Here is a 72,089-nt window from a genome sequence, read left to right as displayed (position 1 = left end):
CATTCTTGCGGATAGACCGCAGGTGTTCTGCAAAGCGGTCGCCCAGTTTACGTTTGGTCTTTCCAATGTAGAGGAGACCAAACCTCCCTGTCGCTTGCCATTTTAACACTCCACCCTGCTCTCTTGCCCACATGTCTGTCCTTGGCTTGCTGCATTGTTCCAGTGAAGCCCAACGCAAACTGGAGGAACAACACCTCATCTTCCAACTAGGCACTTTACAGCCATCCGGACTGAATATTGAATTCAACAACTTTAGGTCGTGAGCTCCCTCCCTCATCCCCACCCCCTTTCTGTTTCCCCCTTCCTTTTTTTTTCCAATAAATTATATAGGTTTTCCTTTTCCCACCTATTTCCATTATAAAAAGAGAAAAAAAAAATTATTTATTTATTTTTTTACATCTTTTATGCTCTCCCCACCCCAACTAGAGCTATACCTTGAGTGCCCTACCATCCATTCTTAATTAGCACATTCGTTTAGATAATATCACCAACTTTAACTTTAACACCTATGTGTTCTTTTGTATATTGTTGCTGACATCTTTTGATGATCTGCTTCTATCACTGCTTGTTTGTCCCTACAACCACACCCCCACTCCACCTCTCTCTCTCTCTCTCTCCGCCCCCACACACACACCTTAAACCAGCTTATATTTCAACTCTTTCTTGGACTCGAACTCAAGTTCTGTCGAAGGGTCATGAGGACTCGAAACGTCAATTCTTTTCTTCTCCGCCGATGCTGCCAGACCTGCTGAGTTTTTCCAGGTAATTCTGTTTTTGTTTTTGTTTTGGATTTCCAGCATCCGCAGTTTTTTTGTTTTTATCTATGGAATTTTACAGCCTCAGAGAAGGGTATTCAGTCCATCACGCCGATGCTATGTTACTGGATCTATCCGCTTTATTAATTATATCCATTTGAGGATAAGATTTAAGGGGCTTAAATTGGATAAATTGCCAAAACGGGTCATGTGTGATTAACCTGTACCTGTTGACTGTAATATAGGCAGCAAGCCAAATCCGTGCGACATGCTGTTTTAAATGATTGCTGTGCGCAGTCAACACTACCAGTGCTGTTCGTTGGCATGTCACCAGAAAGGCTGATATTGCAAGTGCGTAAGCCAGCAAGCACCTCTTACAGGGGTGGTCCATTATGGCTGCTGGAAGTGGTGAGAGTATCTTCAGAAGTCTGCTACAGATAACTCAATAATGGTTGACCATAGTAGAGATCATGCACCAAAGATTTCCGTCACTACCCTGGAGGTCTTTGTGGAAGAGGTGGTACAAAGGATAGATCTCCTAAATTCTCAGGGGGGAATGTGTGGAAAACCCTCCACACCCATACTCAGGAGACAGTGGGGAGAGATAATCATGTAACTCAATGCCAAGAATATATCATAAACTGCATACAGTGCAAAAATAAGTAAAATTATCTCACATGAGTTATCAAGGTCAGTGAGTTTATCTTCAAATGCCATATCCTCCCTGCTGCATCACTAACAACATCCACTGCTCAATTCACTACAAATCCATCATCTACCAATCAAAAATCTCAGCAAATCAGGACTCAACATGAACATTAATATGCTGCACACAACCATCACACTCCACACTGTTTCAAGTCTCACACTCACGCATATTGGCAGCTATTCATCTATGACAACCACATGCCCCAAACATATTACAGGTCATTCACTGACCTAACTCCTCCTTTCTTGCAGGAGAAAGGAGCATCAACAAGAGGCAGTAGGAGTTAACTTGAGAGGGACAAACGTGTTTGCATGTTTTGGCCACATGGAGGAGACAAAGCTGGTCATCAAGGGGAGGGGCATTGCTGAGACTGTGGCCACCAGCACACTGAAGCGATTGATGATGAGGGCGTCATCAGATTTAATCCTCTTTTACTTCTCCCACAACACCCTCACCCCTCAATCCTTTCTGGTTGAAGTAAGCACGTTCTTCTCACTTCCCCTCTTCCTTCACCACAACTCAACCCTTGTCTATTTTTCATTTCAGATTCTCATGAACTAGAATCTGCCCAGGCAGTGAAGGAAGAGGAAGGGAACAGTGAAGCTGGACAAACGTTATCACTTAATTTCACACAAGCAACCACCAGTTCAGAGACTGACACTGCACATAACTTCTAGAATATAAATGGGGTCTGCACGTTGTGAAACAGGGGGCACAAGTGTATAGGAGTTGGGCAGTGGGAAAGGATATCACAGGTGTCAGCTCACTGAATTGCAAGGTTGCACATTAGTACTGCTTCAGAGGAGTCAGATGAGGTCTTTGAACCAGACTACAGAGGTAGGCACTGAAAAGCCTACAGTAAAGACTGTGGTTAATGTCAAGACCATGGAGGAATCCAGAACTAACTTGGCACAGAGCTTTGTGTATTGCGTTAGATGCCAACAAAAGTCTAAGTGCTGCAATGTGATCTCAGACTGCAACAAATAATCTCAGATTGCAACAAAGCAATCTCAGACTGTTTCATTGCAATCTCAGGCTGTGACAATGCAATCTCAGACTGTGACAATGCAATCTCAGACAGCTGCAATGCAATCTCAGACCATGACAATGCAATCCCAGACTGTGACAATGCAATCTCAGACTGTGACAATGCAATTTCAAACAGCTGCAATGCAATCTCAGACTGTGATAGTGCAATCCAAGACAGCTGACAGCTGCAAAACAATCTCAGACTGTGACAATGCAATTTCAGACTGTAACAATGCAGCCTCAGACTGCAACAAAGCAACGTCAGACTGCAACAATGCAATCTTGGACTGTGAAAAAGTAATCTCAGACTGTGACAATGCAAGCTCAAACTGAGACAATGCAACTCAGACTGCTGGAATGCAATCTCAAACTGAGACAATGAAATCCCAGACTGCAATAATGCAATCTCATACTGCAACAATGCAATCTCAGGCTGTGACAATGCAATCTCAGACTGCGACAATGCAATCACAGACTGCTGTAATACAATCTTAGACTGCTGCAATGCAATCTCAGACTGCAACAATGCAATCTCAGACTGCGACAATGCAATCTCAGACTGCCGCAATGCAATTTCAGACAGCTGCAATGCAATCTCAGGCTCTGACAATGAAATCTTGGACTTTGACAATGCAGCCTCAGACTGCGATAATGCAATCTCAGACTGTGACAATGTAATCTCAGACTTCAACAATACAATCTTAGGCTGAGAAAATGCAATCTCAGACTTTGACAATGCAATCTCAGACTGCGACAATGCAATCTCAGACTGTGACAATGTAATCTCAGAATGTGACAATGCAATCTCAGACTGGTGCAATACAATCCTAGGCTGCTGCAATGCAATCCCAGACTGCGACAATGTAATCTTAGACTGAGACAATGCAATCTCAGACAGCTGCAATGCAATTTCAGGCTGTGACAATGCAAATTCAGATTGCGACAATGCAATCTCAGGCTGTTACAATGCAATTTCAGACAGCTGCAATGCAATCTCAGACTGCGACAATGCAATCTCAGACAGCTGCAATGAAATCTCAGGCTGTTACAATGCAATTTCAGACAGCTGCAATGCAATCTCAGAATGTGATAATGCAATCTCAGACAGCTCCAATGCAACCTCAGGCTTTGACAATGCAATCTCAGGCTGTGAAAATGCAATTTCAGACTGCGACAATGCAACCTCAGGCTGTGACAATGCAATTTCAGACAGCTGCAATGCAATCTCAGGCTGTGAAATGCAATCTCAGACTGTGACAATGCAATCTCAGACAGCTGCAATGCAATCTCAGGCTGTGACAATGCAATCTCAGACTGTGACAATGCAATTTCAGACTGCGACAATGCAATCTCAGGCTGTGCCAATGCAATCTCAGACTGTGACAATGCAATCTCACACTGTGACAATGCAGTCTCAGATTGCAACAATGCCAGTTCAGAATGTGACAATACAATCTCAGACTGCGACAATGCAATCTCAGACTGTGACAATGCAATCTCAGACTGTAACAATGCTATCTCAGACTGCGACAATGCAATCTCAGACTGTGACAATGCAATCTCAGACTGTAACAATGCTATCTCAGACTGCGACAATGCAATCTCAGACTGCGACAATGCAATCTTTGGCTGCCGCAAAGCAATCTCAGGTTGCTGCCAATCAAGATCAGACTGCTGCCATCATAGCTTTAAATAGAAATGCACAAAGGTGTTTCCAGAGCAGCACTAAACTCTAGTGATATATTCTCCAACTGTTTATCTGGATTGCTGAGGCTCTGCACTGGGAGAGTGACAGTGGTTCTGTTGTAGGATGACCAAATTGTGCTATTAATGATAGAGTTGATCATCATACACATCTTGGGTGGAAACATTAAGTTTATTTACAATGCACTCAGCAACAACTACATAGGCGCTTTCAACACCAACTCTATCTCTTCAGACTCTTGAGGTAGCCTGTGCTACTCTCCTATTGGTTATTACAGATCATGAGACCTTGCCTAACAAGTATTATTCTTAAAAGTACATTGCAACTAAATAAAACCATAATTACTACATTCCTCCCCCTTTAACTCGGCTACACATATATTTACAAGTACATATTTTTCAAGACAACATAATATTTATACCGGGTAAGGAATTTACAAATTCAGTATTTAAGTTGGTTTCCTGATAAATTGGGACATTGGAGCTCCACAACCTCTGATTATTTGTCAGGAACGTCCTTTTCCGGAGTTGCCTGAACACCAGGTGCTTCAGTGGCACTTGCAGTTCTGTATCCTCAACTCTTACAGGAACATCAGACATGTCAGTCCTGGGTTGAGTATTCTCAACAGGAAACACAGACCTGGCCATGGTAATTGGTGGAACCAAATGTTAATGATTTGTCTCACACTTCCTTAAATGTTTACGGATGATCCAGCCTTCCACCTACATGTGGTAAGATAGAGACCCAGTCACTGCATTTATTTCATCTTGTAACCACTTTGGTCTTTCCTCGAAGTTTTTCATGTATACCAGCTCTTCCATGGTAAATTTCCTCTCACGGCTCTGCCAGATGTATCTAGTTTTCTGGATCCCCGACCCCTTTCCATCTTCCCCTCTAAGTTTGGCATTATTAAGCTCAATCTCATCCTGAGACAGTGTTTCAACAATAACTCCACAGGTGTGGCACCTGTTGTTGTTTGAGGGGTAGTCCTGTAATGTAAAAGAAAGTGTGCTAGCTTGGTTGCCAAGGAATCATCAGTTAGCTTTTTCATGCCTGTCTTGAATGCTTGAACTGCTCTTTCAGCCAGTCCATTCGAGGAAGGGTGAAACGGTGCCATTTTCATATGAGTGATACCATTGAGGCTGATAAACTGTTGAAACTCAGCACTCATTAATGCTGTGCCATTATCAGAAATGATTACTTCTGGTAGCCTGTGAATGGCAAAACTCTGATGTAGTTTCTCAATTGTTGTGGCCACGCTGGTGACTTCACCTCATATATGTCCATTTTGAATGGGCATTGACAATGAGCAGAAACATTGACTACATTGGACCTTTCCTGGGAACAATGTGCAACTGCACCCAGGGTTTACCTGGTCATTCCCATGGATGTAACGGAGTTGTCGATGGCAACTTTTGCAGTTACTGACATTGCACACAGTGTTTCACTAAACTCTCTATTTTGCCATCCATCCAGGCCACCGTAGATAGCTGTGTGCTATGGCATTCAGTTGGGAAATTCCTGGATGGGCACTGTGTAGTTCAATTAAAAGTGACTCACTTCCCTTTGGAGAAACTATCGCTCATGCTCCCCGCAATAATATGTTATACTGGCTGGTTATTTCATGTCTCCTGTTGAAATATGGTTTCATTTCATCAGATACAGGTTCCTGTGATGAACTATGTAGAACTTGTTCTCGTACTTGAGATAGGACTGAGTCCTGACTTGTCCATTCTCGGATCTGTCGAGCACATACCGATGAGGAATCTAAGAAATTTAACAGTAAAACAAGTTGTGTGAAACTGGGCTGAGTCCATCACTTTCTTGTAAAGGCAAACAACTAAGGGCATCGGCGTTTGCGATTTGATTGCCAGGCCTGTGTACGAAACTGTATTCATATCCTGCCAGAAATAAAGCCCATTGTAGTATTCTTGCTGAGGCTATGGTTGGTATAGCCTTGTCCTCACTAAAGAATCCTAGCAATGGTTTGTGATCTGAAGCAATTGTAAAATGGTGGCCGTGTACATACAGGTGAAATTTCTTGATACCAAAGATGATTGACAGACCTTTTTCTATCTGCGAGTATCCCTTATCTGCTGTGGTAAGCATTCTTGAAACGTAACCTATTGGCCGTTCTGTGCCATCGTCCATCCGATGACAGACCACTCTGTAGGGAGATGGGTCCCATGTCAGCACCAATTATTTTGTCTGGTCATAATGCTAATAGATTGGATGAGTACAGCAATTGTTTCACCTTTATGAAAGCTTCTTTCTGGGGTGCCTCCCAAGACCAACGATGGTTTTTATTGAGTAGAGAATGCAGGGGACCAGCACTGTAGACAAATTAGGTAAGAGCTGCCCATAATAGTAGATCATTCCTAATTGAGCTCTGAGGTGTTCTTTGGCGCAAGTGCCTCTCTTATGGCTCTCACTTTCTCCTCAGCTGGGTCGAGGCCCAGTCAATCTACCAGGTGACTAAAATAGGTTACCTCCTCACTTGGAACAGGCACTTTTCTTCTTTAAATGCACTCCAGCTTGTAAGAAATGCTTTAAGACTCCTTCTAAGTTTGCCAAATGCTCTTTTCAATGAATCCTGTCACCAATACATTGTCTGAATAGACTACAACCTGGGGTAGTACCTGCAGTAAACGTTCCATTGCTCTCTGAGAGATGGTACAAGTGGAGGAGACACCGAAAGGCAATCGTGTATATTGGTACAACCCTTATTTAAAAACAAAAAACTATGGATGCTGGAAATCCAAAACCAAGACAGAAATACCTGGAAAAACTCAGCAGCTCTGGCAGCATCAGTGGAGAAGAACAAGGTTGACGTTTCGAGTCCTCATGACCCTTCAACAGAACTAAGTAAAAATAGGAGGGGTAAAATATAAGCTGGTTTAAGGTTGGGGGGAGGGGGGGTGGTGGTGGGTGGTGGGGGCCTGCTGAGTTTTTCCAGGTATTTCTGTTTTTGTTTTGGTACAACCCTTTGTGGGTATTAATTATGACAAATTCTGGGGAGGCATTACCCAGCTCTAGTTGTTGATAAGCATGGCTCATGTCAAGCTTTGTATACATTATCCCTCCTGCCAACTTGGCATACAGGTCCTCGATTTTTGGAATGGCGTGACTGCCTAGCTTAGCTACTCTATTAACAGTCAGTTTGTAGTCTCCACAAATTTGGACACTTTGGTTGGGGTTAGGGACGAGGTCAGTGGGTGCTGTCCACTCTGAGAAATGAACAAGTTGTATAACACCCAGTTTCTCTGGTCTGTTTAGTTCAATGTTGGCTTTTTCTCGCAGGCCATATGGCACCGATCTCACCTTCATGAAGTGAGGGGTTGCTTGCGGAATGACATAAATCTGCAGTCCCTGGATTTTCCCCAGTTCATCCTTGAAGATAGCGGTGTACTTTCTTAGTAGCTCTGGTAGCTCACTTGCTCTCAACTGGAAAATTTCGGCCCTTTCCACCTTAATCTCCTTTAACCAATTTTGCCCCAGTAGGCTTGGCCCTTCACCTGCTACCACCATCAGGGGTAGCTTTGCCGATTGACTTCCATAATGGACAGTCACTCTGCTTATGCCTTTTACTTGAAAGTTTCCATCTGTATATGTTTTTAGCTTGGCGCTATTTCTTCTAAACTTAATTGATGTTCACCTTTATTCAAATATCTGAAGGTATGTTCCCCAATCACTATCACGGAAGCTCCCATGTCCACTCCCCTTTTAACAGGTTTACCATTTACTTTCACTGTGACAAATGTTGGTTCTGTCTTTCCAACTTTCAAATTAAGCAATGAGTAAATGTCAGAATTTGTGGCATCAGACCCTTCTGCATTATAGACTTCATTGGGCTTCTTCTTTTGTTTACAAGCCTGCTTGAATCTTCCCTTGCATTGCCTCATCATATGTTCATTTCTGTGACAATAGTAGCATTCGATTTTTTTAAACTGCCAATTGCTAAAGGGCTGATTGTTTCCAACTATATTAAAATTATTCTTCGATATTGCTGCTAAGTTACTTTACTTTATTCTTTGGCTAGTGGGGACTGTTTCCCGCTTTGTGGCAGATTCTGCTTTGTTGCGCCACTTTTGGCTGAGGTTTCCCACCCGAAGTGGAGGATGGTGCAATTTTGTGCAGTTTGTATTGCTTTTGAATCTCTTACTGCGCTTTCCATGGCCAGCGATATCTCTGGCACCTTCTTGAAATCCAGATTCACTGGATTTTCTGAATAGCGTCCTCTTTCATACCACACACTAAATGATCTGGCACGTCATTCAGAGTTGTACTAAACTTACGATGTTCCATTAACTGCTTCAAATTTACCATATAACATGCCATTGTCTCACCTGGGCCTCTGTTTTGTGAATTCAACCTGAACCTCTGCATCATGACTGAGGGCTTGGGTTGAAAGTGCCGTTCACGAGGTCCACCAATTCATAAAAGTTTTTCCTGGCACTGGGGTGTCATAAAACTTTGAATCAAACTATAGATTTTGCTCCCACAAGTACTCAAGAGGATCGCTCACCTCTTCTCTTCCACTGTAATCTCGCTTGCTAGATAAAAGGACATGAGGTGTTCTATTTATTGAGGCCAATCATCTGCAGCTGTTTCAGAAGGATCAATTATCCCATATTGGGGCATTTTTAGAGGGGATAACTTCTTCAATTCTAACAGAGCTTGCTATTTACAATCACTTGATGAGTTATAGTGCTGAGTTCTTTCTAACTTGATTTCTTCTGTTCAACCCTTTGTTATCCTCATTGCCAGATTGGTGTAGGTTGGCCGAGTTGTGCTGTTAATGGTAAGAGTTGATCAGCAGATACTTCTTGGGTGGAAACATTAAGTTTATTTACAATATACTCAGCAGCAACTACACGTGTGCTTTCAACTATAACTCTATCACCACAATGGCTCTTGAAGTAGCCCGCGCTATCTGGTTTCTAAAGATCATGTGATCTTGCCTTACAGGTATTATTCTTAAAAGTACAATACAACTAAATAAAACCATAATTACTACAAGCTCCACGGATGACAAACTTAATGTCTTATCTCAGGATGACAGAATTTGTGCTTTTACCAGTGCCAACTTGCCAGTGCCCATGCTGTTGCCTGTCAACCAGCCAACTCAGACTGCAACCACTCATGTCAAGATAGTGCAGTCTGAAGCTGGGCCTTCCAGGCCAAGAGCTGTTCGATGTCATCCCCTCTGGAGCATCCTGAGATCATGAATATATATATATTTTTAATGACAGAATTGAATTTTTGCTGCTCGGTGCACTTTATCTTCTACCACCATGTATCAATATATCAATTAAGCTGACACTTTTCCGAAAGAGGTAAATAACATGCCTGGTTAAGAGGTTAAAAGTAGCCACTTTTGTCTGTTTCTTCTTGTAAATAATCTTGACAACTATACCAGGATGAAGAAGGAGTGACCATGACGTGACATGGTTGACTTATCTGCAAAGCCTTCTTCAGTTTCAACAAGAAGAAGAATAAAAATGTCAGTGGCTGCAGTACAACTGAGTTAATATATGCAGAGTTATTGAATCAATTAAGCCAACTGTATCCAAAAGGGAGTGGAAAACCTAGACCAACAAACAGATCAAAGCCTTTCTGATATTTTGATACTGAACTGTACTTTATTAAGAACTGTAAATCTATTGGAAGCATTTGCATTGTGTCAACATGCTTTAATATCACTTTGTGCCCTGGGCTGTATTTATCCCTCAATCAACAAACATCAGTTTATCTGGTAATTCATTATCTCATTGTTGTTTGTGGGAATATGCTCCAATTTTCCTGCATTGTCCAGTAACCACACTTCCGAAGCACTTAATTGGCTGTAAATACCCTGGGATGTCCTGAGGCTGTAAAAGACAATGATCCAGATCTTCCAATAAGGATCAGAAGCCCTATTTCCGATCCTGATCAAACTAAAAAATGCGCACTTACCTTCCTCCAATTTTTTGAGTGGCCTTCCAATGGAGGATCTTTCACATGCGACTGGGTGCAGCAAGCCTCGTAGGGACCAGCACAGGGAATCACCACAGAAGCCATGCCACCTTTTTACAGCATTAACTGCCGTATTCCAGTAAATAGGAGTTTAAATGTCCCAAAACTTCTTTGAAAACAGCTTGGGAGAGAAGGTAAGTGTAAGGTAGGTAAGTAAGGGGATGGGTTAAGTAAAGTAAGGGTGTAGGGTGAGTAGGGGGTAGGGTGGGTGATGGGATAGGGTAAGTAAGGGGGTAGGATGGGTAAGTGGGTCGGGTGGGTAGAGTAAATTGTTAAGGGGGTAGGGTGGGTAAGTGGGTTGGGTGGGTAGGGTAAATGGTGAAGGGGGTAGGGTGGGTAAGGGGGTATGGTTGTTGGGGGGTAAGGGGTTGTGGGTGAGGGGGTAGGCTGTGTAAGGTAAGTGGGTAAGGGAATAGGGTGCAGAAGGGTGTAGAGTGGAAGGTGGATAGTGTTGCAGGGTGGCAGGTAGGTATTTTGATAGGATGTCAGGTGGGTGAGGTGGGTAGGTGGGTGAGGTGGGTAGGTGGATGAGGTGGGTAGATGGGCGACTCACCCCAAGGATGAGTGTCAAGGAGCCAGAGATCTCCTCACCCTCATCTTGTTTTGTTCTCTTCTCCTTCTCCTATTGCCTAAGTTCTCCTCAAAAATTAACTGAAATATAAAAAACCCAAGTCATAGCCAGAAAAATGCACAAAGTTGAGTGTCGGAGAACTTCAAGTAAAAATTTTAATCTTGTCACAGAGACGAGGCACTTTACAGCCTTCCGGACTGAATATTGAATTCAACAACTTTAGGTCTTGAGCTCCCCCCTCCATCCCCACCCCCTTTATGTTTCTTTCCCCTTCCTTTTGTTTTTTCCAATAAATTATATAGATTTTTCTTTTCCCACCTATTTCCATTATTTTTAAATCTTTTTAAATCTTTTATGCTCCCCCACCCCCCACTAGAGCTATACCTTGAGTGCCCTACCATCCATTCTTAATTAGCACATTCGTTTAGATAATATCACCAACTTCAACACCTATGTGTTCTTTTGTTCTGTTGTCTGTGACATCTTTTGATGATCTGCTTCTATCACTGCTTGTTTGTCCCTACAACCACACCACCCCCCTCCACTTCTCTCCCCCCAACCCAACCCTCCTACACCCCCCACACACACACACCTTAAACCAGCTTATATTTCACCCCTTCCTTGGATTCACCTTGTTCTGTTGAAGGGTCATGAGGACTCAAAACATCAACTCTTTTCTTCTCCGCCGATGCTGCCAGACCTGCTGAGTTTTTCCAGGTAATTCGGTTTTTGTTAAAAATTTTAATGAAGTTATTGAAAGACACAAAAGACAGTTCAGCAGACAAACATCACCGTTATTATGAAATGTGTAATTTTATTTCATTAATTAATTTAAATTCTTATTTTAGATATTAGACTTTATAGTTTTTCAAGTAAAAATGGCAGTGCTGTTTTTTGGTATAGTGCATTTTGTGTGACTTGTAGGGAAAGGATAATGCACCATGTGCTGGTGTTTAGAACTACAACAGACAAGTTGTAACATCAATGACAACATCTTTTGTGGGAACCTGCAACTCTATTAAACAATCAGAGTGACATACTCTCAATATAAAATGGTAAATATTGGACCAGAAATTGCGCATCTTGCAGCAAGTGATTTTCATAGAATCTTTGAATGAACGAGAGATGAAGGAAGCAATTCAACATTTTTCCAATTCTCTGGATTAAATTTCACCTTCCATGTATCTACCTATTTTACCAGTCTGCCTATATTGAATTCTGGCACTATCCTCTTCATTGTTTACCATTGTTCTGTGGTTTGTATCATCAGCAAACTTTGAAATTATGTCCTGTATACTCAAGTTCAGATCATTGTTAAATGTCAATCAGAACAGTATGCCTAACACTGACTCCTGGGGAACACCGCTGTATTCCTCCCTCCAATTTGAAAAGCAACTGTTCATCACTACTCTATTTTCTGCCCCTGAGCACACTTTTGTATCCATGTTGCCATTGAGCCTTTAATCCCATGGGCTTCTGTGGAATCCTTCAAACAGTGAGAAGTGACAATCGACCCCTTTTAAACAGCAAAGAGTTTAGTAAATCTGGTAACTACCTGGGTTCCATTCATTGGAAAATCACACCCCATTGGCCAAGAGCTAATGGAGAAGTCAAGAGATTTATGTGTGCTTTAAAGAACATGATACATGCAGCTACAGCTGAGAACAAGTGATGGAAGCAAGAATTGTATTGCTTTCTTCATAATTACAGAGCGTCTCCTCACTCAACATTTTTTTTATTCATTCACAGGATGTGGGCTTCACTGGCTGAGCCAGCATTTATGGCTCATTCCTAGTTGCCCTAGAGAAGGTGGTGGTGAGCTGCCTTCTTGAACAGCTGCAGTCATGTGGTGTAGGCACATCCACAGTGCTGTTAGGAACGGTGTTCCAGGATTTTGACCTAGTGACAGTGAAGAAATTACATCAGGATGGTGAGTGACTTGGAAGGGATTTTCCAGGCGGTGGTGTTCCCATCTATCTGTTGCCCTTGTCCTTCTAGATGGTAATGATCATGGTTTGGAAGGTGCTGTTGAAGGAGCCTTGATGAATTCTTGCAGTGCATCTTGTAGATGGCACACACTGCTGCTGCTGTGCATTGGTAGTGGAGGGAGTGAATGTTCATAGATGTGGTGCCAATCAAGTAGGCCTGGATGGTGTCAAGCTTTTTGACTGCTGTGGGAGCTGCATCCATCCAAGCAAGTGAGGAGTATTCCATCACACTCCTGACTTGTGCCCTGTAGATGGCGGACAGGCTTTGGGGAGCCAGGAGATGAGTTACTCATCACATGATTCCTAGCCTCTGGCATGCTTTTGTAGCCATAGTATTTATGTAGCTAGTCCAGTTCAGTTTCTGGTTAATGGTAACCTCCAGGATGTTGATAGTGGAGGATTCAGTGATGGTAATACCATTGAAAGTCAAGGGATGATGGTTAGATTCTCTCTTGCTGGAGATGGTCATTGCCTGGCACTTGTGTGGCATGAAAGTTACTTGCCACTTGTCAGCCCAAGCCTAGATATTGTCCATGTCCTGCTGCATTTGACCATGGACTGCTTCAGTATCTGAGGAGTCATGAATGGTGCTGGACATTGTGCAATCATCATCGAACAGCCCCACTTCTGACCTTATGATGGAAGGAAGGTCATTGCTGAAGGAACGGAAGATAGGTGGACCAAGAACACTCTCCTGAGGAACTCCTGCAGTGATGTCCTGGAACTAAGATGACTGACCTCCAACAACCACAACCATCTTCCATCGTGTTAGGTGTGACTGCAACCAGTGGAGAGTTTTCCCCCAATTGCCATTGACTCCAGTTTTGCTTGGGCTCCTTGATGCCACACTCAGTCAAATGCTGTCTTGATGTCAAGGGCAGTCACTCACAGCTCAACCAGGGCGTGCAGCTCTTTTGTCCATATTTGAACCAAGGCTGTAACATTGTCAGGAACTGAGTGGCCCTGGTGGAACCCAAACTGGGCGCCAGTGAGCAGGTTATTGCTAAGCAAGTGCCACTTGATAGCACTGTTGAAGACCCCTTCCATTACTTCACCTTTGATTTTGAGTAGACTAATGGGGTGGTAATTAGCCAGGTTGGATTTGTCCGACTTTTTGTGTACAAGACACACCTGAGCAATTTTCCACATAGCTAGGTAGGTGCCAATGTTATAGTTGTACTTGTACAACCTTGCTGGGGGTGTGGCAAGTTCTGGAGCACAAGTCTTCAGTATTATTGCCAGAATATTGTCAGGGCCCATAGCCTTTGCAGTATCCAGTGCCTTCAGCCGTTTCTTGATATGACGTGGCGTGAATCAAATTAGCTAGAGACTGACATCTGTGATGCTGGGGACCTCTGGAAAAGGCCAAGATGGATCATCCACTCGACACTTCTGGCTGAAGATTGTTGTGAATGCTCCAGCTTTATCTTTTGCACTGATATGCTGGACTCCTCCATTATTGAGGATGGGGATATTTGTGGAGCCTCCTCCTCCACTGAGTTATTTAATTGTCCACCACGATTCACAACTGGATGTGGCAGGACTGCAGAGTTTAGATCTGATCTGTTGATTGTGGGGTCGCTTAGCTGTATCTGTCACTTGCTGCTCATGCTGTTTGGCACACAAGTAGTCCTGTGTTATAGCTTTGCCAGGTTGACACCTCATTTTTAGGTATGCCTGGTGCTGCTCCTGGCATGCCCTCCTGCAGTCTTCATTGAACCAGGGCTGACCCCCTGACTTGATGGTAATTGCAGAGTGGGGGATATGCCATTCCATGAGTTTACAGATTGTGTTGTTGCTGCTGCTGATGGCCCACAGCACTTCATGGATGCCCAGTCTTGAGTAGCTAGACCTGTTCGCAGTCTATCCCATTTAGCACAGTGGTAGTGCCATACAACATGATGGAGGGTTTCCTCAATGTGAAGGTGGGACTTCATCGCCACAATGACTGTGAGGTGGTCACTCTTACCGATACTCATGGACAGATGCATCTGTGGCCGGCCGGATGGTGAGAATAATGTTAAGCATGTTTTTCCCTCTTGTTGGTTCCCTCACCACCTGCCGTAGACCTAGTCTAGCAGCTATGTCATTAAGTCCTTGGCCAGCTCAGTCAGTAGTGGTGTTACCAAGTTACTCTTGGTGATGGACACTGCAGTCCTCCACCCAGAGTACATTATGAGCCCTTGCGGCCCTCAGTGGTGTTCAACATGGAGGAACACTGATTCATCAGCTGAGGAAGGGCGAAATGTGGTAATCAGCAGGAAGTTTCCTTGCCCATGTTTGACCTGATACCATGAGACTCTATGGGGTTCGGAGCCACTGTTGAGGACTCCCAGGCCAACTTCCTTCTGACTGTAAACCACTGTGCTATCACCTCTGCTGGTGATGATGGTATCTGGGACATTATCTGTCAGATATTGTTCCGTGAGGATGACAATGTCAGGCTGTTGCTTGACTAGTCTGTGATACAGCTCTCCCAATTTTGGCACTAGCCCCCAGAGTTTAGTATGGGGCACTGTGCAGGGTTGGCAGTAGTTTGTTACAACTGAGTGGCTTGCTAGGCCATTTCAGAGGGCATTTTAGAGTCAACCACATTGTTGTGGGTCTGGAGTCACATGTAGACCAGACCAGGTAAGGATGACAGATTTCCTTCCCTAAAGCACATTAGTAAACCAGATGGGTTTTTACAACAATCAACAATGGTCATCATTTGACTTTTAATTCCAGATTTTTATTGGATTCAAATTCCACCAACTTCCACAGCAGCATTCGAACCCAGATCCCCAGAGCATTTCCCTGGGTATCTGGGCTACTATTCTAGCAACAATACCACTATGCCATCACCTCCACTTACTGGAAAGCCTCCAACTACACTCAATTTTGCACATCCTATACGCACATATCTTCCTACCTCATCCTTGCATATTAGCTACCTATTGGAGCTAATGATAAGATGTATGTGAACATGATAGAGAACAGAGGATTGAATGAAAGTAAATGCAGAGAGAAATGTGAAATTTGGAGCTATGCAGCTAAAGCCAATGCTTGTGAAGTGTGATGTCATGTTGGAAAGCAAACAATCCCCTATGGCATCCAGCCATTTGTTGTGACCAACTCAAAAGGATCAAGGATCATTTCTAAGCATGGATCGCAAATCGTCACACAAAACACGTCATTCTTTAAAGTACTGAAAACACCATTTACAAATATTGAATCTCAGGTGAAGAACATGAGCTAAATGAGCCTGATGATACCCTGCTCATGAGAGAAAATGCCCACCATAATTAAGTGATTACGCTATGAAGTGAAAAATTTTCACATGGTAAACAAATCTTTCATCTCATTAGATATGACTGAGTGCATTGTTAAATTAATACAAATGTTTGCATTTGTAATAATGTCACTAGTGATATTGAATGTTCAAGTTGAATGCTTAAGTTTATTGTTTACACTTTTGGAAACAAATCATTGAAACATTCTATGCCTCTCATTTACTAAGAAGGGGAGGGATGTAGTGTATTGAAAATTGCATTGCGCATTTTGTCCACTTAACACTACCATATACTCATGTACCACTAGAGGGAGTCTAGAGTGAAATAAAGGGATCTATGTCTTAAAAGCATATGCTGTTCTGTTTCTGAATGCTTCTCACCGAATATCACTATTTCTTCCCAAGAATTTCACAATGGTGTCCCAAAGTGCTTTATAACCAATGAAATATTTTTTTAAAGTGCAGTTGCTGTTCTAATTGTGTGGTAGCAAACCTGTGCACAGCAAGCTCTCATAAATATTAAAGGCATAATTACAGATAATTTGTTTATGATGTTGATTGAGAGAGAAATATTGGCCAAGACAACAGGAATAACTGCCTTGCTCTTCTTCAAAATAGTACCATGGCATCTTTAACAACCATCTTAGAGAGCAAACGGGGCCTCAGTTAAAAAAAAACAGTCCTTATGACAGTACAGCAATCCCTCAGTAAAGCATTGGAGTGTCAACCTAGATTTTTGTGCTCAGGTTTTTTAAACCCATAACCTTCTGACTAATGGGCAAGAGTGCTACCAACTGAGCCACAGCTGATACTGACCAGCACTGCAACCACTGGGGAAGAGTGTAACTGCAGCACCATAAGTTAATGTTGACAGGCTCTAGACATGGGAATTGTGGGAACCAGTAAGAAGTTTTCACTGAATTACTCATCCTACTTACCCAGTTTGATAGGCAGCAAACCTTTCTATGGTTTGGGAAGGTAAAAAAGAGAACTAGTTGTAACATTGACGTAGGTAGCTGTGAAAAATTGCCTGTGCTCTTAACTGCCTTTAAGTCTGTGGAAAAGTCTAGTCTGAGCAACTTATCTTCAGTTCAGGCAAAGTTACAAAGGTTCTGTATGCACAAATGTAATAGTGGAGATGTTCTTATTGCAAGAAATAAAAATTCAAATGAGGGAATATTTAAGTTTCAGCCATGAGTTTTGTTGACTCTGTTTTCTGATATCTGCAATTCCAGCTGAGAAGGTGGGAGATGACAAATTAAGATATTCCAGAGCAACAGTTGTGGGGGAGTGTAACTACAGCATTATAAACCAATGTTGACAGGCTCTACTATTAATATGGAGATGGGAAATTATACAGAAAAATGTTGGCAAAAAAGTATGACAAAAATGTTATGAGAAAGTAAGAATTTGTAAAGAGTAAGTGTGCGCTGTGATCCCTCACAAAACTGGATGTTAAGGGCAATAAGTTCTCATTGCTTGCACAGAATTTCCCTCCCCAACTCCCTCTTACACCCCACTGCTAAATGCTACTTCCCAAACTAGCAATCACAAATAGCATCAGGGGCATCAGGTCAAATGCTGAACGTCCTGGTATCCACTAATGCTTTCAGTGGAATAATTAGCCCAATCCAGGGGAACATTTAATTTCCCTCATCAGCTTTCCTAATGCTTCAGCAACATTAATCTGTCCCTCTTCTCACTAGAAGCTCACAATTGTTGACAAATGAGCCAGGCCCAGGGAACCACTTTGAGGGTGGAGTTGATTCGAAAGGTTGGGAGGATGTCCTGTTATGCTGGAATATTGCATCAAAGGGGATAACTCTGCTGAAGATTTTTAACCTGTTATGGGTAATGACTACAGCTAAACTTTGTATTCCATGGGATATTTAATGTATTCTATGGTACCTGAAGCTTTGAAATACTTTGTTCAATGGGGCTCTGTGTTATTTTTGAGTTGGCTGTTTTTTGGGGGCTTTTTTGAAACTGCTTGTTAGCTTTTCCAAATTTTTTCAGGTTGGCGTGTGTGTGTATGCATGTGTGTATTCTAACAAACCCTAATACTTACCTTCGTTTTGAATTGGCAGTTGAAATTCAGGAACTCTAGTTCCCAGCGGGCCTCAAGCCTCCTGTGCATGCGCTGGCTGAATATGCACAGTTCATCCATTTTTCATGTCTTTAGGCTGGGAACTAGCCCTGCGCATATGCACAGGAGAAAAAGAAGATAAGAAGTGAAACAGCTCGAAACTTCAGGTCAATTGGCCTAGAAGCGGAGCGCCATTCAATTGAAGGTGTACCAGGGAGCTGGACATGGGAGGGGGACAGGGAGAAGCTCCCAAATCAAGAAGATGGTCCCAAACCAGGCAGTGGGACAGAAAGAGGTCCCAGGAGAATCTCCCAGGCAAGGTCAAAGACAGGGATCAGAGATAGGCCCCACCGAGTCAAGATAGATAACAGGAGCAATAAAAAAGCTCCAGGTTAAAGAAAGAGCTGTGGAGAGCAGCCTTGAAGCAAAGTGGGTGTGAGAGAAGCCCTGAAGATCCTAGAGGGCAGCCAAAGGTTGGTAACTCCTTACTGTGGGCCTTTTGGAGCAGTGGTGTCCTGCTTAGACTGGCTGGAGATCTGAAAGTGCACTTGGATGGTGAAGTGTGAGTGTAATTGGAGATCCAGGGGAAAGGAATCTCGGGAAGCGAGATTGAAATCCTAGAGGTGGGTCCTTGTTGAAGCTGTCTGAGTGGGACAGATGATTGGAGAGAATTCCAAGGTGAGTTCTTCAAATGTGAAGATTGGAAACCCTCCTGAGAAAATAGAGTTTCAGTGAGACTGGTTGGCTCACCATATGACAAACCTGTGGGTTATTGAGAAATCCATAGAATCTGCTTTGGTAGCATCTGTCATTTACTTAGGAGTGTGATGTGCCTGACCACAGTTTACCAATTGGTTCACTGCATACTTACCCTGAATATTAGAGTACCAGATTGATATGGTAAATTGTTTTATCTTTCCAAATTTGCATGTATTTGTAAAAAGAAAGCTGGGGTGAGGGAATAATGAATATTTGAACATTTTCTTGTGTTTACATTGAGACCTTTCCAACCTTTCAGTCTGGTGTAATATAGTTCATTTTTCTTGTTTAAATAAATATTTATTCCTTGTGTTAAACACTCATCAGCAGATTCCTGTGAATTTGTTTGGTAACTTTCCTCCAGTCTCTAAAAATGTTAGGATCTATCTAGCCAGGTTCCATTCTGGGATCTGCCCAATATAAATATCAGCTGGGATCGTAACAGTATGTAAAATATCAAGTACACACATGACATTATCACAGGAACTCAGATTGATATAACTCCACCATTACCTTTTCTCCCAAAACATTAAGGAACAATAAGGCTTTGATTTTCTGGTAAAGGCCACACATTTTTAGAAGGCTCAATTGTCTTTTGAGGCAGTCCAAAGGCTTTGAGGTTTTCAAAAAATTTGTTGCTCTCTTGTGATAGTCTCCATCAATTATCCCCAACCCTTTAAGTTTCATTAACTTTCAACTTTGAGCTCCCACCATTTGCGAACTCTACACCTGTTTGAATCTACACCTAATATAATGCTAATGAGTTTCCCTTCATAAACTGGGTGTATTTATAGCTGACAAAAACTCACCAATTCACTGTAAACAGTTCCCAAGCAAAAAATCCAGGGTAATATTGCTAGAAAAAAGAAATGAACAATTCTATTATTACCTAGTGAGTAGGAACAAGCATGCACATAAAAGTTACCTTTAAAAATAGTCATGAATGAGATGTCTGAATAACAGAGATAATATTCAATTTGAGGTAAAGTGCCTGGCCTTTGAAAACTGCTGAATATAAATTATTTTCTAGTGGACAATCTGTGTGTAGGTGTGATCTAACAGCAATCACAGTAAATGAGTCAGCTACATTCAATGTTACATACTCAACATCCTTGATAAGTGAAAATCGGGTTGGCTCCTGTCTTTAATTATTTTACCATTGATTAAGGAGGAGTGTGAATTATCCACTCAGAATCAAAGTCGGAAAGGCCAATATATAATAGCTTTTAGAGTTTTTCACAACTTCTGCTGCATTATTTTGAACCACAAATGTTATGCCCTGTCATGTAATATGTAAGCTGTATAAATGTTTAAACTCGAAGTACAAAGTTGCATTAACCATTAAAGGTGATAGAATCATGAGCTGTTGTTCATGTAATATCGTGTTTTGAGACTAGAAGTTGGTATGTGCTGTTCCAGTTCTTCATGTGTAAAATGGGCACAAAGCATACACCTTTAACAGTGTGACAGTATATGCCTAATTTGCATAGATGTTGGCTCCATTTCTAAATTTTGGGGGCCTTTTTTAAGAGTCCCATTTACTAGGCACCTTAATTCTATAAACTAAGGACCCAAGTCTTGTTGAAGACCTTCATCAAGAAATCAGTCAGCGATTTGTGATAGAAGCTTGGGTCTGTCTCTCTCAGGATCCTTTGATGGCCCCTGCATTTGGCAACTGCAGCTAAGTTGATAAAATGTTTATTTGTTAAAATAGGCATGTGGATCCTGAATGAGCAAGACTGTTCTCTTGACTACAGAGTGTTCATGATCTCTCCTTTTCCCCAGCCCTTACCTGAAGCCCACTTCAAATCTCCCTCTCGGGACTTGCCAAACAGCTTTACTGGAAACAGAATTACCTGGAAAAACTCAGCAGGTCTGGCAGCATCGGCGGAGAAGAAAAGAGTTGACATTTCGAGTCCTCATGACCCTTCAACAGAACTAGGTGAATCCAAGGAAGGGGTGAAATATAAGCTGGTTTAAGGTGTGTGGGGGGGGAGTGGGGGGGAGTTTGGGTGGGGGGAGAAAGAAGTGGAGGGGGGTGGTGTGGTTGTAGGGACAAACAAGCAGTGATAGAAGCAGATCATCAAAAGATGTCACAGACAACAGAACAAAAGATATTATATTTCATGCCTTGCTTGGATTCACCTAGTTCTGTTGAAGGGTCATGAGGACTCGAAACGTCAACTCTTTTCTTCTCCGCCGATGCTGCCAGACCTGCTGAGTTTTTCCAGGTAATTCTGTTTCCAGTAAAGCTGTTTGGCAAGTCCCGAGAGGGAGATTTGAAGTGGGCTTCAGGTAAGGGCTGGGGAAAAGGAGAGATCATGAACACTCTGTAGTCAAGAGAACAGTCTTGCTCATTCAGGATCCACATGCCTATTTTAACAAATAAACATTTTATCAACTTAGCTGCAGTTGCCAAATGCAGGGGCCATCAAAGGATCCTGAGAGAGACAGACCCAAGCTTCTATCACAAATCGCTGACTGATTTCTTGATGAAGGTCTTCAACAAGACTTAGGTCATCTGGAAATGATAGGGTCATGAAACAAAAGCTTGTGAAATGTAGCCAGCAACTCGGGTGACTTGACTAGAGTTTCCAAGGTGATAGAAAGCATCCTGATAGTTCTTAAATGAAAGCAAATGCTGGTACCCTCTATTTTGTGCTGTTTATCAAGATCAAGGAAAGGCCAACTGAGTAGATGACTAAGGTTCCTGAAAAGCAAAACTTAACTAAGCATTGGTCAGAATGACTGCCTTGAAAATTTGATGTTATATTCAAATCCATGTTAGTGAGATTCAAGGAGCCGCTGATAAAAACGACCATAAGGCTTTACATGAAGGTCTGTGATCAGTTTATGGCCCCAAAGCCAACATTCTGACACCCATCTTCTTAACAGATGGTAATCAACTCCTAACAAATGGGCATGAGATTCTCTGTCGATGGGTAGAGCACTTCAGCACCCTCCTAACTCAACAATCCATAGTGTGCATGAGATCATCAAGTTACTTCCACAGCATCACATTCTGGAAGAATGTGCTCTTGATCCTTCTCAAGCAGAAGTCACAAAATCCATAAAGCAGCTTTCTATGGGCAAATAACTGGGGCATCCCACCTGTAGTATTCAAGTACAGAGGGACTCATGTGGTTAGGAAACTCAGTAGTCTCTTCTGCCTAATCTGCAACCAGGGCGCTGTGCTGCAAGACTAAAAGGACGCCTCCATAACTCATCTCCACAAATGGAAAGGGAGAAGTCCATCTGTGACAATCATTGTGGAATATCATTTCTTTCAACAGCAGGAAAAATTCTTGCAAGGATTATTCTTTATCGGATTGTCACTCACCTTATTGACTCTGTACCCAGAATCACAGTGTGGCTTCCATGCAGGAAGGGGACAGTGGACATAATCTTTGCAGCACATCAAATTCAAGAAAAGCCCCGAGTACCGTGAACAGAATAAAGACCTCTATATGGTGTTCATTGACCTGACCAAGGCTTTTGACACAGTAAACTGGGAAGGCCTGTGGAAGGTTCTGTACAAATATAACTGCCCTGAAAAGATGATCAATGTACTGCCCTCATTTCACAATTGCATGATGGCCAGTATGATGCAAAGTGATATGTCATCAGATGCCTTTCCTATCACAAATGGCACCAAGCAGGGTGGTGTATTGGCTGCAGCTCAATTTGCAATATTTTTCTTGGCCATGCTCCAGTACACAAGGGGTGCACATTCAATTCAGGACAAATGGCAACCTCTTCAACTTGCAAAATCTCAAGGCTTGTACAAAGGTTACTGAACAGCTGATGAGAGAACTCTTCACTGCAGACAACTGCGCTCTCATTGGACATACTCCGGAGGACATTCAGCTGCTTATTGATCACTTTGCCCTAGCCTCAGAACACGTTGGCCTGTAAATAATTTTGAAGAAGACGGATACCTTCTATCAACCTGCCCCTGGCCACTTACACCAAAGCCCCACATCATTAGCACACCCCTCCATTCAGTACAAAAGTTTTACTATCTTGGGAGAATCCTCTCTGGTGACACTGTGCTGGATGACAAAATCAATCATCACCTGGCCAAAGCAACCTTAGTGTTTGACAGACTCTCACATGAAAGAGCATGGAGTTTATCCCAGAACAAAGATCAAAGTCTAGCAGGCAATGGTTCTTACATCGCTTCTTTACAGGTGCGAGACTTGGACAACATATTGGCATCACAAAAAGCAACTAGTAACAGTCCACCTTCACTGTTTGAGATCTATTTGCAACATATGGTGGCAGAACTAAATCCCCAAAACAAAGGTTCTTCCAAACTGCTGCGCACCTAGTATTGAGAACATGCTCATCAGAGCTCAGTTTCGCAGGGTCCGTCATGTTGTTTGCATGAAGGATTCCCTCAAACCAAAGACGGTGGATGCTCTACAGCCAGCTGAGCATGGGAACCCACACCACAGAACATCCCAAACATAGATATAAAGACAATCTGAAGGCTAACCTTCGAGTTTGTAAGCTAGATGCCAATACATCAGGTATGCAAATCGAGACTTGGTCTAATGTTACACATGAGACAACATCAACCTAGGCTGTAAACTGGTCTTTTCTTTTTGCTGAACATTCATCCATTGAAGCAACAGGAGAGACCATCATCCATATGCATGCTGGGGACGTATATAGGCTTTTCTCTAAAAACCTAGGAAAATGTAATTCAGCACAATCTTAAACGCATATAATGTCCTTTTTTTACATCACTCAAGAAAATGTTTAATTATGCATTTTCTTCTTTCAACCTTTGTTCATCTGCCCAGTTTACCAATATACAATTCTGATATGCTGGTGGCCTTTCCTTGTGCATTTGGACAGAGTTAGTTGATTGTGAGTTGCATTAAGTATACAATAGATAACAAAAATCAATGGGTGGAATTTTCTATCCCTATTGGCGTTGGGCATTATGGCAGGTGTAATCAGATAATATGGCAGGAAGGCCAAAAATCAGTTTTACGTCATCGTGAAATCAGTTTGTGATTGTTCCCTCCACTCATCATGCCAACGGATATTGGGAACATCATTTTTTTGCAGCTGCATATCATTTTAAGCCCTGCTCACCAAAATCATCCACCCACACTGGATCATCTGGGCACGTCAGCCTGTTTCATAACAGCATTTAAAAGGTGAGCAACTGGCCAGTTGAACTTTGAAGGGAACTTGGAAGTGAGTGCGCACTAACCTTCCGCAGCACTCTCGAGGGCCACTCATTGGACTTCAAGGTTAAGGCACCATGCATTCAGGCGAGGGCACAGGCAAATCGCTTTTTCCCAGCGGACTGACAGTGCAGTGCTCGGGAAGGGTTGCCCTATGGTTGGGGTGCAAGGCTATGAGGTGCATTGGGGGGTGCAAGGGCTGAAATGCATCTGAGGCGAGTTGGGAGAGGCAAGGCAGCCCGGTCTGATGGTAGTGCACAAGCACTTGTGTAAGTGGCCACGCATAAGGGAGACTTTGTATAAAGTGACAATTCCTCCACAGCTGAGACAGTTCAGGTGCAGTCACATTGATATGCTTGGAGTCGGGCCTCTAGCTTGCCTGCCCATTCAAACAATGCAGAAGCATGCAGATGCCACTAAATGCACCAGAGCTTTTCACCCCTCGGGCACAGACTGCAAATTAAGTGCATTTTTTTGGACTGCAGAACAGTTGGACAACTGGGCACATTGTACAATCTCCTTGCTAGAGCTGGCCATGGAGCAGTTGCTGGTGGAGGTGCTCACAGCCCCTTGCAATGTCATCATTCAGATTTGGAGCAGTCTCCCTCATGGTCCAAGCTAACAGTGCAGCCTTGCAGTGTGGGTTAGGAGAATGCCTGCGCCTGAGCTGAGAGCACAGCATGCAGTCCAGTGGGCAAAGCTGCCTCCAATCGGTCAGGTGGAATGGGGCAAAGGTCGGTGGGGTTTTGAGTAACCATACAGTGCACTAAGCTCTGGTCATCCAAGTGGTAGCCAGCACTCTCTGGAATGCATTAAGGGGCCTTCAGATTTAACCAGGAGAGGTTCTTAGAACCCATGCTAACCCATGCTAATCCAGTCTTTCATCCTGCAGGAGGAGTCCATCAGAAGCATGGAGCATGGTGACCTAGCTGTATGCCTCATGGCTTAAGGGAGCAGAGATGAAGTAGGTGAGTGACAGAGGGGTCTGCTGGACAGAGGAAGGAGCAGCACCCTCAAGAAGAAGGGGTATCTGGGGCTCCTGCATACACCTCTGAAGAGCCACAGTGAGCCACCTAGCTGGACCCAGGGTCTATAGATGCCATATTTCATTCCTGTAGCTGATTGAGACCCAGGATCACTGAAGACTACGCATGTCCAGGGAACTAGTAAGTAACATCTGCCACGTGCTGTAGGATTTGGTGCCATGGGGACATGGAGGGCATCCAATGCTAGTGGCTGTGAAAGTGACAGCGGCGATCAATTTTTTTCATCAGTGACTCCTTTCAGGGCTCCACAAGTGACCTCTGTGGGATATCATAAGCCTCCACACAAAAATGCATCCAGGAGGTCATGGACACCATATTTGCGAAGGCACACAACTTTGTGCATTTCACCTGGGACCAGGAAAACCAGGAAGCAAAAGCACTGGGATTTGTCCAGATCTCAGGTTTTCCACAGGCGCAGAGTGCCATCAAATGCACTCGTGTGGTGTTCAGAACTCTGTGGCAACAAGCAGTCAACTACATTAACCTCAAAGACTTCCACTCACTGAGTTTTCAGCTGGTGTGCAACCACCACAAATGCATTCTGTAGGTTTGCGCATGGTTGCCAGGGAATGTCTATGACTCCTATATTCTCAGGGTCTACAGAGGCTGCAGGGTTGTCTCCTCGGGGCACAGAGGCCGTGGCTGATGACCCCCCGTGTGTCATTAGCTTCAGGTGTGCAGCAGAGCGAAGGTACAACGAGGCTCATGCTACAACTTGCACTTTGGTGGAGCAAACTATCAGAATATTGAAAATGAGGTTCTGGTGCCTGGACCAGTCTGGTGGAGCCCTGCAGTACAGTTCACAGAGGGTGTCACACATTGCCGTCACCTGTTGCCCCCTTCACAACCTGACGCTGCAACCGGGAGATGAGCTGGCAGAAGAACATAAGAACATAAGAAAAAGGAGCAGGAGTAGACCATTTGGTCCTGCAAGTCTGCCCCGCCATTCAATAAGATCATGGCTGATTTGTCCCAGGCCTCAACTCCTCTTTCGTCCCAGCTCCCCATAGCCCTCAACTCCCTGATATTTCAAAAATCTATCTACCTCCTCTTTAAATACTTTCAGTGATCTCGCCTCCACAACTCCCTGGGGGAGAGAATTCCAGACATTCACTACCCTCTGAGAGAAGAAATTCCTTCACATGTCGGTCCTTAAGGTGAGTGTCCCATTATTCTGTTTCTATGTATCCTAGTTGAGATTCCATCACTAGTGCAAACTTCTTCTCAACATTTAACCTGTCAAGCCTCCTCAGAATCTTTACATTTCAATAAGATCAACCCTCATTCTTCTAAACTCTAATGAATAAAGGCCGAACCTGTTTAGACATTCTTGATAAGTCAACCTGCAGGCCTAATCAGTTCCAGAGCTTTGGAGCCCCACCAGGAGACCAAGAGGGTGCCTCAATAATGGAGGAGCCATTAGCGGCATATATCTAAATGAGAAATTCGGAGAGGCCAAGCTGGTAGACTCCTTGTTTCGGATGGGAAAACCCTTCACCAGAAAGCATTTGGATCACATGCTTTCCCTGCTGGCGGCCCTTCTTTCTTTAGGGCATGCAAGCTTCGGCTCTGCTGCTGGCAAAATGCTCATGGTGCCACAAAACCGCCCCTAATTGGGGCCTGAACCATGTTCTGACTGGTTCTACCTGCATACAGCAGGCAGATGATCCACTTTCCACACTGACTCAGGGAAACAGCCCCGAGGGCAGGATTGCGTCAGTGAACTGTTGTGACATGGCTCCCGACTTACTTTCTCAGATCCCCCACCATTAAGTCCATCACCATAGGGCATAGAAGTGAATGCAAATCACTTTTCACATGCAATCTTATTATACACTGATCCGAATTGGTGCTTCAATGCATCATAAGTTATATTGGGTGAAATCGTTCCACATTCACACCAAGTGCAGTCGTGTGCCAGAAAAATGATGTTTTACCCACTGGCTGCAATGGCAGGTTTTCGTGCTGTATCATGCTGTGTTCTATTCCCGCCTTATTAATTATGCATTCCCTGGAAGCACGCCAGGTTGCTGGTGGGGCAGATTTTCATTCGCCCACCCCGCCATCAACTCAGCCTTCAGTAAACAAAGGGCCATATTTAAAGGCCTGTCCTGCAAAGAGCTAGCACTCCTCAAGGAATAGGAAGATGCTGGCTGCCAAATAGGAATAAGAACTGATGGCTGCCAAAGGGAAGAAACATGCTGCCCCCAGATTTAACAACACCTCCCTCGAGCACCTACTGGACACAGTGGAGACCTGCTGCAAAGTCCTCTACCCCCATTCTGGGCGAAGGCCAGCAAGCATGGTAAACAATCCTGCATGGGAGGTGGTGACAGCACTGGTCAGCGCCAATGCCCTGCAAAAGAGGACAGCCACACAGTGCCAAAAGTGGATCAATGATCTCCTCCATTCTGCCAGGATAAGTCTATCTTCTCATCACTCTCAACTCACAGACTCACAAATCCATCACACATCCACAGGGATCTCACTCACTGTCACTTCAAGGGATATCACCATTCATTCTCTCACACACACACCTTAATTTGCCCCATGGATTGTGCCCTCATCCCATCCATGGAGCCACTCACCACCCGCACAGGCCAGGTATCTTTCTCATCTGGCCTGGCAGGGGTCCTGCTTACACTCTCTCCATCTGTATTCACGCAGGACAAGCTGGGACTCAACAAAAAGGAGAGGTCACAGGCTGGTGGAGTAATGCCTAAAATCAAGGTCCTCACAGACTTTGAAAATAGAGCCATCCAGCTGGGCAGCAAAGATCTGGATCACTCCTGTGCTGACGGCGCAGCTGGCGGTACTCAACTAAGTGCAATTTCCATTGGATAACCATGCTGTGAATCACTTCCCTGTTCCGCTGTCCCTGGCCATGTACTAATTATCTCTCCTTGCTCTCACATGCACATCTGGGACAGCCGAGGGGGTCCACGAACCAAGTCCTCGACTGAAGACCCAAAGAAACCTCAGAAGAAGAATCTGATTACACCTTTTTTTAATTCATTCATAGGATATTGGCTTCATTGGCTGGGCCAGCATTTAATGTCCATCCCTAGTTGCCCTTGAGAAAATGCTGGTGAGCTGCCTTCTTGAACAGCTGCAGTCCATGTAGTGCAAGTATATCCACAGTGCTGTTAGGAAGGGAGTTTCAGGATTTTGACGCAATGATAGTGAAGACAATGGTGGATGACTTGGAGGGGAAATTCCAGGTGGTGGTGTTCCCATCTATCTGCTGCCCTTGTCCTTCTAGATGGTAGTGGTCATGGGTTTGGAAGGTGTTGTTGAAGGAGCCTTGATGAATCCCTGCAGTGAATCTTGTAAATGGTACACACTGTTGTTACTGTGCGTCGGTGGTGGAGGGAGTGAGTGCTTGTGGATGTGATGCCAGTCAAGCGGGCTGCTGTGGCCTGGATGGTGTCAAGCTTCTTGAGTGTTGTGGGAGCTGCACTCAACCAGGCAAGTGGGGAATATTCCATCACATTCCTGACATATGCCTTGTAGATGGTGGACAGGCTATGGGGAGTCAGGAGGTGAGTTACTCGTCGCAGGATTCCTAGTCTCTGACCTGCTCTTGTAGCCACAGTATTTATTTGGCTAGCCCAGTTCAGTTTCTGGTCAATGGTAACCCCCGAGGATGTTGATAGTGGAGGATTCAGTGATGGTAATGCCATTGAACATCAACGAGTGATGGTTAGATTCTCCCTTGTTGGAGAGGGTCATTGCCTGGCACTTGTGTGTTGCAAATGTTACTTGCCACTTGTCAGCACAAGCCTGGATATTGTTCGCATCTTGCTACATTTGGACATGGATTGCTTCAGTATCTGAGGAGTCGCGAATGATGCTGAACATTGTGCAATATCAGTGATCATCCCCACTTCTGACCTTATGATGGAAGGAAGGTCATTGATGAAGCAGCTGAAGATGGTTGGGCCGAGGGCACTACTCTGAGGACCTCCTGCAGTGATGTCCTGGAGCTAAGATGATTGACTTCCAGCAACCACAACCATCTTCCTTTGTGCTAGGTATAACTCCAACCATTGGCAAATTTTCCTCCTAATTCCCATTGACCCCACTTTTGCTCAGGATCCTTGATGCCACACTCGGTCAAAGGCGAACTTGATGTCAACAGCATTCACTCTTACCTCAGCTCAGAAGTTCATGTTTGTGCCAAGGCTGTAATAAGGGCAGGAGCTGACTGGCTCTGGCGGAACCCAAACTGGGCGACAGTTAGCAGGTTATTGTTAAGCAAGTGCCACTTGATAGCACAGTTGATGACCTCTTCCATTACTTTATTAATGATCGAGAGTAGACTGATGGGGCGGTAATTGGCTGGGTTAGATTTGTCCTGCTTTTTGTGTACAGGACATGCCTGGGCAATTTTCCTCATAGCCGGGTAGATGCCAGTGTTGTAGCTGTACTGGAACAGCTGGCTTGGGGCGTGGCAAGTTCTGCAGCACAAGTATTCAGTACTATTGCCAGAATATTGTCAGGGCCCATAGCCTTTGCAGTATCCAGTTCCTTCAGCCGTTTCTTGATATCACGTGGAGCGAATTGAATTGGCTGAAGACTGGCATCTGTGATGCTGGGGACATCTGGAGGAGGCCGAGATGGATCATCTACTCGGCACTTGTGGCTGGTGATTGTAGCACATGCTTCAGCCTTAATGTTTTGCACTGATGTGCTGGGCTCCCCCATCATTGAGAATGGGGATATTTGTGGAGCCTCCTCCTCCAGTGAGTTGTTTAATTGTCCAACACCTTTCATGACTGGATGTGGCAGGACTGCAGAGTTTAGATCTGATCTGTTGGTTATGGGATCACTTAGCTCTGCCTATCACTTGCTGTTTATACCGTTTGACATGCAAGCAGTCCTCTGTTACAGCTTCACCAGGTTGACACCTCATTTTTAGATATGCCTGGTGCTGCTCTTGGCATGCCCTCCTGCATACTTCATTGAAGCAGGGTTGATCGCCTGGCTTGATGGTAATGGCAGAGCGAGGGATATGCTGGGCTACGAGGTTACAGATTGTGTTTGAGTACAATTCTGCTGTTGCTGATGGCCCACAGTGCCTCATGGATGCCCAGTCTTGAGTAGCTAGATCTGTTCAAAATCTATCCCATTTAGCATGGAGGTAGTGCTACACGATGGAGGGTATCCTCAATGTGAATATGGGACTTGGTCTCTACAATGGCTGTGAGGTGGTCACTCCTGCCGATACTGTCATGGACAGATGCATCTGTGGCAGGCAGGTTGGTGAGGATGAAATCAAGTGTGCTTTTCCCTCTTGTTGGTTTCCTCACCACCTGCTGCAGACCCAGTCTAGCAGCTATGTCACTGAGGACTTAGCCAATTTGGTCAGTAGCGGTGCTATCAAGCCACTTTTGGTGATGGACATTGAAGTCCCCCACCCAGAGTACATTCTGCACCCTTGCCACACTCAGTGCTTTCTTCAAGTGGTGTTCAACACGGAGGAGCACTGATTCATCAGCTGAGGGAGGGCAGTATGTGTTAGTCAGCACGAGGTTTCAGTGCCCATAGTTGACCTGCTGCCAAGAGGCTTCATAGTATCTGGAGTTGATGTTGAGGACTCCCAGGGCAACTCCCTCCTGCCTGTATACCACTGTGCCGCCACCATTGCTGGGTCTGTCCTGCCGGTGGGACAGGACATACCAGGGCTGGTGATGGTAGTGTCTGGGATATTTTCTGTAAGATATGATTCCATGAGGATGACTATGTCAGGCTGATGCCCTCATTGAAGTCCCATCATAGAGCTCACCCATACCCTCCTTCAGCACAGGGACACACAACTCAGTGGTACCTAGTTCTAGAGTAGCCTTTGGGTCACAATCTGGTGAGCACATCACACTGTCTGGTACACAGCAGGCAGCAGCAGGGATTTCTCAGGTTTCCAGCATTCAGAGGACTGCAGGAGACCAGATATCTGCTGAGTCTGATTCAGATGAGGAAACTTTGAACCCGGTCATGTCTCAGTTGCTGGAGCTGCAAAGTCAAGCTCGGGGACTTAAGGAAGGGATGCCACTACACTTCTCAGATTGCAAGGCATAATGGAGGAGTGCATCAGCCTCAGGCTGAGGTGACAGCACTGGGATGTCAACACACTGAGGTCAACACTGGTAGGATTGTGGCCGCCATGGAGACCTTGGTGCAGGACATCAGTCCTGCACAGCAGAACGGCGTGAACTGCATCACAGATATTATTGTTGTCCTCCAACAGACAAGTGTGGGGCAGCTCGATCTCACTGCACCCTGCCCTTCTCCTCCAGGAGTCAGCCAGGGGCCCTTGGGCACCCAAAGGGAGGAAGACCACCAAGTGCCCAAACCGGGGCCTCCATCCAGGAGACTCTGGGAGTGTCTGGCCTATTTGAATCTCCTCTGCCTGTGACACCCAACAGCTCCAGCTCCACAGGGTGAGGAGGGTGCCACTGCCACACAGCAGGATCCCAAAAGTGGGCCTGGGCCTCCAGGTCTCAGCCCTCCAGAGGATGCCCATCAAGGTCATCATAACCAGAGCATAACAATCAGCAGGCTGCCTCCACCTCCACTGCAGATGTCTAGGGAGCAGCAAGATGTAGCAACAGGGTTAGGAAAGTTAAGAAGTAACTCTTTCGAGTACAAACCCATTTCCATCTGTTTCAGATGAAGTTACATTGTTTCATAGTTTGCCATTGTGAGATTTGAACTCTTGATAATCTTTTAATTGAAACCAGTTAAACCAAATCAACAAAATTGGGATAAATCAGGCACAGCCCCTAATTCAGGTCAGCTGTAAAACCAAGGACAAAATTTAAAGGAACCTTACAAACTTTAAATCAAAATGTGATTAAAGGGGTCAACAAAACACCCCAGTCCCCGCGGTGCCCACCGAGCACGGAAGGCCTTGAGCGTGTCAGTAGACACCGCGTGCTCCCTCTCCAGGGACATCTGGCAGCGAACGTAGCCGCGGAAGAGGGACAAACAATCGGGCGGACTCCCCCGACGATCGCCCGCTGACTGGACCTGTTAATGGCCAACTTGGCCAGGCCCAGGAGCAGGTTCACGAGGAGGTCCTCCTCCTTCCTGACCCCCTTCCGCACCGGGTGCCCATAGATCAGGAGCGTGGGGCTGAAGTGCAAACAAAACATCAATAAAAGGTTTTTCAAATAACTAAAAAGGGAGTGCAGCCCACAACACCCTATATATACATGGTCCACAGACTCCACAAAACCGCAAAAACGGCAGGTGTCCTGAGAGTCCGTGAACCTATGCATCCTCTTATTATAGGGGACTGCTGCATGCAACACCCTCCAACCCAGGTCCCCGATAGAAAGGGGGAGGACACCTCCGTAGAGGGCCTCCCATCGGGGGCCTCCACCGCCGGATGGCAACAAGGCACGCCAGGGCGTGTCCAGGCGGCGGACAAGGGCGAGAAAATGGAAGGTGTGCAGCAGCAGTCCATACAAAAAGCCCCTCCTTGCTGTGCCAAAAGGCACAGAGGGCATGTCCCTGAGGCGGCTCATATTGCGGGGTACCAGCACCCGAGGGAGGGTTTGGGGCTTGAGGCCAATGTGGAATTCTGTCCGAACAGGGGAACGCTCAGACGGAAGACCACCGCGCACCTGGGCCACCTCAAGACCCAAAATAACGTCGGGTCCGAGCACGACCGTTCTCAGGTCTTGGATGGCATCGGCTGCGACCTGAACACTCACAGACGCGCGACGGGCCAACTCCTGCGGGAGCATACAGCCCAGTCCTCCGCCTCCCAGCACGTCCCCGATCCTGGTCACCCCTGCAGCCACAGCCCTCCTCTTGGCCAAGCACTGAAAAGGACGGAGGGGCAGATTCCTGAGCAGCGGCTCTCTGACGATAGCCGCTACTCCTGACGGGGGAGAGCTGCGTCGCGAGGCGACCACTTTCCAGACTTTGATCAGGTCCTGGTAAAAGACGGGCAACGCCTGCAAGGAGCCACCGAGGCCCAGATGTTCTATAAACAGGAGCTGCACGTCATAATTCAGGCCGTGAACCTGACGGAAGAAATACATCGTCAGGGCACACCATCTAGGAGGAGGCTCGACGTAGAGGTATCGCTGCAGGGTCTGAAGGCGGAAAGTCGCCACCTGTGTGCATAGGCACACTAGCGCCTGACCACCCTCCCTAAGCGGGAGACTCAGAACCTCGGCAGCGAGCCAGTGCAATCTTTTGTCCCAGAAGAAGTTGACTAGCAATTTCTGGATTCTTGTGACAAAGTCCGGGGGAGGGGTCAAAGTGACCAGCCGATACCACAACATGGCGGCGATCAGCTGGTTTATGACCAGAACTCGACCTCGGTAAGATAGCACTCGGAGCAGTCCTGTCCAGCGCTGCAGGCGAGTGCTGACTTTCGTCTCCAGTTCCTGCCAGTTCACCGGCCAGGATTCCTCAGCGGGGCAGAGATGGACCCCCAGGTAGAGGAGGCTGGTCCTGCTCCAGGTGAAAGGCCTGAGCTCCTCGGGTAGGGGATCCATTTGCCACTGACCGACCAGGAGTCCAGAACATTTCTCCCAGTTGATCCTGGCAGAGTAGACCGCCTGGTACTCACGCATCCTCCGCAGGTCAGCCGGGTCACTAAACATAAGGAACACGTCATCGGCGTAAGCCGAAAGGACCACCCCGATGCCCGGCCCATGCAGAACCAATCCCGACAACCTCCTCCGCAAGAGGCGCAGGAAAGGCTCCACGCAAATAGAATACAACTGGCCAGACAGGGGGCAGCCCTGACGTACCCCTCTCCCAAAGCCAAGGGGCGCCGTCAGGGACCCGTTAACCTTCACTAGACACTCCCTGGCAGTGTACAGAAGTCGGATCCGGGCGACAAAATGCGTCCAGAACCCGAACTCTTGCAGAGTTCCGAGTAAGTATCCGTGATCCACCCTGTCGAACGCCTTCTCCTGATCGAGAGACAGGAAGGCGCTCGACAGACCAGCCCTCTGGGAATGGTGGATGATGTCCCGGACCAGATGGATGTTATCATAAATGGTTTGGTCCGGGACGGTGTAGGACTGGTCAGGGTGGATCATGTGGTCCAGCACGGTGCCGAGCCGAGAAGACATGGCTCGGGCGAAGATTTTGTAGTCCGTGCTGAGGAGGGAGACCGGGCACCAGTTTTTCAGAAGGCGGAGATCCCCCTTCTTCGGCAGCAGGGCAATCATGGCCCTGCGCCACGAAAGGGGCATCTCCCCGGTAGCAATGCTCTCCCCCAGGACCCCCGCGAAGTTGCTCCCCAAGATGTCCCAGAACACCCTGAAGAACTCCATGGTCAGCCTGTCTAGTCCCGGGGTTTTGCCCCTAGAAAGACCGTTGAGTGCGCCAGTCAGGTCCCCCAGACTTATAGGGGAGTCGAGCTTTCCAGCGCACTCCGGGCTGACCTGCGGCAGGTCCTCCCACAAAACTCTGCAAGCTTCCGGAGAGAACAGGGCAGTGTAGTAATCTCGGGCGATGGCCCTGATGCCCTCCGGCTCCGTCATCGGCCAGCAGCGCAAGGAGCTGCTTACGGACCCTGTGCCTTTTTTCCAGTGAGTACAAGAAGGGCGAGCCACGGTCCATCTCCTTAAGGAAACAGATCCGCGACCTCACTAATACGCCCCGAGACCCGACCAGTTGCAGGTCCCGCAGCGTGCCCTTCTTCTCATCGTACACCGACCGCAGGGCCGGGTCCGCGTCGGGCTGACGGAGATGTGCCTCCAGGTCGAGCACCTCCTGCTCCAACTCCTCGACCCTGGATTTGTGTCTCTTTGTTGACCCCTTTGCGTACTCTTGATAGAAAACTCGGACGTGAGTCTTGCCCACGTCCCACCATAGCCTCAAGGTGGGGAAGCCTCCCCGCTTCCTTCTCCAGCCGGCCCAGAAGCGACGGAACGAGTCCAGGAACCGCTGGTCTTCCAACAACAGGTTATTAAAATGCTAGTACGCGGACCCCGTCCGAGCGCAGCATGAAGTGAGCTCCGCCCACACCAGACGGTGTTCCGTGCACGGAACCTGCTGTATAGAAGCAGCCGGAACGCAGGACACGTACGCCTTTGAAACGTAAAGGCGGTTGAGTCTGGACGCTCCTACTCCAGGTAACACAAAGGTGAACATGCTGGAGTCAGGATGGAGATTTCGCCAGACGTCCACTAAGTCGAATGACCTGACCAGGTCACGCAACTTACTCACACCTCGCGTGCAGTGCTGGGTACCATGACGGTCCCGGACCCCGAGGGTGCAATTGAAATCCCCCCTGAGGACAACGCACTCGCCAGCGTCGATGGAGCCGAGATGAGTGGACACTTCTTCAAAGAAGCTCGTTTGCTGCTGCATGCCCTGGGGAGCATACACATTCACAAAGTGAAGCACCGCCCCCCCCCCCAGATGCACAGTCAGGTGCAGCAACCGGCCTGGCACCAGCTCCTTGACCCCCAAGATCTCCGGCTGAAAATGCGAGGCCAACAAGATAGCCACCCCGCCCGAATTGGAGGCTAGGTGACTCATGTAGACCCCCCCTCGCCACTCCAGGAGCCATGTGGCTTCGTCTCCCGGAACGGTATGGGTTTCTTGCAGGAAGCACAATGCATACTTCCCGTCCCTGAGGACCGAGAAGTTCTGGAACCTGCGCTGTGCGCCCCTGCTGCCGCAGATGTTGAGGCTGGCTATAGTTGTCTTCATTGTCAAAGGTACATCAAACCTTCACTGTAAGTAATTAAAAAAAGAAGAGGACTCTTTAGTCCTTCCTCTCCTTCAGGAGCCCAGCGAGAAACGTTTGGACCCTCCGCCGCGCGTTCCTATCCAACTCGGGAGACTTGAGAGCCTCGCAAGTGGACCAGAACACCAGCGGAAACGAATGCCACCGGTCCAAGGCCAACTGAACCCTGTCTCGGCGACCGCGGTGCCCCGACAAAAAGTCCCGGAGTTCCCTTGGGGGGATGAGGGGGGAGTCAGTGGAGGGCACCAGGGGATCCACCGCCTTGCTTGAGAGCGACTCTGCGTAATCCCCAACGCTCACCACCGACACCCCATCCTCCTCCGGGTTGTCGGCTCCAGCTGCCGACCCCTCCCCCGCATTGAGTACGGGGGCTGATTCGGAGCTGCCAGTTGGCTCTATCTGTGCCTCGATCCCACCCCCAGGATCAAGGCCAGAGGAGACCTCTCTGAACTTTCTGGGCCAGAGGGCAGCGGCAGTTCTGATGCCCGCTCTCCTCCTAGCACCGGGTCGTCCGGGGAGCTCAGGATAAGCTCCTGACCTAAACATAGGACGCCCGGTGTCAAGGTTTGGGAGGGAGTGGGAAGGCCCTCCTTTTCGCCGCCACCCAATGACCCATTTTTATCTTTTAAATGAAGGAAGCTGCAGTCCCCCGACGAGCCTGAAGGTACCTCGGGGGTATTGAGTGTACTGGAGCCGGGCACCACCTCAAGGGAGGTGCCCTCAGTGACACCCGAGGCGCCCTGTTCAGAGGACTGCAGCAGACTGGTAGGGGGAACAGTGGTAGGGGTAGGGGTTTCGGGTTCCCCCAGAGGGCAGGGCAAGATTTTACTCGGCGGGGACGCCACCACCTCTTCATCGGGGGAACGGACACACCCAACTTCCTCAGTTAGGGCGTCGCCCACTTCCTCCGAAGGGTGACGTCTCTTCCGGGTCAGGCTGGAGGCTAGGGAGACCTCCATTTCCGAGGCCCCGTCCTCCTTGTCCAGCCCTCCCGGACACTCCACCCTCTGGGGTTTCGGTTTCTGTTTCCCCGGCTCGGGGTCCCGCGTCTTTTCCCCACCGGCCCCGGGAGCACGCGCAGGGACGACGCCGGGCCCAGCACTCGGCGCCTTAGCACCCACGGGCCCGGGAGCACACGCGGACACGACGCCGGGGCCGGATGATGTTTTTTCCCCCGAGCCGTTTCTTGCAGGTGTTTGGGGGGTTTGGGGGGTTTGGGGCGTTTCAGGGGCTGCCTCCAGGTTGCGGGTCTTCCTCCGCGCCTTCTTACGGCGCGGGGGCTCTCCCCCCGCCTCACCGGCAGCCGAGATGGCAGCTGCTGCCGGGGTCACTTCCCCTTGCGGTGGGGGGGAGATGGAGTGGTGGTGGGGGGAGGAGGGGCGGTGCCAGCCGCGGCCGCTTGGGTGGGGCTCGTGGCCTTGGAGGCGGGGCAGTTCTTTCTTACGTGCCCCGCCTCCTTACAAGCATGGCACCGCACACCCTCCGCGGTCCAGAAGACCCGATAGGCGGTCCCCTCAAAATTGATTGCAAAGGCCCCCTCCAGGCACTCCTCCCGAGCCAAGCGGATGAAAGCTTGGCACCAGAAGGAGTACACGTGGCGGAGGGCCGAGTCTTTGAGGCTGAGCGGGACTGGCGCAACCCCCGACCTGACCTCCCCCAGTTTATTAAGGTGGGGGAGGAGGAGCCACTGGATAGAAAGGGCGGGATATTTGAAATGACAATTCTCTGGGCGGTGGCCTCAAGGGGATCCACCGCCAGAAAAGTCCCGCCCACAGTGAGCCCCTTCTGCAGGGCGAGTTGCACCGCCTGCTCGGAGCTCAAGAAAAAGATGGCCTTCCCATAAATCTTTGAGGCCACGACAATGGCTGAGGGGCCGACGACCCCAGCCATAGCCTTTACGCAGGCCTCAATAGTCATCTCAGGGTGAGCATATCTCTTTACCCCAAGGGACCTCATTAGGAGGCGGAATGGTGACAGGGCAGCAGGAGCAGCAGGAGCCGCAGAAGCAGACACCCCCGCATAGGTTTTCTTTTTTTGAGGCCCTGCCACCGATGACAAACCCACCTCCACATTAGCCCCTGAGGGCCCAGCCACAGGCGATGGTGAATTGGCCTTAGGGCCAGAGCCACACCCACCCTGGGAAGGATTGGCCATTTTTTTTTTAAATTATATATATTTTTTAATATATATATTTTTTTAAATATACAATGTTCCTCCCTAGGGAGAGTAGTAATAACCTCCCCCTTTTGTACAGGAGAGGAGAGGAGGGAGAGGAGTGAAGGACAGGGAGGCACAGGAGGGAAAAGGGAAGAGTCCAGGTAGGTGTCTCCAATGAAAGGTGGACGTTGGGTGGGGGCCTGATGACCTTCTTGCAGGGGGAGGCGATGTCTTCACCAGCTACCGCTGGCCTTACTGGGAAAGGGCTGGGTTGGTGGGGGGGGGGTAGCAGAAAGGTGGTTTTAACCACACACACACACACACCCCCCTCTCTTCCTTCCCCAAACCTTCCTGCGGTCTTCTTTCCTCCCCCTACAAAACACAGTCCTTTATTGCCCCCACGTTACACAAACAATGATGTTGGACACCCACCTAGGATGTTCTTTTTAGACACAGTCCTGGTCTCCTGGCCTTCCTGTCCTGTAGCAGCAACAGAAGCTGTTCTTCTTCTCTCCCTCTCTCTCCTTTTGCTCCACAGGGGCAGGGGCAGCAGCAGCAACCCTGCAGCAGCAGTAAAGACCCTCGAGTGCAGGTCCAGCAGCAGCAGCAGTAAACACCCTCGAGTGCAGGTCCAGCAGCAGCAGCAAACACCCTCAAGTGCAGGAGCAGCAGGAGCTCTGGAGCAGCAGTAACTCTTTTGAGTTAAAACCAATAAAACCAAATTAACAAAATTGGGATAAATCAGGCACAGCCCTTAACTCAGGTCAGATGTAAAACAAGAACAAAGTTTAAAGGAAACTTACAAACTTTAAATCAAAATGTGATTAAAGGGGTCAACAAAACACCCCAGTCCCCGCCGTGCCCACCGGGCACGGAAGGTCTCGAGAGTGCCAGCAGACACCGCATGCTCCCTCTCCAGGGATATCTTTTGGGTGAAACCAAATCAATAAAATGAGGACAAATCAAGCACAGCCCCTAATTCAGGTCAGCTGAAACTAAAGACAAAATTTAAAGGAAACTTACAACTTCAAACCAAAATGTGATTAAAGAGGTCAATAAAATACCCCAGTCCCCGCGGTGCCCACTGAGCACGAAAGGCCTCAAGAGTGCCAGCAGACACCGCGTGCTCCCTCTCCAGGGACATCCGGCCACGAACATAGCCGCGGAAGAGGGACAAACAATCGGGCGGGGCTTCCCCGTTGATTGCCCGCTGCCTGGACCTGTTAATGGCCAACTTGGCCAGGCCCAGGAGCAGGTTCACGAGGAGGTCCTCCTCCTTCCCGATCCCCTTCCGCACCAGGTGCCCATAGATCAGGAGCGTGGAGCTGAAGTGCAAACAAAACATTAATAAAAGGCTTTTCAAATAACTAACACACCCTATATACGCATGGTCCACGGCCTCCACAAGACCGCAAAAAGGGCATGTGTCCTGAGAGTCCGTGAACCTATGCATTCTCCTATTATAGGGGACTGCTGCATGCAACACCTTCCAACCCAGGTCTCCGATAGAAAGGGGGAGGACACGTCCGTAGAGGGCCTCCCATCGGGGGCCTCCGCCGCCGAACGGCAACAAGGCATGCCAGGGCGTGTCCGGGCGGTGGACAAGGGCGAGAAAATGGAAGATGTGCAGCAGCAGTCCATACAAAAAGCTCCTCTTTTCCGTGCCAAAAGGCACAGAGGGCATGTCCCTGAGGCGGCTCATATTGCGGGGTACCAGCACCCGAGGGAGGGTTCGGGGCTTGGGGCCAATTTGGAATTCTGTCCGAACAGGGGAACGTTCAGACGGAAGACCACCGCACACCTGGGCCACCTCAAGACCTAAAATTACATCGGGTCCGAGCACGACCGTTCTCAGGTCTTGGATGGCATCGGCTGCGACCTGGACACTCACAGACGCGCGACGCGCCAACTCCTGTGGGAGCATCCAGCCCAGTCCTCCACCACCCAGCACGTCCCCGATCCTGGTCACCCCTGCGGCCACAGCCCTCCTCTCCGCCAACCACAGAAAAGGACGGAGGGGCGGATTCCTGAGCAGCGGCTCTCTGACGATAGCCGCTACTCCTGACGGGGGAGAGCTGCGTCGCGAGGCGACCACATTCCAAACTTTGATCAGGTCCTGGTAAAAGACGGGCAACGCTTGCAAGAAGCCACTGAGGCCCCTCTGTTCTATAAACAGGAGCTGCACGTCATAATTCAGGCCATGCACCTGACGGAAGAAATACGTCGTCAGGGCACACCATCTAGGAGGAGGCTCACCGTAGAGGTATCGCTGCAGGGTCTGAAGGCGGAAAGTCACCACCTCTGTGCGTAGGCACACTAGCGCCTGACCACAGTCCCTAAGCGGGAGACTCAGAACCTCGGCAGTGACCCAGTGCAATCTTTTGTCCCAGAAGAAGTCGACTAACAATTTCTGGATTCTTGTGACAAAGTCTGGGGGAGGGGTCAAAGTGACCAGCCGATACCACAACATGGCGGCGATCAGCTGGTTTATGACCAGAACTCGACCCCGGTAAGATAGCACTCAGAGCAGTCCTGTCCAGCGCCGCAGGCGAGCGGTGACTTTCGTCTCCAGTTCTTGCCAGTTGGCCAGCCAGGATTCCTCAGCAGGGCAGAGATGGACCCCCAGGTAGAGGAGGCTGGTCCAGCTCCAGGTGAAAGGCCTGAGCTCCTCGGGTAGGGGATCCATCTGCCACTGACCGACCAGGATTCCAGAACATTTACCCCAGTTGATCCTGGCAGAAGAAGCGGCAGAGTAGACCTCCTGGCACTCGCGCATCCTCCGCAGGTCAGCCAGGTCACTAAACATAAGGAGCACGTCATCGGCGTAAGCCGAAAGGACCACCCCGATGCCCGGCCCACGCAGAACCAATCCCGACAACCTCCTCCGCAAGAGGCGCAGGAAAGGCTCCACGCAAATAGAATACAACTGGCCAGACAGGGGGCAGCCCTGACGTACTCCTCTCCCAAAGCCAAGGGGCGCCAATAGGGACCCGTTAACCTACACTAGATACTCCGCGACGGTGTACAGAAGTCGGATCCGGGTGACAAAATGCGTCCCGAACCCGAACGCTTGCAGAGTTCCGAGTAAGTATCCGTGATCCACCCTGTCGAACGCCTTCTCCTGATCGAGAGACAGGAAGGCGCTCGACAGACCAGCCCACTGGGAATGGTGGATGATGTCCCGGACCAGATGAATGTTATCATAAATGGTTCGGTCCGGGACAGTGTAGGACTGGTCAGGGTGGATCATGTGGTCCAGCATGGTGCTGAGCCGAGAAGACATGGCTCGGGCAAAGATTTTGTAGTCCGTGCTGAGGCGGGAGACCGGGCGCCAGTTTTTAAGAAGGCGGAGATCCCCCTTCTTCGGCAGCAGGGCAATCACGGTCCTGCGCCACGAAAGGGGTATCTCCCCGGTGGCAATACTCTCCCCCAGGACCCCCGCGAAGTCGCTCCCCAAGACGTCCCAGAACGCCCTGAAGAACTCCACGGTCTGCCCGTCTAGTCCCGGGGATTTGCCCCTGGAGAGACCGTCGAGTACGCCGGTCAGCTCCCCCAGACTTAGAGGGGAGTCGAGCTTTCCGGCGCACTCCGGGCCGACCTGCGGCAGGTCCTCCCACAAAACTCTGCAAGCGTCCTCGCTGGATGGATCCAGAGATAACAGGGCAGTGTAGTAATCTCGGGCGATGGCCCTGATGCCCTCCGGCTCCGAGACAAGGGATCCATCGTCGGCCAGCAGCGTAAGGAGCTGCTGACGGACCCCGTGCCTTTTTTCCAGCGAGTAGAAGGAGGGGGAGCTGCGGTCCATCTCCTTGAGGAACCGGATCCGCGACATCACGAACGCGCCCCGAGACCCGATCAGTTGCAGGTCCCGCAGCGCACCCTTCTTCTCATCGTACACCGACCACAGGGCCGGGTCCGCGTCGGGCTGACGGAGACGTGCCTCCAGGTCGAGCAGCTCCTTCTCCAACTCCTCGACCCTGGATTTGCGTCTCTTTGTCGACCCCTTTGCGTACTCTTGACAGAAAACTCGGACATGAGTCTTGCCCACGTCCCACCATAGCCTCAAGGAGGGGAAGCCTCCCCGCTTCCTTCTCCAGCCGGCCCAGAAACGACGGAACGAGTCCAGGAACCGCTGGTCCTCCAACAACAAGTTGTTAAAATGCCAGTACGCGGACCCAGTCCGAGCGCAGAACGAAGTGAGCTCCGCCCACACCAGACGGTGGTCCGTGCACGGAACCTGCTGTATAGAAGCAGCCGGAATGCAGGACACGTACGCCTTCGAAATGTAAAGGCGGTTGAGTCTAGACGCTCCGACTCCAGGTAACACAGAGGTGAACACGCTGGAGTCAGGATGGAGATTTCGCCAGAAGTCCACCAAGTCGAAGGACCTGAGCAGGTCCCGCAACTTACTCACACCTCGCGTGCAGTGCTGGGTACCGTGACGGCCCCGGACCCCGAGGGTGCAATTAAAATCCCCCCCCGAGGACGATGCACTCGCCAGCGTCGATGGAGCCGAGATGAGTGGACACTTCTTCAAAGAAGCTCGCTTGCTGCTGCGTGCCCAGGGGAGCATACACATTCACAAAGTGAAGCACCGCCCCCCCCAGACGCACAGACAGGTGCAGCACCCGGCCTGGCACCGGCTCCTTGTCCCCCAAGATCTCCGGCTGAAAATGCGAGGCCAACAAGATAGCCACCCCGCCCGAATTGGAGGCTAGGTGACTCATGTAGAACCCCCCTCGCTACTCCAGGAGCCACATGGCTTCGTCTCCCGGAACGGTATGGGTTTCTTGCAGGAAGCACAACGCATACTTCACGTCCCTGAGGACCGAGAAGTTCTGGAACCTGCGCTGTGCGCCCCTGCTGCCGCGGATGTTGAGGCTGGCTATAGTTGTCTTCATTGTCAAAGGTACATCAAACCTTCACCTTAAATAAAAAAAGAAGAGGACTTTTAGTCCTTCTTCTCCAAGATGTAACTCTTTTGAGTACAAACACGGTTCCATCTGTTTCAGATGAAGTTACATTGTTTCATAGTTTTGCCATGGTGAGATTTGAACTCTTGATCTTGGGGTTATAAGCCCAGTACCATAACCACTTGGTTATTTAGGCCAAGCGAAAGTTAAGAAGTAGCTGCACAGCCTAGGTCTGGGTGTTAATCACTTGTACGCAATGTTGATTATTGTAAATAAACTTCCAAGAATGTCTCCTTGCCTATGACTCCTTGTTTCAGTGAGCAGTGCTCGTGTCACTCAGGTTTGAAACCTTGGTCCCTTCACAAGTTAAAGGCAGGAGACTCAGTCCAGGGCCTCTTCCCTGTGCTTTGTGCAACCTTCCCAGCACACTGATGGTGCACTTTCACAGTCACTGGACACATCAGTCATGCCTGCACCTCACTGGGGCATATTACTGCTCCCACGATGCCCTGGGCTGGCGACTCAGAGTTCCATCATTCTCTCTGTGTGCTCTCAGCACCTTTGAGGTGCAGTTGGACCCCTTCTCATCAACATCTGTGCCAAAAACAGTGTGGTCTAGAAAGGTTCAGCTCACAGAGGGTGCTATAGGATCAGGAGAAATTAAAGTTTCTCTGCTCCACCTCCATAATATGTTCACAGAGCACAAGTGATCTGCCATCAGCCAGACAGGAGCCAAACATTCACAGGGGCTGTGTGAGGATCTATGGTGTGTCCTCACTGCATGTTGCCATTATCCTCCAGGAATGTAGGGACTATGGCATCCACTACATCTCCATGACAGGAGCCTTATCACTGAGGGTATGTGCGCTATCAGCCAGACAGGAGTCACACATTCACAGATGCAATGTGAGGATCAATAGTGTCTCCTCACTGCATGTTTTCAGCATTCTGCACGACTCTAGCAGCTATGAGGACTCCTGAGTGCACCTGCCTCATCAAGACAACAAATGGCCTCATCGCCATCATCCTCGTCTTCGAGGACCTTCTCACCTTTAACCAAATCGTAGTCATTCTCATCGGAGGAGATGTACAGCTCCTCCATCTCCTCCAGAGTGGAGGCATTGGTTGAAATATTCCAGAAAAGGAGGGTCCCAGCGGATTGGAAAACTGCCAATGTAACGCCCTGTTCAAGAAGGGAGAGAGACAGAAAACAGGAAACCATAGGCCAGTCAGCCTAACATCTGTCGTTGGGAAAATGCTAGAGTCCATTATTAAGGAAGAAATAGCAGGACATTTAGAGAAGCTTAACTCAATCAGAGTCAACATGATTTTGTAAGAGGGAAATCATTTTTGACAAGTTTGCTAGAGTTCTCTGAGGGTATACCAAGCAGAGTTGGTAAAGGGGGACCAGTAGATGTAGTGTATTTGGATTTCCAGAAGGCATTCGATAAGGTACCACATGAAAGGTTATTGTACACGATAGGAGTTCACGGGGTGTTGGGGTAATGTATTAGCATGGATTGAGGATTGGTTAACACGCAGAAGACAGAGTCAGGATTAATGGATTTAATTCAGTTTGGAAAGACATAACTACTGGAGTGCCACAAGGATTAGTCCGAGGATCTCAATTATTTATCATCTATATTATTAACTTGGAGGAGGGAGCAAGGTGTAATGTATCCAAATTTGCTGATGAAACAAAAATAGATGGGAGTGCATTTGCAATGAGGACATAAGAAATCTGCAAGGATATATAGATAGGTCAAGTGAGTGAGCAAAAACTTGGCTGATGGAATTTAACATAGGAAAGTGAGGTCATGCACTTTGGTAGGAAGAATCAAAAGGCGGACTATTATTTAAATGGAGAGAGAGACTCCAAAAAAATGCAGCACAAAGGGATCTAGGTGTCCTTGTGCATGAAACACAAAACATTAGCATGCAGGTGAAGCAAGTAATTAAGAAGGCAAATGGAATTTTAGGCTGTATTGCTAGGGGGTTGGCGTTTAAAAATAGGGAAGTCTAGTTATAACTGTACAGGGTGTTGGTGAGGCAGCACCTGGAGTACGGTGAAAGGATCTACTGGCATTGGAGGCAGTTCAAAAGAGATTCACTAGGTTGATTCCTGGGATGAAGGGGTTGACAGCCAGCTAGAAGCAACCTAATCATGGTCATTATTACTGAGACTAGCTTTCAATTCCAGATTTTATTAATTGAATTTAAATTCCGCCAGCTTCCATGGTCAGGTTTGAACCCAAGCCCCCAGAGTATTAGCCTGGGCCTTTGGATTACTAGCCCAGTGACAATACCACTAGGTCATTGTAATGGCCAAGACCCTATTATGACAATAATAAGATTAAATATTATTTTAAAAATTAAAACCATTATTTCTGTTCATGCACAGGTTTCTGTCAAACAAAACTTTTCAAATATAATAATAATCTGTGTATCCTAGTGTATATGTTTCATTACAAATCACATCTTTAATAAGTTATAAAATAAGGAAAAAAGGGAGACTCTGCAAATTGGTTAGTTAAATATTTAGTTTTTTCGTGAGTTTCCCTATGTGATAATGAATATCACAGACATCTAAATCTGTTTATTAATGTTCCCCTCCCAGTGCCGTGCTGGCCACTGCTCTGTGGGATTCCCTGGTGATTAAGTGACCTTTCCGAGGGATTCTGGCAGCATTAGAAAAAAGATCATGGTTAATTATGACCTTCTGAATTCACTGAATTGGGTCAGGGCCCTACTTGTAATGTGGCAGAAGGTGGCAGTGATGGAAATGCTACTTTGTGCCCTTACCATGCCTTTCCATTTAATCTTAATATGATGCAGTGATGAAGAACATGATTAAATTTTCTGGAAGTGTAGTAAATAGAATTTAGCTTCACTGTCAACAGAATACCAAAAGTCATTTATTTTGACTCATTTAAACAACTCAACATATCTTAAAAGACAAGCTAGTTTCTTTGTTTTGTGATATAACAACATTTATAAATTACCAAGCCCCTGATATAACTCCTCTAACAACTACTCTGTGACCATGTCCAGTCTGAAAGCTTGACTTGGTTCCCTACAAACTCATTTTTAACTAATAGCTTTTTGCTTGAAACTTTTGAAAGATTAGGTACACCATGCAGCTGGGTTTCTTGCAGGCCTTCACTGCCACAAAGAACTCCAGGAGGTTTGCAGGTAGAATCTTCCCTTTTGAAGTGATGCTGGCTACTGCGTACAAGGCTTTATTGGACAATAACCCTCAACTTTGCTCCTGATAATTGATACCATTGTACAATGAAGTCAGTCTGGGGCACAGAAACTGTGACAGGACTGTTGACCCTACCCCTTTGAGCCAAGCAGATTAAGAAAAGATTTCATAGAGGTGTTCAAAGTTACGAGGGGTTTTGATGGAGTAGATATGGAGAACCCCTTTCAACTTTAATAATGGACTGAAACGTTCACCCAGATAACTAAACATTTCACTACACCTGAAAGTTCTCCTGTGCAAACTAACTTCTGAATAATTTCAAAATGACATAATGGGTAGACAGAACTTTTTTTTATTCTTTCAAGGAATGGCATTGCCGGCAAGGACAGCCTTTGTTGCTCACTGCTAAATGCCCCTGAACTGAGTGACTTGCTGGGCCATTTCAGAGGGCAGTCAACTGCATTGCTGTAGGTCTGGAGTCACATGTAGGCCAGATCAGATATGGATGGCAGATTTTCTTCTCAAAAGGACATTAGTGAACCAGGCGCGTTTTTACACCAATTGATGATAGTTGTCACAGTACTTTGTCTTGTTCATGTTGATTGAATGGTATCTTTTTATGTTTATGTAAATCATGGCATCATGTTGAGAGGTGAGATGAAAGGCTCCAGTAATACTATAAACGGTTTGCAATGCACATGTCCTCTGTAGTAGCCTGGAAGCAACTCAAGCCATGAAGTTAAGGGGAATGCCAGCGTTGATCACCACTGACAATACCATTCTTGCAGGTTGGCTGCAGATCATTTTGACAAATCTGTAAATGTCTCTCGGTTGTCATTCAGCTGTCCTGTACCTATAAATGGGAGATAGAGCTTAGATCGAAGCAGTGCTGATTTCAGCTTAACGTTGGTGGAAAATTGATGGAAAGCACGTGGAAATGGCATATTTGGTTATTGACACCATTTCTCCAGGGTTTCCAGCAACCTTCCTCTGACATTGAGAGATCCCCAGTCGATTTCTTGTCCTATTGTTACTAGGTAATAAAAGATGTGAATAATCTGTCCCTATTGCAACGAAATCTCATTGCATCTCTTCTTTGATCTTCTTTGTCCTCCCACTTTTTCAATGTATGTTTATGTGTGTACAATTAATGAATATTCCAGCAGCTAGTAAAAATCAGGTACTTATGCTGTGATTAGTGTACTTAGTGAGGTCAGGCAAAATCAATATCTAGAGTTTCCAATAGATTTGCGGCAAAGCTGAACTCCTGCTTTAAGAAACTCTTTCTGACAGGCTATGAGCTGACTGAACTTTACAACCTCTTTTAAATGGGTAACTCAATATCTGTACATTACACACGCTCGCAAATTTTACAAGCTGCTGCAATACTGATTAATATGCAAAGGATCTGGATTTCAAATGGAATTCTTGCACATTTTGTACGACAGAATCTATGGCTGGAATTTTCCTTCCCCGCAGGCATCAGGTATCTTGGCGGGTGTGAGTGGACAATATGGCAAGAAGGCCAAAAATCGGTTTCACGACATTGTGAAACCAGTTTGTGATAGTCTGCTTCAACCAGGCCTCCTTTCCTGCTGTTGCACGTCGGGTACATCATTTAATGCATCTCCATATAATTACATCTCCTGCTCACCGGAATCATCTACCCATGCTGGATCATCCGGGCATGTTGGCAGGGATACATGCCAGCCCAGAACACGCCTTGACAAGTGTAATGAACAGAGGTCGGTAAGGAACCGTTACGGCCTTGTTACACCATGGACCTCTGAGGAGCAGAAGATGCTGGAGCCCTACAGCTACTGGACCCTGGAGGAACATGTGGCATCAGATGCTGGGTGGATTTTCATGGCCATGGCTCCGCCGCAAAGCAACTCATGGAAGGTCACCATTGATGTCTGGGGTCTGCTTCGGGACATCAAGGCCTTGCCCATGGGTTGCTACAGATGACCATCGAGGGGGTGGAGAGGAAGGCCTAGGTTTGGCTGGGAGAGTAAGGTGTACTGTGGAGGTGGGGGTGATTGTTGTGTGTTTGGTGGGGGGAGGAATGAAGCTGTTTGTGGGGTGAAGTTGGGAAGCGGGGGTGGGGGGGAGTTGGGTGGAGGAGACTGTAATGGGGGAGAATGCGGCAACTGAGGAGGTAGGTGTAAGCGGGGAGGGAGGTGTAAGGGAAGGAGTTCAGAGTGTGGAAGGAATTCAGAGGGGTCCCAGAGTCCAGGGGAGGAAGGATTCTAGGAGGAAGAAGAGGTCCGGGGGAGGAGGGAGTTCAGAGGGGGGAAGGAGCCTGGGGTGAGGAGGGAGTTTGAAAGAGGGAAAGAGTCCAGGAGTGTGTGGGAGAAATGAGTAAGGGTGGAGGAGGGAATAAGGATGGAGGAAGGTATAAGGGTGGAGGAGGGACTTAGTGGGGGGGGGGTTGTCCAGGTGAACATACAAGGGAGGGGTCTATGGAATCGATGACTGACTCTTGGGGACCAAAATGAGGGTGGGCATGTTGGAGGGATTTTTGAGTATGAGAGAGGGCAGAGTAAGCCGGTAGGGTGGGAGGGTGAGGTTGCAAGGGTAACAGTACAAGGGACGGCGAAGATATTTGGTGGGGACTTAGAGGCAGACACAGACATTGGGGGTGGGAAGCAGGAGGTCGGGGAGGTCACAGTGGATGGGGTTGGGTTTCTTGGGGATATAGGAAATGTGCACATTCACTTGAAAATCCTGGAAAGACAAGGGTTTGGGTTGGTATGTGATGGTGGAGAGGTATAAGGTAATGCCAGAGGGGTCAACTGCGATGGGGGAAGGAACATAGGTGACTGGGGGAGGGGGAAGGACGAGGGAGCTGAAAAGATACTTAACAACCACCATGCTTCTGAAATCGAAAGTGAAAGGAAGCTCGAGTTGGGTCGGCACAGGTGCTGCATGGGAGTGTGATCAGTGGGTGGGTGCAGATGCAGGTCAGCTCAGATGGGCAACTGAAAGAGGACCCCAGCAGGCAGCACTGAAAATGTGCAGGACGTTGAGATGAGTGTGAGGGGAGGAAGGCTTTGCATGTGTGGGAGAGTGCTAGCACTAAGCTCTGAAAGGCCCTACACACACACACGCACCACACAAACACACACACACCATACACACACACCATACACACACATACACATACACACACACACACACACACACATGCACACCACACACACACACACATACACACACAGACACGTAATCCTCCAGATTCAATCATCGTCCGACTGCGTGCAGCTGAACTGCTAGTCAGGGGGTGGAGGGATACGGGGGGGTACTCGTGAAGCCTGTCAATGAAGTTGAAAGACACCATTACACATTATTCAGTGAAAGCAAATATATTTTCAGATTATAAAGCGACAAACTATGTTCTCCCATGCAAGACTATTGATCAGAAATTCTTAACTTTTCTAGGCCTACCACTTCTTCTAGGTGCTGCCCTGACATCCGCAGCCAGGCTGGAGGCAGCCTGTGCAATGGTTGGCCCTGTCGCCTCATATGACTTCAGCTTGGGTCCTCGGGAGATCTGAGGCCTTGAGGGCCCCGGCTTGCTTTGGCTTTCCTCCTGTGTGCCAGCTGCTCCCTCTGTGGTGACAGAGGATGAGGTTGAGGGGATCACAGGCAAAGGGGACTCAGAGTGAGAAGGCAGCCTATGAGATTCCTGAGCAGGTGGCCTGGGGTGTCCAGCTACTGCTCCTGCTCCCTCCACATGCCCGAAGCTCCTGGCCTGTCCCCTTGAGAGGAAGATGCACCTGGAGGGATGTCGAGGTGCCCTATTTCCCCATAGCTACCACGTGCATCTCCATGTTCTGCTAGACCAGGGTCTCCATGGCATCCACCATCTTTCCCATGGAGACCTCGATATGCGCACATATGGGCACCACTTCATCGGAGAGCAGGTAGATGCAATCCTCTGGCTCGCGTGCTACTTTGTTGAGGGCTTCCAACAGCTGCGCAATGTTGCCCTGCCTTCTGCTGGCTCTCCACGATGAGTTGAAAGGTAGAATCCAGAGGTTCGTCATCTGACTTGGAACTCACAGATGCCCCTTCCCTAGTAGCCCTCCAAGTGCCCGGGAGCTTGGCTGAACCTGCCTCCTCCTGCTGCGGACAGGAGGTCTGTGCAGTGACCACCAGATTGTGAAGCCAAGCCTACTTTAGATCTAGGGCCCACCAAGGTGGGTGTCTCTGTGCTGGTGGAGGGTGTGCGTAAGCGATGTGACGGGTCTTCCAGGCTGCTTATTTCCAGCTCTTCAATGGTGGAACAGATGACACTATTCATCCTCTTTCTGCTCTGGATGTCTATTGTAGGGTGTTTTGTAGAGCTGACCACCACTGCCAACATCTCCCATGCTAGATTGGTGACCTTGCTTGCTGGTCTTCATGTAGAGCAGGGGTAGAGGCCTCTACTGTGTCCAGTCAACGTTTGAAGAAGGTGTCACTAAATCTGGGGCAGCATGTTTCCCCCCTTTGGCAGCCATCAGTTCCCAGCAGTTTCCTATCCTTTGAAGAGTTCAAGTTATGTGCAGGGGCAGCCTTTAACTTTGGCATTCGGTTTACTGAAGGCCTGAAGTGATGACGTGGTGACTGAATCAGCGGTCACTCCGCCGGCAACTGGCTGTGTTTCCCAGAATGCATAATTAATGATGCGGGAATGGAATGATTCGGCGTGAAAAGCCACTATTGCAGCTGCTATCCATTTTCCCAACTGTTACCGCACTTAGTGGAAATCTGGGACAATTCCACCTTATGTGTTTTGCAAAATAGGTGATGTTCGGAATTGTCTTTTGTCTATTTTACACTTTCTCAAATCCCACCAATGGGAGTTTTGCTCGTACTTTTTGGCAGCAAGCAAATGATAAGTTTTCCAACCTGATGGTGTTGATGTACTGCTGTTTGTGAACTTATCTACCTTCGGAGGACTTAAATGCACAGTTGAAAATATCTAATTTTAAATTGAGGCAAGACAGATGGGATAAAATTCTGACGCCTGTAAGGCTGTAAAATGAGTATGCAGAGTCTCACTTCATTCTTGTTGTACAAGAGTTCACAGCACAAAAGTGTACCTAATCTGGCACTAATTAGTAGTCACACTGAAAAGCTTCAAGGACAATTACTGTGGGCAACCTGCAAATGTCACACTGATACGGTGGGAGAGGTAAAATTGTCAGGGGAAAACAGAGGCAGCTTTGCTCATCATCTATCTGATTTGAGAATGCTCACCAGCAATGGTGGTTTTTCAAATAAATATATAGTTAATTTCAAAGCACCATACCTTGAAGAGCAAAATTTCAACTCCTTTCTCTCAAAAAGAGATAATTTATGACTTGTGCTCACAGTTTTTCATGTGGGTAACACAAGCATTTCTTTTAGTTTCTCATTTGCAGAACAAGCTGTTAAACCTGGAACAGGAGTACATCTTATTATGCAGTGTATTATTAAGCAGTTATAAATAAACAATCATTTTTGGATTGACAGCCACAGAAATGGGATACCCATGTAAATAAACAGGTTGAAAGAGAGCAGCTTGTTACACTGAAGATTGTACACAATGATTTGTTCTCTGCCTTATTCCTGCCTTCAGCGCTGAATGTGATTTTTTCTCCAGCATATTTTGATTGAAATTTGGGAAGATGCTGGGAAACACATGAGACAAAATGAAGACAGATTGAAGTGGAAGCACCATTTAGCACTTTTAGAAAATCTTGTTTAGTATTACACGGTATTCACATAGATAAAGTATCCTTTTTATAATGATCTGATGGTTTTATGCATTCAACATGGAATATTTCCTCAAGAGACTCATTAACACAAATAAGTAATCATCATATACAGATTAAGTGAGATTATCATATATATTTTACTACAGAAATTATTGATTGGTGCCTAAAGTGTCTTCAAGTACATTTAACAGGGTATGAGAATACATAGATGCATATTATTCTGATGACATTTCAAATAAATGAATAGAACCTTGATTCAACACAGGTTAGAGGTACAGGAGGTGAAGAGAAAATGGTTTGGAAGGGTTCTGACTGAGAAGTAAGGGATATATAATTGGGTTCTTAAGAAGTCGGGGTGACTTAATGGACTTTAAAATAGCAGCCGTGACCTGATTCTGGAATTCCTGGCTGCATACCCAGTGCCCCCAATTTTCACGAGCACAGGATAAGGATGTGAGCTGGTGCAGGTTGAGAGACCGTAATCTGCACTCCTACCTGGTTGGCTTCATAGTGGGATAGGTATCTATTATTGCCCTACAATTTTCAAGTTTTTCAAGGACTCTTGGTTTACAACCCCTCAGAGGTGTTGTGACCCATAGTCTTGACGAGCGAAAATGTTGAAGTTCAAAAGGTCTTACCCATCCCCCGTTGCCAACCTATGCCCCTCCACCCAGCAAAAATGGCCCCTCATACCCTCCATACCAACCGATGGGACTTCCATACCCATTCACACTGTATGCACTCTGTACAGGAGCAATGAACCCTATAGAAAAAATAGCATGTGTGAAAAAGCTTTAAAAAAACAGTCATTCATTCATAACTTTCTACTTTCTTAAAAAGAAATGCTTTGAATACAGCTTTATAAAAGTGTCAATCATCCAGACCTTTAAAGTATCAATATCAGAAATTACAATCACTTGACACCTCTTAATGTTGTGTAAATAAACATTGTGCAATTGACAGATTAGATTAGAGAAATAAGTGTCAATCAAACAATGTTTTTCCTTGGATCAGCTCTTTCAACAGACTAATGGATGTCTGGGCTATCAGTCAAACCTTATGTATATAGCTATTGAAACTGCTGGAACAGGTTTTTTTCAACTCTCACAGACGCATACAGGCATTGTTTTGTTTAAAGAGCTGACTATTGAAATAACTTGACAGTTTGACAGGTCTTATCTGTCCTTCAAGAGTATTGATGACCTATCTAAAGATTCAAAACTCCCACACAACAAAATAAGGCCCTTGCTCCAGCAAAAATAGGGTCCATTTGAACTCAGCACTGAGTTCAAATGGCCCTGCTAAATTCAGGTTTCCCTCATACGTGTGTCCTCATTCCCCATTCTGCCCAGCAAAAATAAGATCTGTTGGAAAATGGGGCCTTCTGGATCTTCTGGACCTGAGGCCAGCTCACTGTTTCTAAAGTTCCCTGGAGCCTCCATGACTCGATGAAAATCCAGCCCCTTGTCCCTAACTCTTTTAAAAATATATCAAAATAACAGTCAGGACTCAGTACATCCATGGATTGTGGCATAGCAAGTATGGTATGGTGGAACAAGTGGGCTCCATTTGCCAAATGAAAGGACAAAATAAAAATCACTATTTGATATTTTTATCCCAGGAAATGGCCTGTCCAACAGCTCCCCACTCCCTCTTCCCGCCCATCCCACACCTGCCATAATGGCAGGTTGCTGCCAAAATTTCTGGCTACATGGCAGGGCTGGCAAGGTACCCAAATTCTCCCATAATGCCACTTGCACTCACCTCCCCATGTTAATTTTATACCTTTGCACTGACCTTGAAAACTCTGAGAGGGTCAGAGGGTCGTGAGTCTTTGGAAGGCTCTTCCTCAAAAGGCAGTGGAAGCAGAGCCCTTGAATGTTTTTAAAGCAGAGCTAGAGAGATTCTTGATAAACAAGGGGGTGAAAGGTTATCGGGGGTGGGCAGGAAAGTGGGGCTGAGGTTACAATCAGATCAGTCATGATCTTATTGAATGGTGGAGCAGGCTCGAAGGGGCAAGTGGCCTATTCCAGCTCCTAGTTCGTATTTTCATATGTTAACATGGTCACGCTGTGATCATGTCTCAAGGAATTACAGTGAGAAACTCAGATCACTTTGTTACTGACAGAGTGTAATAATTATAAATTTATGATTGATATATAAATTATATAGGGGGTATAAAGGGCCATGGGTGGTGGGTAAAGGGGAATAGGTTGGTGTGGATGGTATGAAGGGGCAAGAGAATAGGTAGAGTGGCATAAGTTGGCATGGAGGTTATGAAGGGCCATGGGGTCATGGGTGTAGGTGGGAAGGATAGGTGTCATGAGTTTTGGCACGGATGGGGCATGGGGTTGTGTGGGTGAGTTGTTGTGAGGGATGATGGCCAGAGGGCTGTTTTTGTTTTTTCCTTCTTACAAGTCCCAGACCACCTAAGTGGGCCTTTCACCCAGCAGCCCCTGTGGCTGTCTCCAAATGCTTTCTGGGGGTGGTGGGCCTGGCTCCTGTTAACATCCTCCTCCTTGGCGTCATGTCCTTATGAGTAAATCGTTAAGTGTATTTGTTGTATAAGACACAAAGCACTAATCACTCATAAGGGATTGGGTAAACACATTGTGGGCTCATCTATTAAGATGAGGCACATGAGAACAGTCTTGCATTATTGCAAAGCTTGGTGCACTAGGAGCTGTTGTCTGCTCTGCTGCTTATAGCAAGAGGAAATTAAAACTGGAACACAAAATACCGACATAATTTCCCTTCTTGCGATGTATATAGAGACATATTCACATCCTTAAAGGCCACACTACAACATCCCCTTTCCTTTTAAAGGTACTTTCCCCCCTTCCAATCATTCACAATTTATGTTCATGTTTAGTTATAATTACATAATTGCATAGAACTGATGTACCTCTCAAGTGTCTAAAGTGTCGGGGTAATCTGCTTGTACATGCAGATTTTGTGATGGTCACTTTGGAGGTTTCTTTAGTTTCTCACAGTGATCTGTGAGATTCTCCTTCTTGGATGTTGTTCCTGATTGCATCTGGGATCCAGCCTAGATGCAACAGGATTGTACGGTGGTTGAGGAGATGGAATGGATTTGATTTGTCCTTGGTTACATGCCTTTATGTATAATGACTTCATAGGATCTTGCTTCTCAACAAAGTCTTGTCACCTTGGCTGTTTGCCCCAGACCTTCTGTGGGATTTTGGATGTAAAATTGACAATTCTGCACCTGCATTTTTATTGTGCACATTGGTCATCTTCCATTGTAGGTTTAAAAATTGCTGTCTAGTTTCTGTGAGAGTATAATGGGTTAGATTAGGTACATTGGTACGCATTGATCTGTCAAACATGAGCTCTGCTGATGATGGAATAGTTGCACTTAAAGGTATTGTTCTCTGGTGTAACAGTGCAATGTGTAGGTCTCGCCTGGTCTATCAATGTTGGAGGTTTAGAGATTCGGGTGGAATTTCCTGTGCACACTGGCATCGGGCGTGTTTGGCGGTGAGAGTGGACAATAGGGTGAGAAGGCCAAAAATCAGTTTCACGGCGTTGTGAAACCAATTTGCAATTGCACGCACTGCCTGTCAGTGGCAGACCACGTTTCCCGCCGTCGGATGTCAGGAATCTCATTGAAATACATCTGCATGTTGTTACAAGCCCAGCTTGCCGGAATCATCCCCCAACACTGGATCAAGTGAGCACAATGACACCGATGTGTTTCACAACAGCATATATAAGGCATGCACTTGATGAGTTGTACATCAAGGGGTGCGTGGAGGTGAATGCACAGTTATGTTGAGCAATGCTCACCAGGGTTACTGGTTGGACATCAAAGTTGAGGCGCCGCTCATTCAGGTGAAAGCAGGTCACTTTTTCCCGGCTAACTGGCCAGTGCCGGAGAACAGGCGGCCCTATGGTTGAAGCGACTTTGTGGGGGGACGGGGGGAGGTGGGGGTGGTGGGTGGGGGGTCAAGGGCTGCACTGCAGTTGATGGTAGTGCACAAGCACATGCAGGGTGGGGTTGGAGGGAAATAGCTACATATTAGGGAAACCTTGCATAAAGTGACAATTCCTCGGTAGCTAAGACAGGTCAGGCACAGTCACGTCGACATGCTTGGAGTCGGGCCTCTAGTTTATCTGCCCACTCAAGCAATGCAGAGGCATGAAAGTGCCACCAAATGCTCCTGAACTTTTCACCCCTTGGGCATGGACTGTAAACTAATGAGTGTTTTAGTGGACTACAGAACTGTTGGATGACTGGGCAAGTTGTCCAATCTCCTTGCTAAAGCTGGCCATGGAGCAGTCACTAATGGAGGCGCTCACAGCCCCTTACAATGTCAGCATTCAGGCTTGGAAAGTCTCCCCCATAGTTCAAGCTAACAGTGCAGCCTTACAATGTGGGTTAGGGGAATGCCTGTACCTGAGCTGAGAGCAAAGCATGCAGCCCAGTGGGTGAAGCTGCTGCAAATCGGTCAAGTGGAGTAGGGCGGAGGTGGGTGGGGTTTCAGGCAGCCACGCAGTGCACTAAATCCTGGCCATCCAAGTAGTGGCCAGCACTCTCCGGCGTGCATTAAGGGACCTTCAGATTTAAACAAGAGAAGTTCTTAGGGCACACAAGCTAACCCATGTGTCTCTCTCTTTCATCCTACAGGAGGAATACATCAGGAGCATGGAGCCTGTTGACCTAGCTTTATGCCTCGTGGCGTACAGATAGCTGAGACAAAGGAGAAGAGAGAGATGGAGATATTTGGCTGGGAAGAGGGAGGAGAAGCAGCCTCCTGAAGGGGGTAGGCGCTGGAGGCTGACAAAGGATCAAGTGCATTTAAAGTTTCATGGCTGTGTCTTTATGATATGACCCTGATCACAGAGCGTAATTGAGCTACCCTCAGCCAGACAGGAGTCAGACATTCTCAGACGCAATGTAAAGATTTATGGAGTGTCCTCATTGCATGTCATCATCGTTCTCCTGGAATCGAGCAACTATTAGGGCCCCCACTGTGCCTCCATGGCAGGAGCCTTATCACAGAAGGTATGTGCGCTGTCATTAGCCAGGCTGGAGTCAAATGTTCACAGATACAATGTGAGGATCTATGGTGTCTCCTCACTGCATATCATCATCATCCACCACAAATCTAGCAGCAACGAGGGCCTCCCAACTGCACCTGCCTTGTCTGAACATTGCGATGGCCTCGTCGCCGTCATCACTACCTTCGAGGACCTCCTCACTCTCATACCCATCGACATTCTCCTCATCGGAGCAGGCATCCCTCTCCTCCATCTCCTACTCAGCCAGCACCTGTCCCCATTGCAGCGTTAAGTTATAAAGGGCGCAGCAGGCGATGCTAATGCGTGACACCCTCTGCGTCAGTGATAGAGTTCAGTCCTCGCAGCAGTGCAGGACCAATGTCTGGAACCAAGGTCCCCATGGTGACTGCCAGTGTTAATCTCGGTGCATTGGCATGCCAGCATGATCACCTCAGCCTTGCAATCTGAGGACTGCAGCAGACATCCATCCCTGATGTTCCCCAGCTTGACTTTGCAGCTCCAGTAACTGTGACATGACTGAGTCTAGAGACTCGCTATCTGACTCTGACTCAGCAGTATTCTGGCCTCCAGCAGTCCTTCGAGCGCTGGAGACATGGGAAGTCCCTGCCGTCACCTGCTATGGATCAGACAGTATGATGTGCCCACCAGACTGTGATCCCGAGCTACTCTAAAGCTAGATCCCACCGAGGTGTGAGTCTCTACACTGGTGAAGGGTGCGGATGAGTGCTGTGACGGGTCTTCAATGAAGGTGTCTTCAGAATCCTCATCGGAGGTTTCTTCAGGGCTTTATTGGAGGCCCTGGGTCATGGACTCTGTCAGTGGTTTCCCAGATGTGCCTGCGAAATCAAGGAGAGATAAATAGTGTATGGCATATGAACATGTGAACAAGGAGCAGGAGTAGGCCATTCAGCCACTAGAACCTGCTCCACCATTTAATAAGATCATGGCTGATCTGATAGTAACCTGAAATCTGCATTCTACCCACCGCCAATAATGTATCAGTCCTTATCAAGAATCTATCTAGCTCCGCCCTAAAAATATTCAAAGACTCTGCTTCTGCCGCCTTTTCAGGAAAAGAGCTCCAAAGACTCACGCCCCTCTGAGTGAAAAGATTTCGCTTCTTCTCTGTTTGAAATGGATGACCCTTTATTTGTAAACAGTGATCCCTAGTTCTAGATTCTCCCACAAGAGGAAACACCCTCTCCACATCCACCCTGTTAAGGCCCCTCAGGATCTTATATGTTTCAATCAAATCGCCTCTTACTCTTCTAAATTCCAGCGGATACAAGCCTAGTCTATCCAACCTTTCCTCATACCCACCCATTCCAGGTATTAGTCTGTTAAACCTTCTCTGAACTGCTTCCAATGCCTTTACATCCTTCATAAATAAGGTGACCGATGCTGTGTACAGTATTCCAAATGTGGTCTCACCAGTGCCCTTCACAACTGAAAAATAACCTCCTAATTTTTGTATTCAATTTCCTCCAAAATTAATGATAACATTCTATTAGCTTTCCTAATTATTTGCTGTACTTGCATACTAGCCTTTTGTGATTCATGCACTAGGACACCCAGATCCCTCTGCACCTCAGAGCTCTGCAATCTTTCACCATTTAGATAATATGCTTCTCTTTTATTCTTCCTGCCAAAATGGATAAGTTCACATTTTCCCACATTAAACTCCATCTGCTAGATCTTTGCCCACTCACTTAATCTACCTTTATTTGTTTATAGCCTCCTTATGTCCTCTTCACAACTTACTTTTCTACCTATCTTTGTGTCAGCAGCAAATTTGGCAAACATCCAATTCATCCTTCATCCACATTATTTATATAAACTGTAAACAGCTGAGGCCCCAGCACTCATCCATGTGGCATGCCACTTGTTACATCTTGCCAACCAGAAAAAGACCCATTTATGCCTATTCTCTGCTTTCTGTTAGCCAGCCAATCTTCTATCCATGCCAATATATTATGCCCTAGACCATGAGATTTTAATTTCCGCAATAACCTTTGAGGTGGCACTTTATCAAATGTCTCCTGGAAATCTAACTATAGTGAAACGGAACACATCACTCACACTATGGTTACATAATGGATGTTGCTGGATCCTCATTTGGTAGAGCACTGCCGACCTCACCATCAGCACAGGAATTGTTCAGATCCTTGATGACCAGCTGAATGGCTCAATTTTCAAAATCTGTGAGGACCTTGATTTCAGGCATTCCTGCACCAGTCTGCAACCTCTCCCTGTTGTAGTCTGCCAGTTTGTCCTGCATGATTAGAGATGAAGAGAGTGTAAACAGGGTGCCTGCCAGGCCAGATGATAAGTAGGCCTGGCATGTATGGCTGGTGAGTGGTCCCATGGACAGGATGAGACAATGAAGGTGTGTGTGAGAGAATGATTTGTGATGTCCCTTGAACTGGCAGTGAGTGAGATCCTTGTGGATGTGTGATGAGTTTATGATTGTGTGGTTGAAAGTGAAGAGAAAAGTAATTTACCCTGGTGGAATGGAGGAGATCAGTCATTCTTTTGTGGCACTGAGTGGCTGTCCTCTTTTGTAGGGCATTGGCACTGGCCACCACTGCCACCACTGCCCATTCCAGATTGGTGATGTTGCTCCCCCTCCTGCAGCCAGAGCAGGGTAGAGGACATCACAGAGGGCCTTCTCATGATGGCGGCCGGTGACTAGAAGAGTTCCGCAGGGGTCAGTGTTGGGACCACAACTTTTCACTTTATACATTAATGATCTAGTTGAAGGAATTGAGGGCATTCTGGCTAAGTTTGCAGATGATACAAAGATAGGTGGAGGAACAGGTAATATTGAGGAGACAGGTAGGCTGCAGAAGGATTTAGACAGGCTGGAGAATGGGCAAAGAAGTGGCAGATGGAATACAACGTGGGAAAGTGTGAGGTCATGCACTTTGGTAGGAAGAATAGAGGCGTAGACTATTTTCTAAATGGGGAGAGAATTCAGAAATCTGGAGTGCAAAGGGACTTGGGGGTCCTAGTCCAGAATTCTCTTAAGGTTAACTTGCAGGTTGAGTCGCTAGTTATGAAGGCAAATGCAATGTTGGCATTTATTTTGAGACGACTAGAATATAAAAGCAGGGATGTGCTGCTGAGACTTTATAAGGCTCTGGTCAGACCACATTTAGAATATTGTGAGCAATTTTGGGCCCCGTATCTCAGGAAGGATGTGCTGGCCTTGGAGAAGGTCCAGAGGAGGTTCACTAGAATGATCCCAGTAATGAAAGGCTTAACATATAAGGAATGTTTGAGGACTCTGGGTCTATATTCGATGGAGATTAGAAGAATGAGGGGGGATCTGATTGAAACTTACAGAATACTGAAAGGCCTGGATAGAGTGGACATGGGGAAGATGTTTCCATTAGTAGGAGAGACTAAGACCCGAGGGCACAGCTTCAGAGTAAAGGGAAGACCTTTTAGAACAGAGATGAGGAGAAACTTCTTTAGCCAGAGAGTGGTGAATGTATGGAATTCATTGCCACAGAAGGCTGTGGAGGCCAGGTCACTGACTTTATTTAAGACCGAGATAGATAGGTTCTTGATTGGTAAGGGGATCAAAGGTTATGGGGACAAGGCGGGAGAATAGGGTTGAGAAACTTATCAGCCATGACTGAATGGCAGAGCAGACTCGATGGGCCGAATGGCCTAATTTCTGCTCCTATGTCTTGTGGTCTTATGGTCTCTATTGAATTCAAAAGGCACTTGAGGGATGCGTCATGAAACTGGGTAGCTGCAGCCTTCTTGCCTTTCGGGGCCATGTCCTCTTTGCAGCAGTCTTTGTCTGGAAGTGATGAGAGGTGTTGCTGTGGCTGAACTTTAAATATGGCGCCCGGCATGAAGAAGCGGCGAGGTGATAGCATAGCAGGCAAATGAAATCCTGCCCGCTATTGAAATGGTGTGTTTCCTGGGAATTAATTTTTAATGAGGCGGGATTGAGTCAATTATACGTGAAAAGCCACCATTGCGACCGGTGTGTAGAGCGTCCTTCTCCCTTCCCGCTGCCACACTTAGTGCAAATCTGGGACGATCCTGCCCTTCACCGTGTGAATCATTCATTCAGCTGGGCTGTTAGATCTCAGGTAATGAGGGTAAGTAGTGTGACTGATATTCCAATTCTCACACATATCCTGAAATGGCTTACCCATTGTGGACCATTATCCATAATGATCTCTCTAGGCTCGCCAAATGAACTGAAAATAGCATTTAGAGTGGGTGTGACAGTTGTGCTTCATGTAATTGTCAAATAATGGGGTACTTGGAAATTTAGTTGACAATGATAAGGAAGACAGTGCCCTGGACATGAAAGAGGTCAGACACAATTTTGCACCAACGATGAGTAGGGACTTCACGTGGAATCAGTAGTTCTTTGTGCTGACCTGGCATATTGCCTTGACATGCCTCACATTTCTTGATGACGACTTCATTGTCACTGTTCATACCCAGCCGGATCTTGTCTGATCGATGCCCATGTGTGAGTGATGAAGTTCTTGAAGACTATCAGATCGCAAAAACTCTGGTATGATGACCTGCCTGCCTCTAAAAATGACTCCCCTGTAGATGCCTAGCTCATCTCGATAAGGTCAAAACAGTGTCACGTGTTCATGGGAGTGCTGATCTGTAACAGGCCAACCTCCATTGATTGTTTCCCATGGATTTTGTAATGTAGAATCTTTTGTTGTTTCCTCTTGTAGCTGCTATCATTGGCATTGCGCAAAATGAGCCAGATCAATTTGGAGAACATTTTCAAGTTCAATGTCGATCAAGTCAACTTGTAGATCTAAGGATATAATCTTCTGTTTTCTCTGGGTTAGGCAAGTTACCTGGCTTGTACCTAATCTCACAGTCGCAACATTGGATCTTTATCAAGAGATGTTGCAATGGCGGCACACTGGCCAACGATTTTCACCAAATTATTACCACAAATCTTTTTCCAAATTGGTAGGTGCGAAAACACATGATTCCAAACACTAAGACTAATGTTTTCCTCTTGATGTTGGAGTAGATTGCAATCCGGACAGAGATTTTGAAGTGAATGCAATCAATTTGCCTTTCTGAAGTACACAGACCTTCATGTGAAGCATCTATTTCCATGGTAGCTGTATCCCTAGGATCCAAAAATTGCAAAGTTGATGCTCCTGATGATGACTGTTTCAGAGCTTTAAAGAGATATTGGTGGTCTTCGTGCCACAGGAAAGTCACATTCTTACTCAATTATTTTTTGAGCAGACCTGGGAATGTATGGAGATAAGAAATTAAAGGGACCTAGACATTTTCGAATATCCCCTATTTTAATTGGATTTTAATTGGGCATAAGTCAACACTTGAATAAATAGAATAAAGAAATTGATCTACTGCATATTGATGTTACATTTCAGACAGTTGAACACCAAATTTTCTTCATGTGCTTCCTGCATTATTAAATGTAAGTTGTAATCATGTTCTTTCTTTATTCTTTCCACAACAGCTATATATACATCTTGGCAGAATGCATGTAATGCAGTCCATATGATCTTGAAATTAATCCTGGCTAATGGAGAGCCCAAAAGGAAGTTGGTGCAAGCAATGTCACCTGAATGGGGTGCGAAATGTGGTAAGCTCTTCGGACTTCTCCATGAGATGTTCTGACGAGTAATCATGCTTGGCATCAAGCTTCGAGAAGAATTTTACACCTGCAAATCATAGAACCATAGAAACATAGAAAATAGCAATAGGAGTAGGTCATTCGGCCCTTGGAGCTGCTCCGCCATACAATATGATCATGGCTGATCCTCTATATTAATGCCATATTCCTGAACTCTCCCCATACCCCTTGATGCCTTTAGTGCCAGAAATCTATCTATTTCCTTCTTAAATATATTCAGTGACTTGGACTCTACTGCCTTCTGTAGTAAAAAATTCCATAGGTTCACCACTCTACCCCATATCCTGAGACTGTGACCCCTTGTTTTAGGCCCCCCCTCCCACCCCAGCCAGAGGAAACATCATCCCTGCATCTAGTCTGCCCATTCCTGTCAGAATTTTATACATTTCAATGAGATCTCCTCTCATTCTTCTAAACTCCAGCGAATACAGGCCTAGCTGGCTCAGTCTCCTCACATGACAATCCTGCCATTCCAAGAATCAGTCCTGTGAACATTCGCTGCACTCCCTCTATGGTAAGTGTATACTTTCTTAGCTAAGGAGACCAAAACTGCTCACAATACTCCAGGTGTCATCTGAGCATGGCCCTGTACAACTGCAGTAAAACATCCTTGCTCCTGTACTCAAGTCCTCTTGTAATGAAGGACAACAGACCATTTTCCTTCTTAACTGCTTGCTACACCTGTATGCTTGCAAGTGATTGGTGTACAAGGACATCCAGGTCCCTTTGTACTTCAACATTTCCCAATCTATCAATAATACTTTGCCATTCTGTTTTTCCTACCAAAGTGGATAACTCCACACTTATCCACATTATATTGAATCTGCCATGCATTTGCCCACTCACTCAACCTGTCTAAATTGAATTGACGATTCTTAACACACTCCTCATTGCTCACATTCCCAACAAGTTTTGTGTCATCAGTAAACTTGGAAATATTACAATTGGTTCCCTCAGCCAAATCATTGATATATATTGTGAATAGCTGGGGCCCAAGCTATCCCACTAGTCACCGCCTGCCACTCTCAATATTCCTACTCTCTGTTTCTTGCCTGCTAACCAATTCTCAATCCATGCCAATATATTAGCCCCAATCTCATGTGCTTTAATTTTATGCACTAGCCTCTTACATGGGACTTTATCAAAAGCTTTCTGAAAACTCAAATACACTGCATTCACTGGTTTCCCCCTTATCTATTCTGCTAGTTAAGTCCTCAAAGAACTCCATTGGGTTTGCCAAACATGATTTCCCTTTCATAAATCCATGTTGACCTGGTCTATCCTGTTGATATTTTCTAAGTGTCTTGTTATCATGTCCCTTATAATAGATTCTAGCATTTTCCTTTTAATTGAGGTTAGGCTAGCTGATCTGTAATCTTGGATTTAACTCTTCTAATGTGGGCATTTTTGTAAGGACAACATTTCAAAGTTATGTTTAAAAATCATATATCGAAGCATACTCTCAACGAACCTACATTTTTTATGATACATGTGACCAGGCTTCACCAATCTGTGCACTGTTGTACTTTAATAATGATTCCATATTTCCCAATTTTGTCTTGTTCGGCCTTCAGTTTGGCTTGAATGTGGATGCTGAGCCTATGTGATGGATCAATTGACAGAATTGCATTCCTTGACAAGTGTAGTGTTGTAGCTACCTGGAAACTGCCAATATTGTCAAAATATTCTGGATATTTCAGCATTAGATAAGAACTGAAGTGAATTGAGTAATTTCTGAGATTGATCTGCCTTGTAATATCTGTCTGATTTTCTTGTGTCATTACCAATGTGAGATCCTGACTTGCTGGGTAGATCTGCAATCACTGGGCCATTAGTTTCCATGATGTAGAATATCTATGACACCCAGGAGATTTTGTACTTGCACTGCAGCACTGTGGATCCTGTACGTGTGTGGTAATCTGACGTGCAATACACCATTAAGAGAATGTGAGCAGATTGATGATGTGACTGTGCTACCCAGTTGCTGTATAGCGCAGGCTACAATATTAAACAGTAGGTTAGAATAGGGTGTGGTTTGAGAAGCACTTATGTGTTGGTGCTCTGTTACTTGTGTTAATAACAGCATGTGCCTCATCTTATATTGGTCTTTGCATCTGCAGTATTTTGTTTACCAACTCACTCACTAGTAGATAGGGGTGCAACTGTGTTCACTGAGCAAAGCGTCTCAATAGAAGGAACAAAGCAACTGGCAATGAGGCAAAATATGACCAATTGATGACAACAAAGAAAGCTGTGAAAATTAAACAGAGGTAAATCAGCCGTACCTTGCAAGGCAATTGTAAGTACAGCCTTCATCATAGTCATCAGAGTTACCTCCCTCTAGGATGCCACAGTTTGGCTGTATTGAATAATTTGATCAGACCACCGATGACTGGTCACATTATATTGAATGCCTTGCGTTCTTCTTTTTGGCCAATGACATATTGGGGAGGAGAAGAGGCAAGCAACCCTCTTATCAATATGTGGTAGTAAAACATAAGGCCTAATTCGTTAATTCATAGTCTAACGGCACCCAACACCCCAGACTCCAAGAGCTTTGATGAGTTGGTAAATCTTGTGAAAAGCCACCTTCAGCCAAAACTCTTGGTAACAATGCAGTGTTTTAAATTTAATTCCAGGAGTTGTGCCCCTGGAGAGACAGTGGCTTGCTTTGTAGCAGCCTTATAACAACTGACAGAGCACTGTGAGTTTGGGACATCGATTAATGACATGTTAAGAGACCGAGTAGCATGTGGGATTAACAAAGGCGCCATTCAAAAAAGGTTGTCAGAAATGAATTTAGACTTCAGCAAGGCACTTGCAATGGAGAGCTCAGTCAGGGACTCAGATGCAATCAAGGGGCCACAAAATAGCATCATCCTTCACGTGGAGGGAAGCACTGGTTAGAAGTGGCGCGGAAGCGCAGGGTTCCACGGAAAGGCGGGAAACAGCCACCATTAACAGACCAGCAAAAAGCAATGATTTAACAGAGAAAACCCACAATAATAACAGCAGAAATGGAACCAGACAGCCTGCAAATGAATGACAATTTAAAAGAATCGAGTGTTTCTATTGCCTTCGCATTGGGCACGTTATGCGATATTATAAAGACAGATTAAGACAAAACTTTAAGCAAAAAGGTAGAAATCGTGAAATCCACATAACAGAGGAACCCAGAAGAAACTGAGTCAGATATTTACTCACTACGCAACTTAAAAATTGGTAAAACAGAGCCAATCTACATGACAGTAGAAGTCAATGTGAAACCCATCTGAATGGAGGTGGATACAGCGGCATCCACGACAGTTATAGAGGAACATACATTCAAATATCTGAATGGAGGAGACCACTCACTAAATCTGGAAAATTCGATGCTAAATTAAAGACATGTACTGTAAGACATTCCAATACAGTATGGAAATCAGTCTGTTAATTTACCCCTGATAGTGGTAGCTGGGGAGGGTCCAAGTTACTCGGTGGAACTGGCTTAAGGAAATAAAGGTGGAGTGGACCGCGATTTTCCAACTCAAAACGAAAGACCATCAAGAATTATTACAGAAATATGCCTCAGTTTTCAGAGAAGAACTTGGGAAGATTCAGGGGCTGCAAGCTAAAATCCGCGTAGATTCTGGGACAACTTCCAGATTCCTGAAGGCTAGGCCAGTCCCATAAGCATTACAAGAAAAAGTTGATGTCAAATTAGGCAGGTTGGAAAGTTTGGGAGTCTTACAAACTGCACAATTTTCCAAATGAGCAGCGCCCATAGTTCCAGAAATAAGCCTGACCAGAGTGTGCGAATATGCGGGGACTACAAGTTGATCGTTAACAAAGTGGCCGGACCTGAGAGGCATCCTATACCGAAAATTGATGAATTTTACTCCAAGCTGGCAGGGGGAACCGCATTTACGAAGCTCAACATGAGCCACACTTACCAGCAAATTGAACTAGAAAAGGCTTCTCGAGATTTTGTAACTATCAACACACTTAGGGGGTTATACCAATATACCAGGTTACCCTTCAGAGTCTCATCAGCTTGTGCCATTTTCCAACAGGCAATGAATAATTTACTTCAAGATTTTCCCATATTATGGTTTATCTCAATGATGTCCTAGTAACAGGACGAGCTGTTGAAGAAAATCTGGCTAACCTTGAAGAGTTATTGAAGCATTTCTCGTTTGGAGAGAAAAATGTATCTTCCCAGCAAAAGAAGTGGTTTACTTGAGTAAGGGTCGACTCACAGGGCCTTCACCCAGTAGAAGACAAGGTGGGAGCTATTTGTGAGACACCAACACTGAAAAGCACCATAGAACTCAAGTCCTTCTTGGAAAAGATTAACTATTTTTGCCATTTTCTCCCAAGTTTGTCAACAGTACTGGCTCCATTAGATGGCTTGCTCAAGAAAAACCACAGGTGGACTTGGCAAGCTCCACAACAGGCTTTTATGGCAGTAAAGCAGTTGCTACATTCATCGGTGTATTTTGATCCAAAGAAATAATTAATTTTGACCTGCGATGCATCCCCCTACAGAATAGGGGGAGTACTCTCCCACCGAATGGTACATCTCGAGCACACTCAGTGTTGCAGAGTGAAGATACTCACAAGTAGAGAAAGAAGGCTTATCCATTGTATTTGGCATTAAGAAGTTCCACTAATACATCCATGATTGTCACTTCACATTGTATTCGACCACAAACTACTATTAGGCTTGTTCGGGGAAGATAAGGCAACATGCCCAATTGCCTCTGCGCACATCCAAAGGTGGACACTGATTCTAGTTGCTTACAAATATACTTTTATCCACTGGCCGGGAATCCAGATTGCAAATGCTGGTGCACTGAGCTGATTATCTCTAACGGACAGCAATGTGAACGTCCCCATTCCTCAAGAACTTGTCTTGTTATTAAACTTTCTGGATTCATCACCATTACATGCCAAACAAATAAGAGTGAACAGACCTTGATCCAGTTTTGTCTCATGTAAGGGAACAAGTCTCAGAGGGATGGTCTAACAAGCCAAAATCTAATGAAATGAAGCCCTATTTTAATAGGAAATACGAGCTCACCTGCCAGCATGGCATCTTGCTGTGGGGAGCAAGAATCATCGTGCCTCCGAGAGGAAGAGAGCTATTATTGACCAAATTGCTTTATGCTCACCCCAGCATCTCTAGGATGAAAATGTTGGCGTGCAGCTACTTATAGTGGCCAGGGATGAAGACAGAAATCAAAAACTTATTCAAGAGCTGCATATAGTGTCAACAGGTACAGAAATTGCCCCATTCTGCTCCATTGCATCCCTGGGAATGGCCAGGAAGGCCATGGGTCCACCTTCATGGTTGACTACGTGGGGTATTTTTTGGGCACAATGTTCCTCTTGATTATTGATGCTCACTCTAAGCAGATGGATGTATACAAGGTGAAATCACCCACGTCTTCTGCCACCATAGACAAATTGCGCCAGAGTTTTGCGATACACAGATTACCAGAGATAATAGTGTCTGATAATGGAATGGTATTCGCCAGCGGGGAATAAAGTCTCAAAGGCATAACACATGTTAAGACCTCGACATACCACCTTGCTTCCAATGGTTTAGCCGAGAGCGCAGTCCAGACCTTCAAATCCAGAATGAAAAAAACTGGATGGAGACTCTATTGCAACTCAATTATCACATTTCCTATTCAGCTATAGGAGTACACCACACACAAACACCAGTATTGCCCCCACAGAATTATTGATGAAGCGACATCTCAGACATGTTTGATTATTAAATAGCTGCATTTAAGGTTGGGGGGGTGGTGCGCTAGTGAGAAGTCAGGAGTCCCAGAAAAATGGACACGATTATCACAGTCGTAAAAGAAACTTCACTGTTGGAAATACAGTTTTGCAAAGAACTTTAGAGATGGGCCCAATGGCTATTAGGTGAAGTTAGTGCAGTGACAGGACCCCTGTCCTATCACATATGGGTCAAAAGCCGAGTAATTAGGAGACACGAAGATCACATCAGGAAAAGGGAAAGAGATCTACAAAAAAGGATGCACCAAGCATTCCCATTGGAGTCTACACCACATGTGGAAGGAACTCCACTTGATTCGGAAGTGTCCGAAGGATCTGTTGAGCCTGCAAGAGCTGAGGGAACAAACTTACAGGTTCCTACTGGAGAGCCTTGCAGACAGATAACTCCTGAGAGGGAGGCCTCTGATAAACCACCTGAAGTCGTAGAACTACAATGTTCGACATGTTTGAAGAAGCCTCCAGGGAGACTGAATTTGTAAATACTTTAGTTATGGAAATAGTTGATATATTGTAAACATTGTAAATTGCACTTTCGAGTAAAGGGGGAGAAATGCGGTGACCTGAGGTGCAATACGCCTTTAAGAGAATGTGAGCAGATTGAACATGTGACTGTATTACCCAATTGCTGTGTAGCGCGGGCTACAATGTTAATCAATAGCTTAGAATAGGGTCTGGTTGGAGAAGCACACGTGTTAGTGCTCTGTTACTTGTGTTAATAAATAGCATGTGCTTCATCTTACAGTGGTCTCTGTGTCTGCAGTATATTGTTTACCAACTCATTCACTAGTAGATAGGCATGTAACCGTGTTCGCTGAGCAAAGCAACCTGATAGAAGGAGCATAACAATGTGGAATTAATAAACCATTGTATGCTGAAAGTTTCATAGCAGTAGGTTTCGTCATGGCTTTCCACATCTGTGGGTATATGTCTTTTAGAATTAGCAGAGGTCGTATGTTGGCACTTGCGCTTGTGTCCATCTTGGTCAAGAACAAATAGTTACCAACTTTCTTATGACATAAGATTTGAATCTTGGCAAATACTTCAGATGTTGTGATGGCATCTGTGTTGCCTGAGATTTATGATATGAAACATGTGCTCACCATTTATCGTCTCATTTTACACATAAACATCATTTTCTGGTTTGTCAATCACCTCATGTATATTTTTCCGATGGTCACAGATGGTCATTCTTGTTGCTTGCAAGTACCATATTTGTATGGTCTGTTTGGATCAGTGCATAAGCCTTTGCTGTAGTGGCACTGCAATTGCCATGCCCTTTTTGTCACATGCCTTGCAGAAATGATGAAATGCTGGGCATTTCCTTGATGCATGTAAAAGTCCACACCTCCCATATATTTTCTCAGGTTTGGATGTGTTCTAGTGAGTGCCCCAACAATTGCCATTGTACATAGGATCTGTAAGCTGTGTCCACCTACAATAATCACTTCATACTTATGTTCATCCTTGAATAGCTCTTCGATGCTTTTTTTGGGTTTGTCTAGCAGGTCTTTCTCGAATGCTTCCATGGGAGTGGATGTAACCACCAACCTAACAATTCAGTCTGCTAACACTGCATCTGATAAATCACATTAATACCCTTTTCTCTGCATGTGCTGATGAATTGATTGATGGATACTTCAGGTTTTTGGCAAAATGGCATGATCTCTAGGTGATGAATACAGAAGTTTGATCTGATTCTGAACCACTTTTCCAATATGGTCCATATCTTTTTGGGATACTTTTGTTCTTCTTTCATTAATCCTGATGTGTTCAGCCTGTGTAGACCAATCTTCCCAATTACTAGACGAATCATTATGGATTGCATGTCTGGTTCAGACACACTGGAATCAAGAAACCATAGCTCTGTACGCTCTTTAAATGTTCTAAATTTGGATAGTTGGTCAGCTGCATCCCAATTCAAACTGGAGAATTTTGTGGACATTCTGACAATATCCCTTTGACCTTCCTTCTGCTGCAATACCTGGGATGAGTGTTGCTGCAGCCACTTTCATGTGCTTTTCCAAATCCCTGCCCTTGAAGATGAGTTGTGGCAGGAACGCATCACAGAATAATGACATTTGTTGCTGTTTATTCAATTTATTTTGCAGCAACTCTCGATGCTGCCTGTTACAATCGCGACATTCTTTGGCCTGATTTTTATGACGGTTTTTTTTTTACTTTAACTCTTCTTTGCTTGCTATCAATCTGGCCCACCCTTTTGTCACCCACCTTTCCAACTGAACCATACCGATGCTAGTCCGCTCGGTGCACTGTCCCTGTCACCGAATTGACAGGTTATTCACTGCAGTCTCACCACAAGAGATCCATCTGCTTCCCAGATTTCCATATGAGCACTTGTTCAATGCAGTCGTCATGCTACGTTTTTTACACTCTCCAATGTTGTGGTCTGACCAGAAGGTCGAGGGTCTTCTCATGATGTTTAGCACGAACTATCGCTGCTCACCAGCTCGTACCTATAATCCATAAGAGCAAAATACTGCAATGTTGGGAATCCGAAATAACAACAGAAAATACTGGAAAAAACAGAGCAGGTCTGACATCACCTGTGGGGAGAGAGACAGAGTTAACGTTTTGAGTCCAATACGACTTTTTTTCGGTTCTGAAGAAGAGTCATATTGGACTCAAAACGTTAACTCTGTTTATCTCTCCACAGCTGTTGCCAGGCTTGCTGAGGTTTTCCAGCATTTTATGTTTTCATTATGTACCCAAACTTAATCTTTTTTCCATCCTTGCCATCATGTCATGGCTTTTTTTAAAGGTGTCTATTAGCTGCCACCATTGTCATTTAGAAAGAACCGTGGCTCCACACCATGTTGTGTGCTTATTATAAGTCCTTGAGGTTTTTTGCTGTATATGACACAAGGCTGCCATAGTGGATTGGGTAAACATATTATGGGTTTATTTATAAGATTAGGCACTTGAGAACAGTCTTGCCTTGTTGTAAAGCTTGGAGCACTAGGAGCTGTTGTCTGCTCTGTTGCTTATAGCAGGAGTGGATACTGGAGTACACAATACATACATCATTTTCCTTCTGGTGATGTAAATAGAGACATATTCATATCCTTAAAAGCATGCAACAACATCCAGAACAATAATTAGAGCATTTGGGGCACTTTCTTCCGAGTCGAGTTTGCAGAGTCAGGAATTTTCCCGACAATGTGCTCTTGTCTCAAGAGCAAAAATTTGGCAATCAGTCTACCATCTTGTTAGATGTCAAAAAATTCCACAGCACTATTGGATGATGAACGTGATGTAACCTTGGCCAATATTCCATCCCTATACACCAGTGACAAGGCAGGTTAACTGGCCAACTGACTTACCTGCTTTGTGAAAATTGGCTGTAGTGTGTACCCACAAAATAGTGACTGTAGTCTAAAGTAAATGAATGAATGTGAAGTGTTTTGGAAGGTCTTGCAGATATGAGGCCTTGAAAAATGCATATTTGAGGCTCTGTCCTGGCAAGTCTTAACAGTGAATATTTTATAGAACAATTACAAAATGATAATGTTACTACTAATTGACTAATTTTTCCTGCAAAGCAGAGAAGAGGGTTTATTGGGGCTGCTCGCTCATGCAGTCTGCACACACACGCCGCACCCCAATCACAGTGGCCCATCTGAGGCCTCCAGCGGCTCTTGTCCACACTACTGGTGACCGGTCCCCAGAAGATAGTACGGC

This window comes from Carcharodon carcharias, chromosome 6 (genome assembly GCF_017639515.1).
Source record: "Carcharodon carcharias isolate sCarCar2 chromosome 6, sCarCar2.pri, whole genome shotgun sequence".
Lineage (NCBI taxonomy): Eukaryota > Metazoa > Chordata > Chondrichthyes > Lamniformes > Lamnidae > Carcharodon > Carcharodon carcharias.
This window is presented reverse-complemented; position numbering follows the sequence as displayed.